Here is a 58,402-nt window from a genome sequence, read left to right on the forward strand (position 1 = left end):
AGGCCAATGTTGTCACATCCCTGCTCATCATATTTTGCTGCTTTGTTAGAGGACTTTACGTTGCTAAAATGATGTTGGGGGCACCCTTTAGGAATCTATCTTGATGGAGAAGCTTTGGCAGTTAGGCAAGGCAACAAAACTGCTTGGTTATGGTTGGAAAAAGACTGCGGATGTCACTAAAACAACACCCACCTTTAAGTAGTATGAACGTGGTGATAAGAAGGGGTCGGCAGTTAGGCTAAGGCAACAAAGCTAATTGATTATGGTTGGGAAAAGATTGCAGAGAACACAAGAAAACGCCCACCTTAGAGGCACAAACATGACTGGAAAGGTAGAAGTGAATCAATAAAAAAAACACCTGGCTTTGTGTGGAAACACTGCAACTGTTATTGTTGTTTGTTGGTCTTGAACTCTCTCTGAGTCAAAATGCAGTGCTTGTTGGACCCATCAACCTCCCCTCTTAACCATCTGAAGCAGACTTTCATGCTCTAAAACCATGTCCGATGGAACTGTTTGGCTGCAAAATGTGTGCAAAAACGTATGTGTTGGGTCTCATTTCCTTCTCTGGTTCTTTTCAGATGAAGTACGTGTTTTAGGACCTTGAATTCAGCCATTTGTAATGCATAAATAAATGAATCTACCAGCTAGTGCGTCATACATTTCTTCATTGTCTCCTTCTACATGTGTGCTTATGCATATTTTCCTTACTCTGCTGAAGGCTATAATGCTCCACTAAGCACACAGTACTTTAATAAAGTGAATCAAGATGTCAAATATTTGATACGACAACCTCCCTGAACCTGAACATCCCCCTGGACTCCAGCAGATCCCACTGAAAACATTCTCCCAATGATGTGAGAGGTGATCCGCCATAAATAAAGGTTCGTGTTCATTAAATATTTTATGTCCCATGTGATTGACTGTTTCATTCCCATGTTTAGAATTCAGGACGGACGACCTTATATAGAATAATGTGTGTTTTCTGGGGATTTAATATTAGCTAGACCAAGTGTCTGCCAGTGCTGGCGGTCGCTGTGTTTTCATAACCAGGGGAGAGAAGTAGTAACTCTGCCTCTCTGTTTCTGTCTCTCTCAAACACACACACAGACACACACACACACACACACACACACACACACACACACACACAGTGCATCACGGCAGCCAGTGAGTGCTTCAGAGATGTGACATAAAAAACATATTCTGGCTGATAGGCATCCCATCTGACAGGCATGCTCAGTGTTAGAGGAAGGTCAAATGGTGAAGAGGTTTCAGAGGTACTCACTGTAACCAGGTTTTTTACATCACATACTGACCTTTCATTTAAACTGCCATTGACCAAACACACGCACTCAACCCTCTTTAACTTTGTCCACAACTCTGTTGTTGCAGCTGGAATATTAATGGATTGTTCCAAGACTTTGTAAAAGTACTCCTCAGTCTAAATGAAAGATCTCTTTAATCCATTTTTAATTCAAGCCTTTGTTGCAGGTTATAGGATCACAAATTCAAACAAAAATTAAAAGTCTCTATATAGAAGAGCTAAGGGGGATGTGAAGATGAAGCTTAAAGCCGATAAAGTGCAATATGTTCGACAAGTATTGAAGAAGTCCCTAAAGGGAGGTTGAGACGCACAAACACAGGACTTTCACCCAGGAGGCCGATGTTTGCATCCCAAATTCAAGGTTGGCATCTACAAACAAGCTTAGTGTGCTAATATGTATAGCATGCTATGGTAGTGAATGTGACATGTATGTGATGTATGTTGGGTGACATATGAGATGTTATGCTGAAGTATTTATTCAATGCAATACCATGGTGTATTTCTGTTGGATGTCCTGCCAAATTCAGGAAAACAAAATCAGAGACAGCTTAAGGTAGTGAAATGAACATTCAGTTCATGCACATCAGTTCTAGTGGACCAATGGCAGGCTCCCTCAAAATTTGGGATATCTGTGACATTTTGTTTTGTAACGAAAATTCACACACAACAGTTTGTATGCTACAAATCAGCGCCCCGTGAATAATGCTACATCCTTCATGTACACTTACTTAATTAACATAAAGTTACTATGGTTAGGTTTAGAAACAGAAACATTTTAAGGATGTACCTTAAAATGACTCATATGTTTTGACTAAAAGCCTCTGGACGGGGAGAGTCCTGTGAAAAGTCTGTATTTTTGTGACCCGCCAAAAACCCCAACTTGCGTCCTCATGAGACTGCTCAGGGCTGCTTTCTTGTTTAGTCCTAGGAGTGCATTCAACTTGGATCCCAGCATATCAAAATACATTGGATATGTTCGAATTTGGGTGCATTACTTTTGTAGGAAAGAGTACAAACATTTTACGATAACAGTCCATATGGGATCAAACTGCACACTTTAAAACGGACTTTTGCAGTGGTCATCCCGGGGATACCTGTAGTCATGCTGTCTAATCAGCATCTCGATATGTCACACCTGTGAGGTGGACCGATTAGCTTGGAAAAGGAAAAGTGCTCACTTATACATATTTTAACAAACGTGTGATCAAGATTTGAGAGAAATATCAAAGTCTGTAACTTAAATCTATGTGCAAAAACAAAAGTGTTACACTTGAGTTTTTGGTCATATATCATCACTTTTCAAGACCCTGTGTTGGTTGAACCTTTCAAAGACACAGTGAGGCAACGAGTGGATGTAACAGATTCATTGTCAGGGATGAATGAGAAAAGACAGACAGAGTTTTTGACTTTTTGTGACTCAACATGTTGCTGTTTGTTTTAGCATTGCACACAATTAGTTACTCCTGCATCTGTAAAGTCCTGCAGTCTGCCTCTGTCAGACAGCTCGTTACACTTTAAGATGATTTTATGGATGTCAAGATTAGGACTTGGAATTGCAGGGCACACACACACACACACACACACACACACACACACACACACAGACGTAGAGACAAACACACAGCTGTTTTTAATCTCTGCTGCCTTCATTTACAATTATTCACAGCTAGTAGACGGTTTGAATATTATTGACCCACAGGAGACACAAACTCACCAGTTAAATAAAAACCTGATGTGTAGGATGTGCGTCTGTGTACACACAGGCTCAATGGGGCTTTTTAGACGTGACTACTTTTATGCTAAATAAACTCCACTTTAATTCTTTCCAGTGTAGAATAAATCAGCATTTAGCCCATCATGAGACAATAAAACAGTGGGAGCCACAGTAAAATGGATACATCAGGTGGTTTAAGAGAGCTTGTTAAGGCAGACTGAGACACAAAGAGAGCAACTGACACTCCAAGTCTTCTTTCTGCCTAAAAAAAAACCATGAAAACACAACTGTCAAGTGAATTTTGTGTTGTATCTTTATTGTATCTTTCAACTTCTGCTTTATAGAAATATTTTGGATGAAATTAGATGAGCTACTTTTTAACAGTTCCATTTTAGAACTGCTTTTTAAAAATGTTTTTAAATCCAATCCGCAGCTTTTTATTTTCAAGTCAGACATGGAGGTTTTTGGAATTTGCTGTAACTATCCAATCCAGTGATTTTTGTTCCATCCCAAACATCAAATCAGATATCAGTTTTGAAATCAAATCAAGCTGTTAAATATGTAGATGACTTTTATTACAGGTCAGAGAAAAGACTGTTTGTTCCTAGCTGTAAGTCGGCGGTAAATACTGGTAAGAAAACACTTCTGTATGAACAAGTGTTATTTATTTTTAGTGAAATGCCTGGCAGAGTTAGGCTTTTTGAGTTTCATGTCTTTGTAACTTTATAATAACATGCCAGTCCACATTTCTTATGGAGGCCAATCGCTTTCTAATGAGGCAAGCACATTGTACACACACACACACACACACACACACACACATACACAAACACACACACACACTTATAGCGTCTCATTCTATTGTGTTATCGTAGCAGCTGACACACCCAGTACCCCCATTTCCCTCCTGTATAGACTCTTATTCTCTCTCCCTCCACTTCTCCCTTCATCTCTCTCTCTCTCCCTCTCCCTCTCTGTCTCTCCACAAACACACATTTACACACACTTGTACACACACAGGTCATAAGTCAAATAGGGTTTGAATGGCAGGAAGGGAGTGGGATTGTTAATACTGGACCTAACTGTAATATATGATGTGAACTGCTCTCTGTGCCACCGAGATTTATCTTCACATCTCTCTCTCTCTCTTTCTCGCTCTCACACTCACTCACTCACACAAACATACAGACACACAATCTCACACTGTGTGTGCCAACAGCTTATCTTCTCATCGGCAGACCTGGGTAGCTCCTGGTCACCTTCCTTCCTTATTATGGAGGGACTTGAGGTGTGTTGTACTGTACTGTATGTGCGTGTGTGTGTGTGTGTGTGTGTGTGTGTTGGAGCCTCTACAACTGTCCCACCTTTATTTCCTGGTACTTCCTGGAGACTAAAACAAAAACCAAACAAATAAAAGAAAAAAGGAAGCACTTCAATGGTGTAAAATAAGACTATACAAAACAGGCCAACTCAATAAGTGAGTTACTATGATTATTTATGGATTTTTTTTCTTATATGTATAAAGACACAGTCTGGTGAGTGTTATTGCCAGAGTTTACATTTTCTTCCATACAGAAAGTGTAGCCAAAATCAAGACAATCCAGAATGAATTTATCTGTCAGATATACACACAACATCATCTCTCAGAAAGTAATCCTTTCATTCAGTATCAGTTTCTCATTATCTCTGCAAAACCCTGACATCTTGTCCCCATAACACCTGTACTATCAGTGAAAATCAATAAATCACTGCTCAGTTGTTCAAATCCTCACAACATAATCCATGTTTGAAGTTAAACTCACTTCACGAAATCAATAAATTATTAAGGCTGTATGATCCAAACTAATAACTTCTTTGAGGGATGAGTTTTACACAAGATATGAAACAGTCACCAGTTGTGTAACAGAAAGGAAAAGCACCAGAACAAATATTTCCATTTAAACTGAGTCACAACATTATCCATGTTGAATAATGACCTCGTCATTTTTTAAATGTTGAGCAACTGTATGAACCTCTAACTCAGTGTCTCAATCAGACCGGGTTTCCTTTTTAAAGAGATTTAAGGCCACATTTTTTTTCTTCTTTTTTAAAAATTTCTCACTGTGCACTATTGAACTCCCATCATCAGATTCCAGGCAGCCGTTTGTACATCCTGTGTGGAGTTTTACAGGCTGCCTGTAAACCCTTCATGAGCATATAAAACTCGACTTTATTGACATTCAAGAAAAAACTTGCTATAGCTGAAACTGACACATCTCAGATGACACAGGAGTTCTGGAAAATCATTGCTCGATGGATCTGATTGTCTCCCTGTCTTTCCATTGAGATAGTTTGTGGCATTATTTAAATTATGATCAAAATCCAACTTCAAATCATTATTGTGACTGCTGTTTAGGATTTATAAAGGGTGAATAATGAAAAAAATCTCTCCCGTCAGGATTCGTTATGTTGTGATCGCAACAATTCAGCCAATCCCTCAGCTGATCTTTGGAAATCAGCTGTTGCTGCCCCCCACCCTCACCATCCCTACCATCACAAATATTTTAATACTATTCTAACTATTCCTATACCTACAAAAAGTGAAGCATTATAATACATATTATTATGCAACGTAACGTAACCTATGTAACCACAATTCTTTTCCAGAACTTAAAAATAAGTGGCAGGGGAGCTAATTAGTGATAGTGATGGGAATTAAAACTAGTTGGAAGGAACCGCATCTCATAGCTCCATTTCTTTCTGAGAGTGATTTGAAAGAACAGCACATCAGGTTTTTTTTTCTTTTTGAGGGGGTGGGTTTTAGTAGGTTTCATTCCTACCTATATTTTGACACTTGGGCAGAAGCAGGGCAGCCTTTCTACCTTGCACCTTGTTGCAGGGGGGCAGCGGTTATAGGTTTAGGCAAGAAGACTACCTAGTTAGGGTTGGGAAAAGATTAGGATTGACATTAGTTATATCAATTGATGTAACTAACAACTAATGTGAATTTAACATTCACACTTACAGTGTTTCCTGGGTCAAAGTCCTGTTGTAGCATTCACCTAAGTGGACTTTCTCACTCTTTTAACTACATTTGTCATTCTAACCATCAAATAATGACCGGGTCGGGTTTACTTTGGATTTGACTGAAAGCCTGGTGCATCTAAAGAGTGCATTACGGGTCTGTATTTGATACTGAGGGCCACTGACCAAGCAATTTTTGACGCCCTGGAAGTTAGACCAGGCTGACATTGTCCATGCAGACCACATACCTTATATAATACTGCAATACAACAAGCATCTGACATTTGAAGCACCTCTGTAATCTAATTTTAATCTAATTGACATTTCCTTCAGGAAAAATAACAATTCAGAAAAAAATGAAATTTTTTCACTTTCACTTTGAAACATGTATGAGATAATAAATGTATGTGTGCTTGCGTGTTCGATACTTGAAACTGGATCTTAGTTTATTTTGATGTCTGACTCTGTTGGTGGGACAAAGAGGCAAAGATACACACATTAAAAGACACACAAACACACTCACACATTAGCTGGGTTGACATGAGAGGTGATGGTGCTTCAACAGCTAACATTCTACATCTGGAGTGGATTATGAAGTATATCAACCTCTGGAGCAGCACGTCCTTTCTACACACACGCACACAGACACAGACACACACACACACACACACACACACACACACACACACACACACACAAACATCAACCTCTGCTCTGCTGCACTTGGAGCAAAAATGCTAACACACACACACACCTGTGGTGCCTGAATGATTGGCATGCATGTGTGTGTGCGTGTGTGTGTGTGTGTGTGAGTAGAGCATAAATCAAGCTGAAGAACAGAAAGACAGATAGTGATACAAGAGGAGACAGAAAAGAGAAAACCTCACCTTTCTCTCTCATCCATGGCTATCAGATAAAGGTATACAGTGCTCATGTCAGATTTGGAATGTGTGTGTGTGTGTGTGTGTGTGTGTGTGTGTGTGTGTGTGTGTGTGTGTGTGTGTGATTGAGAGAGACAGTCAGTTTGGACGGTTTGACATTTCTGCCAAACCTGCACTATCTATATTTATACAACATGATAAAACTTTTTTATATGCATTAAATAAACAAACTGCAAATTAAGTTTGAGATCGCTGTCTGCCAGAACCCTGAAAACCACAGAATCATACCCAGCTGACAGAGCCTGACAGTGAGTGGATCAGTTTTAACTGCTGGGTTGTTCAGCAGTGAAAAGCATCAGCATCTTAGTTTAATTTAAAAGCTGATGGATGTTTTCATATTTGCATGATGTTAACCTTCATTTGGACTCAGCCGTGTGTGTAGCCGCAGGGAGGACGACTCATTCCTGGAGAATGTCCAGGAAGGAAATGAGGAGGAAACAATAATATGGTTCGTTTTTTGATAACATGTCCATAAGAGAGACTCACAGGTCTTAACTGTCCAGGATCCTCTGAATGTGGTAATACTCCAATAAGTTAGTGTTGTGCATTATTTGTATTCAATCTACAAGAGCATTTTTTCTTTTATTCCAAGAAGAACCAGTATTTTGAAAGTTTACACCCGCAAATCCCATTTTCTTTAAATTACAGTGATTCTTAACATATTCCAATTTAATAGTATATAGTTGAATGTATCTGTCCTAACAGTCAGCTACAGGTTTCAGTTTATTTTCCATTAAACAATGTACAGCTTATTGCATGATGTAATCAATTACAGTGTAAATACACTTCTTTTTGAGATTATCATTGTGTAATAATGTTTTTAATTTGAATTGTATTGTTAAGAGTTGGCTGTGAAATGCATAGCTATGACAAGAATCAAACCCAGAAGAGGAATTAAAAAAAAATAGGAAAACATGAATTCGATAATGCCTTTAGATTTAAAATGCAGCTGTTGCCATAGGAATGAAAAGACCGCCTCCAACTCTGTATCCATGATGCCATAGCAAAAAATGAGTTGACTCGAGTTGAATTTAGCTGTGGCTTTTATCTTACGCCCCATATTTTACCATTGAACTTTTTAGACCACTGAGTGTTTATTTTCTGATGCTGAGGTGAATTAAGACTAGAATAACCTCAGTATAACATGCACCAGAACAGACAAACTAATGTTACAATATATAACATCCAGTATACTTTATTTTACACATATACTATACATGATACAAAAATATTGATCACAGTGTATTTTCATGGAAAAAGATTGAAATTGCAATGAACAGAGGTTGAAAAATAACATTTAATAAATTATATAATCAATATCTGACATAAGAATACTGAGACATAATTAATACAAAACCCCCCAAATATATAAAAAATATTTAGACAGTATTTTAAAACAAGTGTCGAGTGTTGACTTTCTCTCCTTCGGTCCTTCATTTTGTTTCTGGGCTCCGATCAGCCGCTCTCCCATTAAAACGTCCTCATAGCCGAGTCAGTGCATTTCCCACCTTCATATCACCAGAGCTTCCCATATCTGCGCTCCAGTCACTAAGGTTTCCCCACATTTATCAGGGTCCGCACACTTAGCTGCCATCACAGCTGATGGGGATACTCATGACCAGCAGCAGGATGGGTGATTAATTCTACTTGTTAAGTTTGTTATCTGCTCTGCAGCATTTACTTAGCATGTTAGCGGTTATTCCAGACGTCTCCAGTGGGACGGTACACAGCGACAGACTTCTTCGCTAAAGGAGAAACCTGGTTCACACCTTCGCCTTCTGACCTCACAGGGTGGCCTGAGACAACTGCAAAGACAAACAAAAAAAACAGTATTAGGCTTCAAAACAAATAAAGCAGCAACATATCTGCAGCAGGTCAGGTTAAGTAAGTAAAAAACAGGTAAAATCGATTTGTTTTGCAGGATTGGATCTCTTTCACAAATATAAAATGGTCTAATTTTGAGTGCAGAAGAAGATTAACCAAATAACCTGGTGAATACACAAACTGTGTATCAGCTGCTTTTGTTTTATCAATGTGGGCATGTTGGAAAGTCTAGATTATTCATAAATTAGTTGGTTGATACAATTATTTTTGCCAAAACTGGAAAAAAAAAACTTAATATATAACACTGAAAGAAAAAAAACTAAATGATTCATCCTCCTGGGAGCACGAATTTGCTCAATGCATTTATGTGACCATTATCTGACATCAGCGTAGGGTTGAAGCGATACACCGGTTTTATGGTATAATGTGATATGAAAGTTGATGATCATCATACTGTTGCTTATCTGCAATATTGAAATAAAATGCAATGAATCTCGCATATACTTCCATAAATAAAGAAAAAAAAAGGCTCAAGTCTTAATTTTAGTGATAAAACATTTGTTCAACTAAATCTAACCCTTCTGTTTTCATTCCTTTTAGCCTCATTTTGACTGATAATAACATTCATTCTGTAATACTGTGATACCATGAAACTGTGATATATTCTGATGAGATTGTTATGGTACCGTGAAAATTTCACATTGTTGCAATCTTACATCTGTGTGAATGGATCTCTGCTGTCAGACAGCTCACATGCAACCAAAAATGTCACACACATGGGCACTGAAATATAGAAGTCACACTTCTGAAACAGGCATTTGGGGGAAAAATGAATGTCATAGCGGTACAAGTTACATTATGCAAATGTTCACCATAGTGGTTTGATGACGTCACTTTGCATAATGATAAGCCATGTGCTTTTGTTTTGGAGAGTGTGTAACTTATTTTCAGAGAAATGGCCCTTCAGAGCAACGGAGCAATTGTTTTTGTTTTTTGTTTTGGTCCACTAGCTCCATCAGCGGCTATTGCAGATAAATCTGTGGAGAAAGAGGTGTGGATGGCATCAAGAGAGGAGGGAGGAGTGTTGGGACTGCGATGTGAAGGGTTTCACAAAGGAAGATTTCTTCCAAACCTAATGATGTCCAGGGCCACATTCCAATATCTCTGTCAACACCTCACGACAAGGCTGTCAAGGCATGTATGCGAGCTTCCCCCGTCAGAGAGCAACCTATCCCTGCAGCAGCGCAGCTACTCGTGCCTTTTCTGGTTTCAACAGACCGCTCTGATATTACCATTCTTACATCAGTCACAGCGGCCGGTGATCGAATATATAGCAGATTTAGAGCCATGTGGCCCAGATCTGAAAAGAAAAAAATTGGATTTATGTTGTCCATGCTACTGTGAAAAAATCTGTTTCGCATGATTAGAAAAAATCAGACGTGGATCACATTTGCTTATAATGTGAATGTAAAAACACATTCTCATCCCAACTTGTCACATGTTGCTGCTTTGTCAGTGGACTTGCTTGTCTACATATCAATCAGGTATCCTTCTGCGTAGGCTATTTACCCTCCAGGATGTCAACAAATGCACATGGTGGGATGGCGCTGCACATGCTCATGTTTAGGCAAATACAGCACATGGTAACCTATGGCTGGATGCCAACCTATGCGCATGCTGGCACGGATGGTTAGATTTAGGTTATAAAGTCACAGATGTTACTTTGTGTTTGGAGGCATTTGATAAGATATAGAGAAAAAACATCACAGTCATATGGTAAACGAACACTGGACTCCCGCATCAAAGTCCAGGTTTATTTGACCCATTCACCTCCCCTCCAATCCACCCTATAGGCACCCTCACGCTCCCTGTGTTATGTAATTTCTGGCAGTGTTACAACCTGACAATATCCTGCTGCGTTTCATGTACATGCGACAGGTTCCATGAGGCCATGTTCCAGATGCGGCAATAACAACAATAACAATATAATATTACGGCGACCATGCGCAAATGAAAGGTGCCTTTTGGCGTGGTGCACTTTCGCCATGAGCACTGACAGAGCGGTGCTATTTTACAAGTTCAGAATGAGAGCAGGCTGGAATGTAGCCTTACAGTCTACATTCATGATCCTCTGTGTCCCAAAAGCCTGCAGTTTTGAGTACAGCCAAACACTGCGAACAATGATTGAGAACCACTGCTGCCTCACAAAGACAAACACTCACCACTTTCCTGTGTGTTCTGAGGGTCAAAGGTTAAAACTAAGATTTAGACTTCATAACAGTAAAAACTAAAGCCGTCAGAGCTACTATGTGATTTATAACCCATGCCTGAACAACCAGAGCTTTCACCAGAACAGGATGTCAAAGTGTTTTTACTTCTGACACAGTTATTTTGGCATCAAGAAACAACATGACCTAAAACCTTTGACAGAGAACTTTTAACCCTAAGAATAAATGAATTTAAGTAACTTCAATCTCTGGACATGAAAATTGTCATGTACATGCTGTGTAAGTCAGTAGTGGCAACAAAATAACAGCTTGAAGCTGAAAATGAGTTCTGGCCTTCGAACGCTCATATCTGGTTGACCCCAGCCCAGAGTCAAGGTCTCCTATTGAATGATTACACAAGGAGTGGATCCATGAAATTCCCAAAAAACTCATGAAGCACTAGAGGGATGGAGTTTTGTTTTACGTAGCATTTGCTCACTTCATCAACACGACAAAGAGTCTGGGACTGGCATGTAATTGCCACTGCTTCTCTGGCTGCACGGCGTGTCACAGAACATTTAGCCATGGTTACTTAAAGAGATCTATGGGCCCATGATGAAATACACACAAGAGTTCAAATAGACACACACGCTCACTTTTAAACACGCACACACTAACAGTTGCATACACACCAGTGCCAGATCCCAGACACTAGATTCCTACCGTTACGTTATACTCATAAATCACTCTCAAACAAGGTCACAAAGGGTCAAGACTGGACGGGATGGATGGATGTGTGTGTATGTGTGTGTGTTTCCCTCTGTGCGGGGAGAGGAAATGGTTAACTGACAGCTAGGAGAAGTCATTAGCGCACTGAGGTCTTGTATTACACACCGGGTTCACAGCAATAACCACCGAACACTGCCGGACCAAAGCTTCCCTCTGGCTGAACAAAGCCACTAACATTGCCAATGTGTGTGTGTGTGTGTGTGTGTGTGTGTGTGTGTGTGTGTGTGTTTGAGCGGGGGTTGACTTCATTCTAGCATGATGCAACCACTGAACAAGTGAAATATAACTGGTTCCTTGAATTCACCATCACCTCCAACAATATACTTAATTTTTCAGGTGGCAGAGAAGACCAGGTATGAATCTGCCTTGACAAAAAATTCTTCTGGCCAAATGACAAAGTACTCTCACCCCAAAAGTGGCAACAGTTGATACTGAGCCCTTCACATTCCTCCTTACCTGCATGTGGCTGGGTGAAACCTCCTTCCTTTAAGGAAACACTTGTTTGGCGACTCATTGCATTCGCAGGAACACTTTGTTTTATTGAGGGGCTGCTGCCTCGGACACGTTTTGCTACATGTGCACTGACACGTCTCCTTATTGAAGATGAAGTTCTGCGGGCACGAGGGAGCAGGCGGGACATTGCAAACGCACTGGCAGGTGTTACGGTCGAGGTGTCGGTTAGGTCCACAGTCTTGAGTTTGATCTCCGCGCCGACACACACACTGACAGGTTTCTACATCCAGTTCCTTATCTGGGCCACACACATCTGCTGAGAAAATGTCTGAAGAAACAGAAGCAAAGGGAGCCATTAAGAAGGAGTTTGCCTTAAATAACTAGAGACAGAGAGTGTACTGATATACAAAATGTTCCAAATACAAATATATCAGCTAGACTGGTATCAATGTTTAAATCTGCAGCATACATAAAGTACAGTAAGAATAATGTTTCCAATATGAATGTATGGTTAATAATTGAAACACAAAGGTTTCCCATGTTCTTCTTTGTTGCTGTAAATGACAAAAAAACAAATAATACCCTCTGAAAAACATTGTTTAAACTGATGGCTATTGCTGTAAACACAACCACACATAAAAACTGTGTGTGTGACAATTGTTTGATGACACTAATAAACTATGAAACTGAGACATTCCTGAAATGAACTAGAGATGTTCTCTCTTTCCTCAGGGATAACACAGATGGTTCTCTTTCAAAATCATATTTTAGCTGAAAAACACAGTGAGAGACGGAGAGAGAGAGAGCAACAGAGTGTCTGGCAAATGGATGGTCACACTGTTCCATACACACATACTCTGTGTGTGTGTGTGTGTGTGTGTGTGTCTACAGATGAACAAACACAGATAACAAAGACACACAGTTTACTGTTGACAAAATGCAAGCTGTGTCTACTCCAGCATAGCTGACACAGACTAACAACCTAAATCACTGTAATGAGCTTGAACGGACCTTTATTCCCCCCCTGAGGACGACTGTTTTCAAGCTGAGAACAAAATCTAAAACCCAAACGCCAGAAAAAACATTTCTGCAAACTACAAATACGTTACATTTATGTTATGTACCGAATATGTTGAAACTTGAAATGCTTTAGCTTAAAATACTCAATTCAAGGAGAAAGAGCAGCAATATCTCCGCTTTTCGTGCTTATAAGAACATACAGTAACGGGTCCCAAAAAACCTGTTTGGTGCCTAAAATGCTGCTGGAAACACAGCAGTCACTCAACCTTGAAACTTCTTAGCATGATGTTAGATTTCTGACTAAAAGTTGAGCCACAGGGTTTTATATTCTCAGCGGACTAGAAATATCTACCGTTGCTTATATGTTGTATCTAAGGTTCATCCTTTTTGATGGAGTAGAGAATAACATTTCCATTGGGTAGTAATGATTCTTCCAGGCATTAGGTAAACCCTCAGGTATTACCAGGGAAACCGAGTTATGGCTTGTGAAAAACTTTTGATTTTAAGTGCAAAAAGCATAAAAACATATATGTGAATATTCTTATTTTTCATTTCTTTGGTAAGTGACCACGGTATAAGCAGGATAATGCCTTTCGAGGTGTACCTCATCGTTTTTTAATGGTCAACTTGGAGACGTGAACCATCTGATGCGCAGCCCTAACCCAAATCCTCTGCTGTGCATGGTTCACGCCTCCCCAGCAGCTAATAAAAACTGGTCATGCACATCTCCTCGGGCATTATCCTTTACTTGACAAGTCGCAGTATTATTACTAAAATGACAAAATTCAGGATGAAGATACACTGACCACACTTCTTCAGGGTAAAACCACCAAAACACTAACAATGTGTCCATCACTCTGTCCGTCTCATTCCATATAAATGTTTTTTATAAATGAGTTTTTTTTTAATTTTTTTTTTTTTTACATAGTCTCCACCTTTAACTTAACGTTAGAGGGACACAATGTGTTAATTGTCAATAAGTAGTCATTATATGCAGGATATAGAGAGGTAGTAAAAAGCCTATTTGCTTTCCACTAATCTGCACAGTAAATATCCTGCTATCTTTCACAGATAATTTGTTTTGGTCTGTAATATGTGTAATTCGCTGTGGAATCTGCGACTCTGGGGTCTCCGCATTCTGCTCGGTCTCGTTTGTTTACACATAGTCCAGAGTTTTATCATAGCCAAACACACATGAACACACACACAGAGGAACTCACACACACACACACACACACACACACACACACACACACACACTAATGCACACCAAACATACACAGACTCTCAACAAACACACTGCGGTCATAAATACTCCTCAGTGAACACATGAACATTCTCCTGTCACAAAGACTAACACAGAGAACGATGGCTCTACTAACAGTGTGTGTTTGTTTCGGTGTTTGGTATGCGTGTGCTCACTGCAGGCCTTGGGGACACTCCATCATGCAGCAACAGGCCACACTGATCAGTCTTATCTATTGGCAGCTACTGTATTTACTTGTACTGTGATGTAATCTATAGGTTCATCTGCAGTACTGCACTGTTCTGGCTTCAGAACAGTTTTGTAATCTGACCCCAAACTGCTTTCTGTGAGGTTTGCTTGAGCGCTTGTTCCAAGTTGGACTCAGCAAACTCTCTTGACTGCACAAACTTGTTGTATTTTGCTTGTTTCATCTAAAGCCACCTGTTCCTGCGATGCTGTGTTTCCCCCATTTTAGGATAAGTTTCATTTGCAAAACTTTAATCAAATGGTAAAATGTAGAACTTCATAACTGCAGAGCTGAAAGTAGTTGTTATATTAGCAGGCAAAACATTTTGCAGTTTGGCAATTAACATAACACATAACATGTTTGTTATCCTGTGTTTTCATTTATTTTATTTAATTTTTTAGCCATTTACATTGCTATTATTGTTTGTTAGTTTATATGACTTTATTTATATTTTAACTGTTTCTTGTTTATTTGTTGATTGTTTTTAATGTTGTTGTTCATGCTTGGCATCATTGTAAATGAGTAATAATTAGAAGTATCCATAATAATACTGAAAGAATAGGAAAATATTACTTCAGTTGTCAATTATAGCCTGATCGATACTGGTGTTTTGGTTTTTTTGATGTCAGAATATGTAAATTACCTCACACCAATCATTTCTGTACTGTATTTTCCTGTTAAATATTGGCAGTCATGTACATGATACAGATGCATCTGCAATAGGGTTATATAAGACTATAAACTGGCTGATTGGTCTAGTTCTGCTGTCAATGATGTATCATCTAAGAACCGTACTGTAACAAAAATAACGAGAAAGGTCTCACAGGAAGTCAAATGTCAAAATAGAATTACTACCTTATGGTTGTCTCCGCCAAAACAATCAAGTTTTATATTGCATCCATGTCTGTCCAGATTTGTATTTAGTCAGACAGTTGACAATGCTTCAAATATGGATGTTGCTGAAAAGAAGGAACAAGTTCGAAAACGTGGATGCTTCATACACGTATTCAACCACAGCAGCACTGAAAATCTATACAATCAGCATAGTTCCAAGCTGAGCACTAAAAACGAGTTTTATCAGTTCAGTGTCTGACCAAATGTCTCCCCTTCTGTTCCTAAGTTTTGGTGTTGAAAATGGCAAGAAAACATTATGATGCCATAGTGAACTTCACCTTTGACCTTTTCAACCTTTGACCTTTTGAAAACATAATATCATAACCTCATCATTTTATCTCATTAGACATTTATTTGAGATTTTATCATAATACACATATGAATGCTTCCCTAATGGCCATAAACATGTTTTGTAAGGTCACCATGACCTTTGACCACCACATTCCAGTCAGTTTATTGTTGACTCGAAGTGGATGTTTGTGCCAATTTGGAAAAATTTCCTCCTGGCGTCCCTGAGATAAAGCATTCAAGAGAGTGAGGTGGATGTGAGGTCACACTGACACTGACTTTTGACGACCAAAATCTACTCAACTCATCGAGTCCAAGTAGATGTGCCAAATTTGGAGAAAAACCCTTAAGGAGTTCTTGAGATATTGCATTTAAAAGAATGGAAGAATACATATCATAAAAACATAAAGCCTTGGGCCACAGCTGACGTTGGAGCAGAGGCTTAAAACCATTTTTCTTTAGCAAAGAATCATGAGTAAATGGGAGTTTGTTAAAAAGATACTTCAGTCAAAGATATAGTTGTTGGAAAAATAAACACACATTTCCAGGTGATGTCACACTGTTGGCTACAACAGACAAATTATTCCTTTGGAAAGTGACCTGCATAAAGACCCAAGGGCAACTTTTTAGATTTTTCAATTTACCTTGCAATGACTGAATTGTGTAAGCTGTCAAGCGAAAACACTGCCTTTTTTGTTTAGAAAAGACAACAATGCTACATCCAGTGACCTTTTCCTTTCTTACCACATGTGCCTCAACTATTCATCAAGTTGGAGAAATGATACTTGCTAAGTAAAAATACACTTTGATACATTTATAAAGCTGGCAGATATGCACTGCAGTGCTTAGTGCTCTACAGATGAGGTCCTTCTCACCACCTGTGGCAAACCTTTACAGTCAGTTCTCTCATGTTTAAGCCACATTATAGAGAATTCCCACCAGAGAGCTCCCATTAGCTGTAGTGCATTGAGCCGAGAGAAGTGGATTTAAGGAATGCAGTCAGTGCTGTGTAAACAGCAGCTGACGTCACTATAGTGTTTCCACATTAAAGGCTGTTTTCCTGTCTACATCATTAATTACATCTATAGGTTTCACAAAAATAAAGACACATTCACATGACCACACACACAGCTTCCAATGGCTCTGCCATCTACTCGGCTTATTACTATAATCTTAGTTTTGTTGGCAGCCGTCTTTTGTCATTTGGTCTGGGCTACTGCAGGAAAAGTAAGAAAACACAATTCCCTCTAGTGTTTTCTGAAAAAAGAAAAAAAGACAAGAAATGCTACAAAAATGTGTTTGTGTGCAAATCTGCAAACACTCACCGAGGTGCTGCTGGGAAGGCCTTGGAGGGGGCAGTGGTGGAGGAGGCGGGTTGTGGTGCACATTGGCGGTCATGCTGACACACCGACACTGCCTGCTGCTCCAAGACTGACCAGGAGGACACGTCCTGTTGGCTACTGGACACCTTCAGCAGAAAGAAAGATTTAAAATGGACACGACATGTTATTGCTTGCTTCAGAGGTATTGAAAAATCACAAATCAATTCAAATTTTGGTTAGTCAGATCCTATATGAAGATATTGTAAAGATATTATAGATATCCTATCCTACTACACGCCTTCATATTATATAGCTAATTACCAATGAAAACAGGCACTTAAGCTAGCTGTTGATTTGAAATACTGACCAGAAAATATAGATGCAGCAATTGTCTTTTAGCTCTAATTTTTTGTAAGTTTAAACTGCGAGACTTTTTCTGCACACACAAGACTTATTCCCCCCACTCAGCTCATCAACCTGTGTATATAAGCTTTGTCTTCACTCCACAACTCTGCCGGATAATTCTTTATAGTTCTGTAGTGCTCTCTGTGTTCCTTCAGTGCTTTTTTACCAGTCTTCGTGTTTTCACTGATTTTTTTTGCATGTGCTCAGCCTTCACCAAAGATTTTTCTTTGAGTCAGCCAGCTCCCTGCCTCCACCGCCTGCTCCTTTGTTTTCTGCTTTTGTACAATAAACTCTTTTTCAACATACCTACACAATGCATCTCACACTGCACGCTGTCATTTGATGCATTGTTATAGTAACACTATATTGCTTCTAGTCCCTTTCAGTTTGTCTCAAATAGGTCGCTGAATCATTACAGTCGTACTGACAGTTAACATGAAATAGTTTGGACAAAGACAAAAATGCTGATTTTCTTCGTGATTCAAAACATTTTTTTAGTTACAATCAATTTGTAGCTCCATTAAATGTTTCTCTTATGCTGCAATTCAAACTGAGAATTAATACCCTTCATTGGCCTAATTAGCCAATATGAGCATAATCAGCCATTAGCCAGTTTAATTCCCATTGTACTCAATCTGCACATGAGGATTCAGTCAGCTTTGATTGTCTTTTTTGGCTCATTGTTCAAGATAACTGGATCCCAATAGCTCTCACCAATCCTCCATGTAAAACTGAAGTTCAGTGCTGCCAATGTGTACAAGCCGTGCCAAATTGGCAGTCAGCCAAACTTAAATGAGTGATAGTGAGATGTGTGTCAATCCAAAGCAAGTCTGATATTTTTTGCACTCGTATTCAACAGATGGGCAGCACTCTGTAGAATGTGAAAGTGTAAAAACTGTTTGGTAATGATTTGGTGTATCTTCAAAGACTAACTTAACTTACAGCAGTGATGCTGGATGTGCTCAGAGGGGAAACAGGCTTGAACCTTTTAACCAGAGATGGCAGTTAGAAAGCAGCCTAGCCCTGATTTTCAGCTTGAGTGACTCTTTAATAACTATGGCAGCAAAGGTCACATTTCTCCAATAAATCCAATCTAATTGCATGTGAAAGATTCATTTTAAATGATCTTTAAAATGTTTGGAACAAAGTCTTAACGCTAAAACAAGTATCAACCGAGCCAAAAAAAAATGGAAAAGGGGAAACTTTTCAGAAAATGGGCACTTTGTTGGCTCTGTATGCGTGTGAATGTTAACTCTCTGATCCCGCTGCCCACGATAAGCCATTTGAGGGATTGTAGACAAATAAACACCTTGATCAAAGAAAGATTTCTTGGGTTGGCTTCAATCAGACGGACAGAGGGCAGAGGGAAGTAAGAGAGGATTATCTTTGATGGGATATCTCTGGGATTTTTACAGCCTTATGTCATTTTGGAATGAGCAATGCTTACATACAGTGACAGGCCCTCTAATGCTGCATTTATCAAGCTTTAGATATATATCCAATACTTAATCGTTACAAACCATGCAGCAGAACCAAAAAAAAAAGGATTTTGGTTGTACTTTCTCTACTTTACCAACAGCCAAAACTAAATGCCGAAGCATTACTTTTGAGCCCCAAAAATGGTATCTGGGGTAGCCCTACCTAACAGCCTCATAGATTCACTAGCACAGCTGTGCATGGAATAAATTTACCATACTGCAGTTACCATGTGCAGATATGCTATTGTTTGTAGCAATGCCATTTAAAGAATCATCAAATATCATATTTTTTTCTGTTGAGAGGTTTGGACAGAGAAACCTTCATTACACAGATTCCAAAGTTTCTATATTTGTGTGACAATTTAATGGTAAATGGATCAAACATGGCTTTGAACAATTTAGTTGATTGGGAGGCTTGAAGGAAGCAGATTGTGGACAAATAAACATCACCATCAAAGGCAGGCCTCTCGGGTCAACTTCAGATAGGTGGAGGAGAGTTACTGATATCTCTCTGAGGCTACAGCAGCTCTGTTTGCTATGTTAAGACCACATGAACTCATTATTTATTTTCTCTGGTTTCATTTCTTTTTTTTTAGTTTTCTTTCACCGATCCTCTTAAATGTTTTTTCCTTCTTTCTTACACCTCATTTCTTTTCTCCATTAACTGCTCTATTTAAAGTCAGGAACAACATTTTTACGGCCTTTAAAGTTTGCCATTGTTGCAGAAATTATAGAGACTGTCATGATTAACTTCCCACTCTGTGTTGATCGACAGTAATACATGAAGGTTTAAAATATCAGTGGTTTATAAGTAAAGGTTTCATAAGATGATTGCACATTTGTCTGTTGCTTTAGTTTTTTTTCAACAATATGTCTGGAATAAGTTGATTTAGCTAGCTAGTAATTACTAATGTATGAATAAATAAAAAAGGGAAATAACAGAAATAACAGCTGTAGAGAAAAATCCCAGCAGTAAAATGATGACACATGGAAACATGACTAACAAACACACACACACACACACACACACACACACACACACACATACATACATGAAAAACAGATTATTATCATCCACATATTTGCCATAAGTCTCTGGTGACGTCAGTCACTGTACAGGAAATGAGCAGGCTGACATTTATCAGCTGATGTGTCACTGTGAATATGAGTGGTTCTCTACTGAATCATGATGCCTTAACAATCCCTTAGATATCCAGTGTCCTCAGAGACAGGAACGTGTCAGTATTTAAGTACCTTACAAGGCGCTTTTTCATATTTTGAGTGATTTTCTGTCGTGTCAGTACAGTTAGACCAAGGAATAGTCAGAATTCTCTTAACATCGTTTTGAAAGACTACATTTCATTTTCTAGCTGTTATTTAAGAGTAGGCACTCTCCCAGCAAAAGAGGCACAATGAGTGACACACGTGTATGTTGATTAGTTGAACACAGCCAATGCAGCAACTGACATTTTTTAAAATCCACTAGCTGTTGAAACTACAGACAACACAAAAAACAAACAGCAACTTGCAACAGAAAATGGGAGGAAACATGGACAAATGGACCTACAGTGAAGTCTGGTCTTTACTGAACATAGAACTGTACTGTACAACACAACTTTGACTTGTCAATGCAAAATCTATGTTGCTGTACAAACCGCCGGCTACACTATTTCTCAGCGATGCTATTGGCAGTGTGACTGAAGGCAAGAAGCTCTCTGGGGAGCATCCCAGAGGGTAGTTCCTTTCAGGGAGTCCCCATGAAACTACGTTTTTGGCATTATTTCTGTCACTTATGATGACGTTTTTACTTACCAGATTTATTGTTGAGCTTTACAAAGCATTATCACTGCAACCAAGTCTATAGAAAGCAGAAATCAGGTCAAAAGCCACATGCAACACGCACGGAGGAGTCAGATGATAACACGGCCGGACGAAACTGTTTGGGTGCACCTGAATTGTTGAAGGACAGCATCAGGTAATAATGCTGCCAATGACCACGTAATACAAGGAGCATGAGTGCGCTTATAGGTGGGCGGGTGGGCAGGTGGTGAGGTGGCTGAACTATTTGGGAGTCCAGAGTTTGATTCCCATGTGAATGTGTGTTTTTTTTACACCTTACCATGTGCCTCTTTTGCCTAACTCTAACCATCCGTGACTTTGGTGCCTAATCCAAACCATCGCGACAGTCAGCGCTGTTATGTAAACATAGGGGCCGTGCTACTTTATCCCACCATGTACATTTGATGACATCACTATGGCGGCATCCCAGAGTATAAACAGCTGATGCACAAGGATACCTAAAACTTCATAGGTTAACGCGGAGGGTCACTGACCAAGCATCACCATGTGACAAGTTCGAAGTGGGAACGTGTTTCAAAAACAGGTGCAGTCATGTGATCAGACAGGTTGTAAACAAATCTCTGTTTCATTTGTCACACATGAAATGTTATGTCGCTCATTGCATAAAGAAAAGAAGTAAAGCAGGTCCAAGTTGGATCCAGAACTTGTTACACAAAACTGAATGAATTGATTGGCCAAAACTTGTGATATTTGTCTTTGGTTTCTCCTCAAAAAAAAGTTTGCAACACTCCAAAATGACAACAATACAGCCACTTTCTTATTTTGAGTAAAGGGCAGCCATCACATACTGGAACCTGGAAGAAACTGCTAATTTTTTGAAAATGAAAGGGACTTTTGTCCTTTGTCTATGGCCAAAGAACATCTTTATCACTTGTGGCGAGCACAAACATTAACTTTTGATGTCAGTATTTGGTCTTTACAATAAATGTAACAGAGGTAAGTTGTGGTCAAACCACATGAGAAAACACCACCAGCTACAAACACATGGTGTTCATGTCAGAAAAGTCAGCTGCTGTAGGGCGAGGAAAAATCAAAGGCTGTGGAAACCATTGCCTCCGAAGTCACTCTGTATTGCTTTTGTTAATTAGTATCAACTTGATAAATATGTCAAAAAATGTGATTATTCATATTATGGAAAACAAACTTCAGCCTGATGCTGACATTACTACGGAAACCAGATACCTTGTTTGGATTTCTACAAACTGCCAAGAAAAATACACTTCCTCTGTACACACACACACACACACAAACACACACACTCTATTATATAAAATACCACAATGAGAAAATGGTCTGGCTAAAAAGCAACATTTAGGGAACCGTTGACTCGGACACAGAGAGAGACAGCAGGCGGTGTGTTCGCAGACCGACAAATTGTTTTAAGTTGAGAAAGAGTCTGGCGACGACAAGAGACACAGTGTGGTTTCTATTCGAGCTACAGTGGCACAGACACATAAACGAAACGGACATGCTCACTAATGGGGGTCTAAGAGGAAAAAGAGGGATGAAAAAGATGGTGAGAATGAAAACAGAGATTTTGGGGAAAAAAGGCTGCTGGTGTGTTTCTCTCACTTCTAATGTGAAACATACGTGCGCTTCATGCTCACTTTTGTGTATTCTCACATGTTGGATGATTTGTAGGTGTGAAAATCTTCACAATGCGTTTCCTTTTCCAGCCATAATCTGACACACTGTAACAGCACTGTTTTGTGAGCGTGTTTTCATTTATATATTGTCAGATACCTGCACGTATCAACATTTCTCTAATGTCACAAGTGGTCCGACTCTCTCCCTCTCTCTCCCCCTCACATACACACACACACACACACTCCACAGCCTCAAGACCTGTTCACATAAATGTGAGCAACTACAACATCCACAGAAAGAAAACCTGAGTTTAGGGAGTGAAAACAATAGATCTTTCCTATGAGTCACTGTGAAAGTCTGAAGTCGTCTAAATGCATATGATTTCGATGTAATTTGCAGAACATTAGTCATATTATAGCAGCTTACATCCTACAGGTTACATTATAATGATATGTCTTTCAAACACATGCACAAACACACACACTCATACACACAGCCTTCATTGACGAAATCTTCTTGGTTTAGATTTATTGTGAAGTTCTATGACACATTTAAGTGCACATTCCATATTGAGCAGGTCATTACTCTCCAGTAGTGTTCCCAACCCACACACACACACACACACACACACACACACACACACACACACACACACACACACACAGGGAGGCTTCCTCTAACAACGTCTTCTTGAATTTCATCTGCATCGGGATCTGAGCATCGTTCATCACACTGCTTATTCACCTGATGTGAAAAATGAAAGGGACTGGAAAAAGAGCTGAGCAGCACGCAGTGGGGATTCCTCTCATATAGGTTACAAGGAGATTTCCTGCACATTAACTATAAGCATATATATCTATATATGGTGTTGGTAAAGATACATCAATATCAACCCCACACAGCATGTCTGCAATAAGCTACAAGATACTACAGTTCAGAAATGAAAACGATACTCTTGAGCTGAGTTATAACAGTGTTTCCTACAGAGTTTGTCCACCACAGGTTTATCTGTACACTGTAAAATGTACTGCTACCTAAAATATTAAAATCTGGAGTGAGCCTTAAAGGGGCAGTTCACCTCGAAATCAAAAATACATATATTCCCTCTTACCTTTAGTGCTATTTTTATCAGTCTAGATTGTTTTGCTGTGAGCTTCTGGGTGACGTAGCAGTTTCATGTAGAAACTACTTTCTTTCTACCAAGCTACACTCGCTAATCAAGTCACTGCACAGAAGGAGATGTGAATCTACTCAAGCAAACGAGGGTCCTGCTTGTGACAGTGTGAGATAAAAACATTAATGGCATCATCCCTGGCTGAGCTGTTATGTTACTTAGCTCAGTGGTGAGAAACAATAGATATGTGCTTGCTTCTACGCAGCCATGCAGTTAGAGGGTGTAGTTTGGTAAAAAGGAAATGGTTCCTACATGAAACTGCTCACACCAAGGTATGTAGATTATCTTGAGTAATCTGGTCATGATTTCTGGAAGGAGACATTGTTGTTGCGTTTTTTAAATATATCCTTTAGCCTAACCCACCACAAGCCGAGTGCCATCTAGTTCCATATCTATAAAATCTTTATTTTTGAATTGGGGGTGAACTGTCTCATTAAATTTGGGCTTTATCCATACAGAGTCTTTCTGGCACCACACCTGCTCATATTCAAACTCAGTAGCAGAAACTTGTTTCCAACCTGAAGCATTCCCCTTCACTGCTTGCTGGCAGAGCACCATGTCCTATGCCCCTTCACACTCAGCTGCAAACTGCCCCTGAAGTTCAAAGGTCAATGGCGCTGCAAGCAGGCCCAAGGCATCAGCACAACCACAACATCTGTTGCAGATCTGTCCATCCTGGAAGAGGGATTGCTCAGGGAGACTCGAATTGAATTAAATTGAATTGAATTGAATTGACTTGACTTGACTTGACTTGACTTGACTTGACTTGACTTGACTTGACTTGAATTGAATTGAATTGAATTGAATTGAATTGAATTGAATTGAACTGTATTGAATTGAATTGAATTGGAGTAAGAAGGTCGACAGACACTGGCAGAAGCACAGACACAAACTTAAGGTCAACAAACTGGAGACTGTCCTCTCCTAAGCAACATAATCTGTCCATAAAGATCACAAACTGAACAGGAGACAAGGGACAGACTTGGCAGTGTTCACCCTCTAAAAATGTTTTTTGTAATAAAACTGATGTGAGGCCAACTGTTGGAAGTGATGTCAACTCAACATGACATTAATTAATGAACTAAGACATAGAAATCATTGTAATGTATGTGCATCCTTCTGTTTTTAGGACCGACACCAAAACATACAGCATGGACCACTTCCTTATGGGATCCTGACTGTCAGAGAGTGTTATGAAGAGGTCATAAATCACTGCATGCTTCATTTAGGTATGCACTCAGGAACATACACACTCGTCATGTGAAGTTCTGAGAAGTTAATCAAGACATAATCTGAGAGTGTTTCCTAAAGTAACACCAACTGTACACACACACACACAGCACAGGAAGCAACGTCTGTAACAATAGATTCAAACTCTTGTTTTGAGTGTGTGTGTGTGTGTGTGTGTGTGTGTGTGCAATGAGAACACCTCGGCTAGAAAAAAGGAAAATGCTTCTCCCGTCCTACACACACACATACACACACACACACACACACTGAGAGCTGTGTGGAGACATGCACCAGACAGAGGTCTCTTGAGTGTGAATACTGTGTGAAAAGCTGACAGAACTGACAGAACTTGTGTGTGTGTGTATGTGTGTGTGTGTGTGTGTGTGTGAGAGAGCGAGAGAGAGAGAGATCCACAGAGACAGAATGATGCAGTGAGTACGAGCTCTTACTCAGGCAGGGATCTCCTTATGATGCTGTGAACTTGCTTGTAGACGTCCAGTTTGGACAGACAGCTGCACTGCGTGTGGTTGGCCACACTGATGGTCACTGGCTTGGTGCCTTGGGTGATTGGCACTGTGATCTCAAAAAGCTGCAAAAAGAGCAAAAGGAAAAAGAGAGAGAGACCAGGTGAATTAAGGCAAGGTGCAAAAGGCATGGTGGATCAGCACTATCAGAACATGAAATAGTTATCCAACAGTAAAATAGTCATGGAATAAACACAAACAGGTAGCTATATAATAGTGTTGGGTCACTTTCCAGTTTTACCTGTCCAGTCTGGTGCACGAGCTTTATTACATTTGATTTTAGGCAAAGCAGCTGAATCAGCGCTTGTCATTGTCACATATTCTTCTTCTAAAAAGTAGCTTACATCAGAAACCTCTGCTGAAGGCATCTCAGCATTTAATCCAACTTGTATTAAATTAGTGATTATGTTTGTTTCTAAACAGACTAACAGACCCACAAGTGTCTCAAAGGCACTGTGCAACATAAAGGAGATCAGATTTCAGTAGAGGCGGGAGGGGGTAAGACCGGTGCACATTTTGTTTGTTTACGAGAAAGTTAATGTGCTTTTTGGGATGACGAGATGAAACATGGCAGAGCATTAGAGAGCAAAAACTGCCTCAATATTGTTGTGTCACTTTACGCGCTGCTTTTCCTTCCTCTTTAGTGTTTATTGGCAGTTGGCAAACCGGCTTGGGGGTGCATTACTGCCACCAAGTGGACTGGAGTTTGTACACTCTCATTCATGGACTTTTTCAGTCTCATTATCTTCCAATTAGGAGCTACTGAGTTGAATGTATACCCAGTGGTAAAGTTTTGTACACCAGCCTGGTGTTTCGCTTAATGTCAAACTGGTTTAACATTTTTTACACTGCTCCAGCCCTACTGCAGGACAGGACTACTGGAAACTGCTGTCAAGTTTTTCTGTGAGGATGGTCACTGATTTTTACAGCAATTACCAACAAAATGCACACTCTTACATACCAATGGCATAGCTAAGGGGAGTAATTTGGGGTTCAGTATATTGCCCAATGGAAAAGGACATTTTTACATGTAGACTTCAAGGGCCAAAGATCGAACCAGTGACCCTCGAATCGGTAGGAAACCACTCTACCTCCTGAGTTACAGCTGCCCTGTATTTCTGTCCACCTGATGAATAATATTCATTCCTATTCTCTGTCAGCAGACCCGAGAAACACATCTGGCAGTTTAGCTTCTCATTTTTAACTTTGTCACCAGTACTCCTAATACTCTCAGTGTCAGCTGGACTTGCCATAAAAGTTTGATAAGGTGATGTCAATGTCCACCAGTCATCTAATGTAGTTTCTACTTTGTTTTTGCCTACATGTGTCACAATTAAATATATTTACATTTGTTTTGTGAAAATCCTGAAGGCAACTAAGTCCCATTCAATTGGCCTACACTTTGAATTTAATCAGTAAAGGTACTCTGTCAGAAGAAGCCACTATTTCACACATTCTTTCAACAATGACCCTTCAAAAGGGAACCCTTAACATGGAGTTGAACCTGAGGCTTCAATCACTGGGGAAATGAGCACATTTTAACCTGAAAACAATGGACGAGAATGTTAAGGATTACCACTTGAAGAACAAAGAGAGGAATAAGGAGCTGGGCTTGGTTTTTCACATGGCACTGATAAAGATACTTACACAAGACTGTTGTACAGAATATAACAGAAACCCTGAGAGCCACTTCTTTCTTTCAATCACAGAGTTGAACAGCATGAATGGAAACTAATTAGTCTCAATGACTCCTATTCAAGACCCTTAAACAGCTTAAACTGTCTCTGTCCCTCTCATCCTAATGAGGATATCATTAAGGCTGACCTCAGTCTTTTTGACCTGTTGGAGAGCTCACCATGGTTACAGCATACACACACACACACACACACACACACACACACACACACACACACACACACACACACACACACACACACACACACACACACAGCTCTTTCAGATCACGCTGACCACCACTGGGTTGAAAAGTTCGTCCAGGGCCTCATTACAAAAACCTCTTAAGTCTGAAATCCATCTTATCTCAGTTTAGGATGACATTCCAGATTTTTGGTATTACAGAAAAATGTTCCTATCTCATCTTCGGATAGGAATTAAACTTTTACAGATCCATCCTAACTTAGGGATTTCCCAAGTTAGGGATCATAGGACCCTGTCCTTAATTCAAAATAACTGACAGCAGCACTGTTGTTAGGTCTGCCCGGCAATGACAGTGAAGATGGAGAACAATAGGAAAACGGAAATATGATGATTAAAAGGCTACTCAACCCCTAAATTGTAGCTTTAAATTTCCTGAACCGTTTAAACTGCCAAGACGATTAACTTTGAATTTGATCAATGCGCTATGTCAAACTCTGAAGAGGCCTAAGGAGGCATGGAGCTCTGCCAGTGGCCATACAGATGCACTTAGATTTTTTTTTCTTGCTTAGGGTGACTTCCAGTCTGAAGTTGCAGATCTATCTTTACTATTACAGCCTTTCTTCTCACGCGACCTCACAGAGGTCACTCAAGCAATCTGAACTCTGGCGTCACTGAGACTTCCCACAAGGGCTATCCATCTTTAGTTGCCAACCAGTACATTTTAATCAAAGACACAGGTAGTCTCGTGTTCATTGTAAAGATAAGGCATTTGTGGACCTTCATAATGTTTTCGTAACTTGAAAAACACTCTTCTTATTGCATCCACACTGCAAAAACTAGGAATGATTGTAGCTTTTTGAATGACCTGCTGTGATGTTTAAGTAAGAAGGAAAAAAAAAACAAATTTAAACAGAATTAAAGACTGCAATGAAAAAGACAGAAAAAAGAAGAAAATAATGCTGTTGGTTTTTAGTTTGTGTTTTGGTATTTGTAGTGCTGAATGGAGAGCTCCCACTTTGCACACAATTCTTTCTTTGCCTTAATACGTGTTTGTACCACTGAATGTTGGTTTTCATTGTCATACAGCTACCTACTGTTTTCAGGACTTAGAGTGGTTTTTGTTTTTTTCCCAATTTGACCAATTGGAACATCTGTAACCAATACAAATCATAGGAAATTGTGAATTGTTGGTTATCAGTTCTGGACATCTGGACAGTGCTCCGATGTATGAAGAAGAAGCTATTATTCTTGTGAGTTTCATTACCTTCCTAGTTAGGTGTGTTTTGTTTGTTTTGTAAAGTTACTTTTTTTGCTGCAGGTGGTTTCATAAAGTGCTCAAAATGGAAAGGGTTATTTCTCTGAGGAGCATGAGGAACTCTAAACTTCATGCAGTGCTGCCTGATATTTTTGCTGTAGAAATGAAAGTTTTGCCTGATGATGTTGTTGCGAGAATTCTTAGGTCATCAAAAACATTGGGATTTCTTGTCTAGGTTCCATAAATATACAAAGCAAATTTCTTTGCCATCTGGCAGTTAGTTGTCACGATATCTTGCTATGGACTGGAACGTTGGAAGGAGGGACAGCCCAGCTGACATTACCATTGTTGGGCCCCATTGCCAGTGGAGCAAAAAAATAATACCTTTAACAAACCATATGTGAGGTATTAATGGTAACATAGCCAAGTATGACAAAACCAGAACACATTAGGCACAATATGGAAGAATGAAAGACAGAATGAAAATAGTGGCACACCGCAGAGTGAAATTTCATGACAGCGCAGGTGTTGAGCTAAACCCTTTTACAGAGAACCACCAGACAGACATAAACGCTTACAGATACTTACGGTCAGTCAAATTGTTAATTATACAGTTTAGCACAACTTCTATTACCTGCTAAGTGTCGAAACCTTTTAACAAGTGCCAGCTGCTTCAAGGCACTGCCAGAACAAATCAGCACAACAAAACTTTCAGGATGACGAAACAAACCACAGAGCGCTCTAAAAAGAAATGGCCACATTTGACTCTTCACCTTTCCATACATCCATTTCCAGACAAATTATTTATAATCACATTCAAGCAGTCATGAGAATTCAGTGGAACTGTAAATTTTCTATCTGATCTTCCATCATTTGAATGACATACTATGCAAATCTCCAAACTCTGGCCAGTAGTCTGAGACTGCAGCCAAACACAGCAGTTAGGAAAAACCAGCAGAGTGAAAGAATGTCTTGTGAAACCTCAAAAAGACTGTGTCTCAGCACCCACAGCCTTGTTACAGCTGCCAGGCGAAAGCCTCTCAGCTTCAACCTTGGCCTCCTTTTTTCTTACCTCAACTTAAGGGTGGCATGCCTCATGAAGTTTCATGATTATTTTGGGCCAAGAATCATTCAGACACCTTCGTCCAATTTTCAAAATGTGCAACAAGTCCGACTTTATCAAGTCCGATATTTGCTTTTCCAACGACAATGTTATGCTCTTTCAGTGAAGGGCAACAGAGCAATACAAAAGCATTTCAGACTCAAATGTACCAGTCGAACACCCTAACCATCCGAATCTGATCTATGGTACAGTGCTAACAGCTCATCAACAGCCAGGAAAGACAAAACTACAAGTGATATTTAGTCACCACATTAAACATTGTAACTACTTGTCCTGACTAAAAACATAAAGGCAAAGCTTTCTGTTTGCTCCCATTTTTCACAAGTTTAAATTATAGAACTAAGACTTTTATGCAAACAATAGATTAAATCCTCTCAAATTTTGTTGCAAATTTGATAAAATCTTTGTTAATGAGCACTTCTTTTTTAGATAATCCATCCACTTAGGAGATGTGGCATCAAGATGCTTATTAAAGAGCATGATTGCTACACAGGTGTGCCTTGGGCTGGTCACAATAAAACGTGACTCTAAAATGTGCACATCCCAATACATGAGTAATACAGTTTTTTTTTCAATATCAAACTGCAAATTCTAGAGTGACCTTTTATTGCCTGAGGCACTGCTGTGTGGTAGCCAAACGAGGCTGTTTAATCTGCATCTCGACTCAGACTATCACTCCATGCATACTAAAGCATTAGCATTATTCACTTTCCTCGATTCCGTTGTATTGTTGATACACACTGAACTTAACCACTGGTACACACACACATGGGTACACACATGAAAATGCATTTGCACATTAAGGTCTACAGACACTCAGCCAAAGCCAAACACATGCTGACATAGCCTCATTCTGGCCACAGTGAACTTCCTCCTCTGATTGAAATCAGCTCTAACAGGTCATCTAACAAAAGAGCTATCAGCCCAGAACGCTACTGCCAGTTCATTAACTTAACACATATGGGAAATGAATAAAGCAGCTGCACTGAAACAATAAGCTATCACACACTGCATGTCTATTAACAACAGCTACCTGGAAATGAACTAACCAGCTAAATAAACTGTTTCAAGGCACAGCCGAGAGGTTATTAATATGTATGGAAATACTCCAACAATATGTATCACAAGGAGCTGGTGGTGAGACTGAATGTGTTATTTAAAGTTGCAACAGTCATTCATGATGAGCCATTTTCAAGAGGAGGTCTATTTTTGCGCTTTTCTGGAATCCAAACAAACCCATTCTAGGTCAGCCAAGGTTGAGGTTGTTCTTATTGTTGTTTGCAAATTTTGGCATAAAATTACAGTTGCATTTCATCTTCTTAGATCCTCATGCAACTAGAAGGAGCAATGTAAGACCCACAAAACTAAAACATAGATACACACACACACATACACACACACAACATACACATTTTTGTGGCTTTATTTTTCAGTAACTAAGCAAAAATATGTTTTGAAGACACTAGATATCAGACAAAAGCAGACTGTATTTAGTTGCTGTGAGCTGTAATCTCCCCTTCTCTAAGCAGAGGAGCAGTCTCTCTCTCACTCTTTGCCAAGTTTCTCCTCCATGTCACTCACGTCCTGCATGTCTGCAGCTCTGCATCGAAGAATGGCATGTAAGTCAAGACTGTTCACTCCGCAGCAAAATTTTGAAGACCAAAGCATCCCCAGAAATACACTGCACACAACACTGACTACCAAAAAAACAAACAAATAACTGCTCAACTTTAACAGTCTTAGTCAACAGAGAGGTTTCCGACTGATGATTCAAATATGCCACTTCAAAGGGTCAGGGTGACACAGAAACAGACCCCCAAGAATACAAAACCTTTTGCCTCTTTCAATCTGATTTGCATCAGCCAGTTGAAGGCAGTTGGTATCTGTTCTATCTGCAGTCTCTAACTGGACTAGTGCTGCACACTGTAAAGCCACAATCTCGCACAGTAGATGCGCCGGTTGCATTTTTTGTGCAACTGACTATTGCAAAATACCCACAGAAACCTCTGTTTTTACATGCACATGAAACTCGCCAGTTCTGGTTAATTATACTACACAGTTTATACTGCATATCATCAGGCATCATTGGTTGGTGATAAAAGCATGCTCCTGGTACCAGGATCAGCCAATAGCAAAATGAAATTGCAGTTGCCAGGTTACAACTTTTAGAGGGCAGTCACTATGCATATTTATAACATAATATGTAGAATTTTAATATTTAGCACTCAAATGTCGAGAGCTGGACCTAAATCAATTTACAGCACAGCTAAATACTAATATAAATTATTTTTCCATTGAAAAAATGGGTTTAGGGGTTTAGTTACTCTTTAAAAAAGGGTGTTTGGCATGCCTCTGACTCACTGGACATTGCATATTGACTGTGATCTGCATGAGAGACAAAGGCATGGAATCATCACGTTAAAAATAGCATTTCCTCTAGGGAGCAGCAGTCCATTACATCCCACACTTTATTGTGTGCAGGTGGAAGAATGGTGCAAGCATGGTGCAGTTGTTAGGTCACATTATCACACCTGTTGTGTCATGCATCTCTACCATGTGCATAGCCTTGTTTGGAAAGATTCTCTACAATGTTACTGAGGCATGTCCTCAATGTGCACTAATGTTCCGCTCTTATCCAGCTGCAGGAAGACGTCATACCGGGTGATCCTCTTCAGGAAATGTTTATAGAAAACATGTGCTCTGTTATCTACAACATCCAAGATTTTGTGAAACACTGCTCCGGGTCAATAGTGAGCAGCAGCACTTATACTGTACACCAAAGTAAACATTGGCTCATCCAGGACATCAACACCAAACAACTGCTCGCATGCCCCAGCTATTTCACACAAGACAGCATCAGCTTCTGTTGGAGGTTTATGCTCAACAGAGTGACTTATAGTCTACATAATAATAGTAAATCTTTGGTTATGTGCCCTGCAGGTCTCTCAGCTGCTTGTTCATTGCAAGAACCAAGTTGGAATCCATATGTTATGTCTCAAGCATCATATTCCAGTATTCTAAGTGGAAAAAGATTTTTGGGATGATTCTCTTCTGTGCAGTTTTTGTCTATTTTCTGTTCCCCTGAGCATGCTGATATTCAGCATTCCTTCAGTCATTAAAAAACACTTTTTTTCATGTAATAGTGTGTTTAAATGCCCATAAATGTAGGGTTTTATAAAGTTTATGTTAAATGAAAATCCTTTGAAACTGTGCTTGCATATCAGTAAAATGACCTGGCCCTGAGCAACTGTGAATCTACCACTGTCTTGCACTGTCTGAGCAAAACTTTGCTTCTGATTTCAATATGCACTTGCTACTTTCTTTTGTTACCAGGAATTTGTTCTTTCACAAGCTCAAGAAGAAAAAAAAACTACACCATACGTCTTTCATTACATTTCTGTAGAAATCACTTAGTGGTTTGGATCTGTTCCAAACAGTACCACACATTCACCATGTGGACCACATAATACTTCCTCTGTGGCTATTTTTGGCCACTCTGAAAGTCTCTCTGACAGAATGATGGTAATGAAATACATAGGTGCCTTCATTTTCCATAGAGAATAGAACACATATGTTGGCTTCATTTTTATAAAATAGATGTTAATCATAGAAATATATTACATTTTGCCTTGTCCCTTGTATTTTGGACCTATAGTGCATTTCCATTTCCATGCTAGCACAGTGACTGTATGGATGGTAATGCCGGTCTGTCAGTTCACCACTTCAGTCCAGACTTAAATCTCAACAATTTTTTCTAACCCTAACACTAAGCAGATTTGCTTTGAGCTGAAGCAGTCTTGTAGATCATCATAAAATCAGCTGCGTAAAGTGTTTTCCAGTAACGGTCTACTTGTTATATCGAAGCTCTATTAAAATCTCAAAATTAACTTATAATTGATTTATTATTTTACAGTGACACATAAAGCAACTTTAGGGCCAGTTCAAACAAGCTTGGTCAAATTATACTTCAGCTGTGATTTATGGCCCCACACTGAACAGGGCGGCCTCAGGAAGAGCCCCTAACTGAGAGAAAAAACATGCTGTAAAACTCAATCTGACCACACACACACACACACACACACACACACACACAATATTCCTCTGGTTAGACCACATCACAAGGCAATTAAAAAGCAGACCACATGCTAGTAACTCCTCTTAACCACAGTTGTACTCTGGAGACCAGTGGACACACTCGTACATGCACACACACTTAAGGGTACTCCAGAGCTCCTGCATCTGCGTGGTCTACCAGCTGACATGTGAACGTTGTATACTATGTATACTACTATATACTTTATATGAACTTAAGTAACCAGGTAACTCAGTGATTGTGTTGGAGTAGACTGGAGGACAGACAGAGAGAGTGGAACCTCACAGAGTAAATGGAAAAACAACCAAACAACCAAACATTTTTAGTCATTCTTGTGATGTGGCTCCTGTTGATCAGTCTAATGACCTCTTGGTCTAACATTTAATTGGCTATGTTCCTGTGAAATTTGGTACAGACAATCCAAATTAATATGCTGATTATCTGATTCTTCACCCACCACACTTGGCATATGTGCAATAGGTTTTTGACTAAAGTCAAGTAAAAGAAAGGGAAAACATAAATATTAGATATGTACGTTCAGATTTAAAACTCTTAGTGGTCTGTGTGTTGTGCCTTGTCCTCCAGCAGGGGAAATTGACAACAGAAGAAATGACGGCCCTTATCTTTAGACATGCTACCATGACATTTTTAACCTAACATAACAAACTAGTGCAGTGTTCTGTCAAAATATGCCTGTTCAGGTAGGGCACAATCTTTGGTCTATGGTATTGCTTCTTGCTTGAACACTGTGCAAACATTCATTCATTGTCCATTACTGCTTGTCCTCGCAAGGCTCACAGGGGGCCTGGAGCCAATCCCAGCTGTCATCAGGTGGAGGGCGGGGTACACCCTGGACAGGTCACCAGACTATCGCAGGGCCGACACATATAGACAGACAACCTTTCATGCTCACAGCCACACCTGAGGGCAATTTAGAGTCACCAATCAACCTGACCTGCATGTCTTTGGACTGTGTAATGTAATAAATGTAATAAAATGTAATAAAAATCTGAGTACCTCCAATCACTGCAAATACCAACATTTCCAATTAGAAGAAAGGCCCAGGCCTCCTAAAGCACTAAATTAACCCCAAAAGCCCACCTGTCAGGGCTTCGGGAAGTGAAGAAGAGTTCATTTAGAACATTAGTATATAGAGCAATAAAGTGAATAAAGTCCATAGAGCCCTGAAGCCCTTAGGCCCTGCCCCTGCTACCGCACAGAGGATTGTTCACTTGATTGTTCCAAATTTTTTAATATTGACATTTTGAATGTCGAAATTGCACTAAATTTGACACTGCACGTCCTTGGGTCCCCAGCAATATACCCACCAAATGTGAAAAGGATCAGATGAACCGTTTTGGAGATATGCAAACAACATACAGACTAATGGCAAGAACAGACAGAGATTTTTTTACTTTATAGTTAGAAAAGCATGTTAGCTGAGTGCAACAAGGTGAGATTATGGAGAAAAACAAAGGCAAAACTGGAACAACCAGTGAACAGCATTCTAAATTATAGTATAAAAGTAAAAAAATAAACGAAACATCTTCTAAAACTTTTTGTGTTGCATTTTTTTTTCATGTGAGGGATGACCATATATGTAAATAAATATTTGAGCACACAATGAAACAGAAAGAAGTAGAAGAGAAATGTGCTTACAGTTTTGCTGAGGTAACCAGTGGATATGTTCCTGCATTGTTTGTCTTCAGAGTGGCAGCATCCTCCACATCTGTAGACGGACACACAGGGGGGTTTATAGAAGATGTTGGTGGGAGCCCCGAACTCCCTGCCCACGTCGACACACACTTCCCTGGGCATGCACTGAGTCTTCCTCCACTCCGACTCTATACCTGCACACACACAGAGAGTCAGACCACCACCACAACCATGCTTGTGTGTAGATAAACGGATTCTTCCTGATATACTATGTATCGTTGTCCCTGTGTGTGCAGCCACAGATATACCAAAATCGTAAGCACTTTGTGCAAAGTTTGAAATAAATACATATAAATATGCTCTGCACAAAGTTTTCCTTTTTACTGTAAATCTCAGATGACACAATTCAAATCTTTGCAAGTCTGAAAAAAAAATTAAATCAAAAGACAGTAAAAACATACTTTTCAGGGCATCCAAGTTGAGGTAGGCAGCAGCAAATGCTGGCTCTTCTGTATCAGCCAGTGGCCTCAGTCTGCGATGCTGTGGCCGCTGAGAGAGTTTGGAGGCTGAGGAGGCAGCCGCAGAAAGTTTGGATCTGCACTTCAGAGCGGCCCAGTATGAAGGATAGATAAGACTCATCAGTTCATCCACACTGGAGGCTGAACGCAACTTCTGCTCCATGTCTGGCTTTGGAGAAGAATCCTGAAAAAGACATTGACACCTTTACTGAGAATATTGCTGTTACTTTTTATCAATACACAACTTAAATACTCAAGTACTGACTGATCAAGAAACACACTGTTGTACCAGAGAAACACATCACAAAGTTATTGTTTTCCAAGTCACAAGTAGTCTCACATCTGTGTTCCAAGTAAAGTCTGGACTTTAGAACAAGTCCCAATCCAGGTTATATAATGAAGTCCTGTAAAAAATTCCTACACACATTTACAGCTATGTCTATTTATGTTCAACCAAGGTTTTCTCGGGTGTGTAATGCGTGTCATGGGAAAACTGGACAGAACACTGCATCACACAGACAGACTTCTGCCCCTCAAAAAAAAACACCTCTTGCTTTCTCTCCCTCTGTCTATAAGGTTATGCACTCCCTCTGATGTTGCAGCATCAAACATGAACTGCTGACTTAAACATAGATTCACATTTAGAAAAAAGCTCCAGAACCCACAACAACTAGGACAAACTGCAGCACCAGTGATGTCATTGTTAACTATTTTAATCTTCAAGCTCCTCAGACATAAAACAATAACATCAACAAGGTGAAGCGGCAATCCAAAAGCAAAACTTGATGAAAAAGTGATGAAATTAGCAACTCAATTTGAAAAGAGAAGAAAGAGACAATATTTTATACCAAGGTACATAGTTAAGAGAATCCCAAGGACAGCAAAAACAAAAATCTGGGATAAGAATAAGACGTAGGAATAAGTAGGCTCTGATATTTATGCAAATCAGATGATGTACATTTACTGTACACCCTAAGACAGTCTGAGTAAATGAGTGTAAAGTAATCCTTCATTTGGCAGACAGAAAGACGTTTACTAGCGGCATTACTGTCCAAAGTTTTGACTCAGCTCACAATACAAATAATCAATTCTTCCTCTGTGACAAATGTATGAGCGGAGTATGTGAATGTTATCTCACTTCCTGTCCTTCAATACAATTAGATAAATGCCATTGTACTATTTATGATAAACAGCAATTTAACATTCACTCTGACTAAAACAATACAACTGTTGCAAGCAAGGCCGTCTCTGTCTCTCTCTCATGCACAAACACACTGACTCAAAAAAACTGAGAATGAAGCAGTTCATTGTATTTTAGAGCCTCTGTAAGTCTATTTACAGTCATTGAAGATAACAATGACTAGTCATTGAAGATAACACACACTCCCTTTCCTACAAGACACAACGTGTTTATTTATGTATTTCTAAATGCATATGCATGTTTTGTGTATGTGTTGCTGTCTGCATAGACTATTTCCTATACTGCATGAGTATGACCTGTCTGGATTTCCTCTGTATATCTATGCATGTGTGTGCATGCGTGCATGCATGTGTGTCTTTGTGTGTACGTGGGTGTGTGCGTGTGTGTCCTTCTGTATGTGTCCTGTCTCCATTTCCCCTGATTCTCTGTGTTTCTTAGTGTGTTACGAGTAGTGTTTTCACACAAAAACACACACTGTCCCTTCACGTGGGAAAAAGGCTTTTCTCTGTGGTCACATTGGCTCAAAGAAGCCGAAACAAACAATTGAGAATGCAGCAGCTCTAAATAGGACTATGCTTGTCACCTGACCGAGGAACTACAGCTTCCTGCCTTTAAGACCAGACGACACATTGCAAAGCTGACTGGAGACTCAGTGGACTGACTGAGTTTAATCAGCACTTTACAACTGAAGTGACCACATTCGCCATTACGGTCCTTCCTGCTGTTAATGTTTCCTGGTCGTTTAAAGGTTTGTAGGTTTGAAACTATTTTTGAACATTAACACTGCTGAGCCTGAATGCTCCCCTATTGGTGCTTTCACATGTTTTAGCCGATTAACTTCACACTGTGCATGTGCTAAATTGCTGCAATTTCCAAAAGCATGGCTGACGTTTTTGGATCTATGTCTAAACTTAGAGGAAAGTATTTGTAGTTCATTTCAGTTCACCATGTAAATCAGCTATCCAGAGGCTTGAACCCTGACATCATCATCCGTCACAGTAAACAAGTCACAACATTTATTGCAGTGTCTTCTGCACGTGGCTGCATGACAGTTTGGTCCGAATACACAAACACTAACTCTCACATAGTTTATAAAGTATACTGAGAATTATTGGCTGAACCTGTGGCAAGATGGCAAAGGTGCATGAATGCAAGCTTGTGGACTTTGTTAGGTGATCATTTGCAGAAGAGAGTAAGAAAAGAGAATAAGAGTGACTAATATGATCAGTAAAGGGAATAACTACTGCTGCCATAGAGCATGAAGTTTTTTGTTTTCTGAGTAATACGCTTAGTGCTGCTTGTCTCTTTGTGTGTGTGTGTGTGTGTGTGTGTGTGTGTGTGTGTGTGTGTCTGGGATTACACTCAGTTAAGAAACAGACCATCTTGGCTTGGATTTTAATAACATTCAACTAGAATATACATATCCAGATCACATCTTTAACGGGGCAATACCAAGAAAAAGAGAGGCAGAAGGGAGTAAACATCTCTGCACATTTCATCATTTGGATTAGATTATTAGATAACTTTACACATAACTGACACTGCTTGGCAAATATTTGTCCCAATGCAAGAGCTTCAATTTAAACATATCACTTTCAATGTCATATGAATTCCACTGAAGAGCCCTGCAGGATAAATCTATGATGTGATTTGTTTCCAACAGTCTTTTATTTTGCCTTGCAACGAAATGTGACACATCTCATTTAAAGTGTCTGGAGAGGTGGTGTGAAATAGTAAGAATGCACATATTATATCAACGTTGAGTGCCTTGTTATATATCTACAAAAATCTGAGTGGTAATAAATGTTTCCCCACAAAACAAGTTCAAAATAACTCATTTCAAGGATAATACCATTTCTCAAGACTGTGTTGGCGTGGTAGATCACGTCTTGATGGACACCTCCTTGGATCTCACCTTTGTCAACTGTATCATGTCTCCACGACAGCCATGGAGTAAAGCAGAAGTGGCGCGGCACAGCTGTATCTGTTTCAGCCCCATGGTTTTGTAAATCCAATCTTATGCTCAATCTACGTAGCTCAACAGAGTCAAAGAGCAGCATCATCTAACCATCCAACAATCTTCCAGTATCCTCCTTAAGAGCTTGCTTATGTATGGAAGATATGGATGAGATTTGTCAAATGATGGTTCAGCCTGGAGCTTCAGTCCATACTCACTGCAGCAGAGTTCGAAAAAAAACAGACCAAGATGGCTTTAAAAGGTGGATCTCTGTTGTTTAATACCACTCTAGAGTTCAGCTGACAGCCTTCACACAACCATAAAACAAAACAAACCAACCAACCAAACAGGCAAACACACACGAACAGGTTAGGTGCGAAAGCATCGCTAGACATTTAAAAAGCAGCAGACAGCAACAGGCTTTAGACAAATGTAAACACTGAAATGCCAGATTAAAAGTGAGACAGCTGTCAGACAGCTGCACACGTCAGACAGCTCAGGTTATATTTGTGATGATGACACACCTCAAAGCTTGATACCAGAGAATGACCTTCTACTGCATGATGTCAGCAGCTGACACTCATCCACTCTGTCTGGGGACTCGTCTGAGGTTTGACTGAGCTTTTTATCCACACAGCCGTTATCTGACTGTAAGGCTCCAGGAAAAGACCCAGGATTTACATCTACAGAGTTCTGTCTCTCTGCTGTCTCGTTTGTAGGAGATTTCTTGCTGCTCACAAATCCAAAACGAACTGTTCAGCTGTCTAAAAACAAGAGGATACTCTAAATTAGTCCTGACTGTTATTTAAGTCTGAAGAATGTCTCAAATATCCAGATATATGTTGAAGTCTTAATGAGCTCTAAAGCCAATGCATTTGGTCAATCTCCACTGCTAAAACATATATATGAAGTGCATTAGTTTCAGAATTTAAAGCTTATTTTGTTAAATAACACAACTGTGCAATTGAGAGATTTTTGCATGACAAAAAAAAAAATCCACTATCTAGCTTTTTCCAGCAGTGTCAACTGCATCTCACAGTCTTGATCAAAGGAGTTAGAACTGCTCTGTCATTTGCAACTGTGCAGTTCCCATCTGCTGATAAAGTTAATCAGATGTGGAAATCTCTGGGAAGAACTGAGAGTAGCTCGTGGGTTTAGTTGTTTTTTGTCAAACTTCTGTTTCCAAGGTCAAGAATTAACTCCTATGCTCATATTTCTTTGTTGTTTCCTTCCCATTTCCTCTGTTTCTGACAGTTTTCTGGTATAATGAATGACAGTATCATCAAAAAATAATGGAACAAGTTAGACTGGTGTTCTTATACCAAGAACATTGTGTTTTTCTCAGAGACACTGGCAGGATTATCTAATTGTTTGTAGGAGAGGAGATAAAATAGATTTTTGTGCAATGAAGAAAAGCAGCTGATATTGTGGCACACATCAAGAGGGTTTCCTGATTGGTGACCAGCAACATATGCAGAAAAATATTTAAAAGTGAGAAAAAAATGCATTTAACAACAAATTTAACAGCAGATCCTACACATACACCCATCTAACACAACTTTTTTTTTTCAGAAGTTGAAGCAATGCCAGCAAAACACTGCTAGCTGAGGAACTCAGCACAGATGGTAAAACACTCAGACACAGCAGACGTGGAAAAGACCTGTCAGATACTCAAACACACAGCACATCAAAGGACGGAAATCCCACAGGCTTCTTAAAACGTTATATTAACCATTTAAGACACTGTAATAAAATAAATGTAATGTTTTATATGCAAATCAACTCCGTCCACTGCTGTTACTGAAAGTAGCTCTTTAGTTCCTTTGAGACATAATGATCACATTTTATTGAGACCAAAGACTATTTATTCGGCATATTATATTATATTAGATTAGATTATATTAGATTAGATTAGATTAGATTAGATTAGATTAGATTAGATTAGATTAGATTAGATTAGATTATGCACAGCTTGTCCAAAGGAGACAAAGTAAGTTGTGAAGTTGTCAAAAGTATTGATGTTTTGATATTTTTTCTCTACTTTGTCTTTAAAATGATACCACACATATTCAATAGCATTGGAAGCACCAATGCTATTAAAAAAAGAAAAAAAATAAAACATTTGCACAGATGAACCAACATGAAAGACAATCTGCTGGTCTTGTTTTAGGGTGGAGAGACGATCAGCTAATTGGTTTGCCATTGGATAAATCAGAGCTGATCAGACTGATGGATTTGAGGAGCAGGTGCTGCAGAGGTGAGTGAAAGCAAACTTTCTGTTGCTGCTGTTACACAGTTTACATCCAGCACTGCACAGTGGCATGCACGGTTCCCATTGGAAGTCAGTCCATTTCATTAAAACTAAAAAACACTAAAATGAGAGGGCTGATGTTCTGAGAAAGAGAGTTCTTTTTCTATGAATGTACAAACGGTTTAGTTTCACTTCCACTGTGCCGGGTGCTCTGCTGCTCCGTCATTGCCCAGCATATGCTCTGAACTCCGAGAGTGTGATGTCAATGAATAACCACACAGTACCCTATATTCCAACATTGCTCCAAGTTATTGGTAAAGCTCAAAAAAGGTATGAGGCGGCAAATACCGATACCGTGGCAGGCTCCCACAAATACATAAATGTGTGGAAAATCCTGGGTGACCAAGGTGAAGGTCAAATTTATTTATATATCACATTTAAAAAACAACCAAGGTTGACCAAAGTGCTGTACAAATATACGAAACAAAATAAATAATCAATAAAAATACATAAAATGCAGTATAAAATGCACAAGTAAAAACAAGCATACCAAAACAATTAATCAAATACAAATATGAGAGGTGAGGCCAACAAGAAGAAGTGGGTCTTGAGCAATGACTTTAAATTCTCCAGAGTCTGGGCTGATCTTATATGAAGCAAAAAAAACTGTTCCACAGTTTTGGAGCTGCCACCACAAAAGTTCGGTCACCTTTCGTTTTTAGACAACCAGAGATATGACTCCAGATGAATGTTAATATTGCTCTGCCTCATGTGTACATAAATAACTGTTTGCCAATATGTACTATTTACCTTTATACAGTGATAATATGTCAATGTTTTAAGCTAGACTTCCTAAATCTTTGCATGTGCTCATCTGATTGCAAAACAGCTTTACTGCTGTAGTTCCCCAACCTCCAATCATCCAAAGTGGTCTGTGGTTTTATACTAGTGACCTTGCATTAATAAACTTTGTAGACCTCCAGTTTACAAGTTCTTGTGTTCACGTCCAAGTGACACAAAACATTTAAAAACCTTCTGAGATATTAATGGTCTGACAGATGCAGTTCCAACGAGATATATCTTGAGGGCAGCACAGATGTTCTTGGCTTGATCCTGCTGATACTGTTTGGATCAGTTTCTTTACATTTGTCATTTTCAGGCCCAAAAATAACAGCCGAGAAACAGATCTTGCTGTTTAGGAAAACAAACATTAGAATCCAAAGTCTCTCAGATACAGAGTCTGTACCGGATTTAATGCTTATAGATATACTTAAATATGCTTCACTCTGAGGAGTGTGTATGTTTGTGTGTGTGTGTGTGTGTGTGTGTGTGTGTGTGTGTGTGTGTGTGTATTGCAAAAGCATGTAAAGTCAGTAACCATGGCCCTTCTTTGCCAAACAAACCACTCACTTGGTGGTCCCACCAAGAGTCAGTAGTTTGTGTTTCCTTTCTGTGTGTGTGTGTGTGTGTGTGTGTGTGTGTGTGTGTGTGTGTGTGTGTGTGTGTGTGTGTGTTAAAACTTCATCATGGCTGTGTGTTTGTTTAACAATCAAGTGTTTGATCGTGTGTCTTCCCTGACACACAAACACACACAGACAGTTTACACCGGGATCGCCAGTGTGTACCCATAGCATGCTATCTCCTATAACAACACCCACTGATGTCATTCGATGCTGCCTGACATGTTTACAGCACGAAACAGCTTCAGACTTTAAATGCCTTACAACAGTAAACAGTTAGAGACTCACATGGACACAAGCCATCAGTCTCAAGTGATTATGGAGGCTGAAAATAGTTTTTCTTTCGACTCATCTCTCACATAATGAGAATGCTGAAGGCTGGATTTCTAGGAAGTTTGTGTGAAATCATAGTACCAGGTGGATAAAATTGTTGGTTTTTGATGATCATTAATCTGACTAATGTAGCACTATCATCAGGCCAAAATGTAAACGTAATAGACTGCGCTTGTATAGCACTTTTCCGGTCTAGGTGCTTTTACATGTAAATTTCATCCATCCGCACACACATCCACACACTGGTGGTTGACGCTACTGTACATGGTGCCACCTGCTACTCAGTAACTGTTCATACACACTCACACTCCGATGGCGCAGCATTGGAGGCAATTTGGGGTTCAGTATCTTGCCCAAGGATACTTTGACATGTCAACTGAAGGAGCCTTGCATCAAACTGCCAAACTTCCCATTAGAGGATGGCCCCCTCTACCTCTGAGCCACAGCCATCTTTTCCATTGCAAAGATCAAATTCAAAATGGGCAGATCATCATGAAAATAGCTAAAAGTAAAATACTCTGAATCTTTCATCTGGATTAAGACTTAATAAGTAAGTTTATTAAGCAATATCACATGAAAGGGAGCGTTGTTGTACTGAATACCAGTACAGTTGTTTTTCAGTATTAGGCTATAGGCTCCCGAGTGCTGGGGACAATCACATCCACACACAGACATACGCAGAAATGTTTACACTCCGGCCTGCACATGCAGGTGTAAGTAATGACACACACAAGCACACACACACACACACACACACACACATATACACACGCACAAACACACATCATGCCATGGCAACGCTGTCAGTTTCAATCACATATAAATTTTAACTGCCTATTGATTCAAACCTTTCTTGTGCAGCAGAATTTAAGTGTTAAACCAGCTGTTCTTACGCATGCACACACGCACACCTACGCACAAAGAAGACATCTGAAACTCCTTACAGAAATAGAAATTACCCCCCCCCCCATTGGTCAGAGAGAAAGGTACAGTTATAGAAAAACACAAAGGAACAATGAAAAAGATGTGAGAAGATTAAGTTAGACTAAACTAGATTGTATTAGACTAAATTAGATCAAATAAAATTAGACTACATTAGATCAAATTAGATTAGAATTCTGAACAATCCTGCTTTTAGATATTGTTGTTGCAGCACCAAAGAATGAGTTATTCCTTATTTGGATAAGGAGGAACACTGGGTACACAAGCCAAAATAACTGTGCAGTGTCACATACAAAAGATAAACTACACGGGGAGAGAGCGCCCTGCAATGAAGAAAAACAAAGCAGCCATTTGACACAACCTCTGCCTCTCTGTACCTCAATTCAGACACGTTTCCACTATTTGTGCATTTCCCAGGAGCTCTCTAGACTTGCCATTCTCCATCCATCCACCAGATGCCCTCAAGCTTCTTCACCTGTCCCAGTCACCTGACTCTGACATCCACCTGCTCCCATGTGAGAGATGGCCTATGTGAGCATGTTATGTACACCCGACTAAATCATTTATAGTTTGATTGATCTGTGCACAATGGGGATTTGCTGCACATGTGGCTGCTTGTCAAACAGTTTTCACCCAACATGACAGACTGCCAGCTAGACTTTCAGAGTGAAGGCAAGTAGCTAAAATGTTGAACTTAATCATCAATCACACATGAGAACAGCAGTGTCCTCATGTTCTAATGTGTGATTGATGATTAAGTTCAACATTTAAGTAAGGTGAGAACAGCAGTCATGTGTTACTTGCAGTGGTTTGTGGAGTTTACTTACATATTTTGTTATAAGCCTAGATATACTTTCTTTTCAAAAAACAGCATGCATACAATCATTTGGACCATGTGACAAAAGCAGACCTGAGTAATAAACTGAAAATTGTGACCCATACATCACTCCAAGGCAGTACTTAAAATATGAATTGGGGGGACAGATACATATAAATTTGATGCAGGTCATCTAAACAGCATTTCAATTTTTAGCATTTTCCAATTAAGACGTGATATATTATTCTGGTTTTAACACCATTATTTGGGAATGAATATTCTGAATTATGTGTTTTAATTGTGGTTTTTACTGCAGTTTGGAACACACAGCCTCCTGTCTTTTTACATTGTAAAAGATTTAACAGTGTACTGTGCACAAACTAACTAGCCAACACTTAGCAAGGCTGAGGTTGAGATATAGAGCCCAACAAGTCCATCACCGGTAGGAAAATATCCTATACTGTTGCAAAGTAGCAGAATAAACAGCAGCTACAGCCAATCTCTTTATTTTGATGTTATAAATGAAATGTAAGGGCATGTTAAATGGAGTGCATTCAAATCAGAGTGTCAGTGGAAGATTAATTTTCATTAGACATGTAAACAGCTTAGGAGGAATATTGTCTTTTTCCAAATAAGGGCAAAAACTGGAATATTGCGTGCTTGTTAATGTACTCAGTGTTTTGTGATGGGGTGTTGTCCCCTGTGCTGTGTGATTTCTCTGCTCTCTCTTTGCAGGCAGGTGATCGTTAGGGCAACTTGGAACACCTGAGGGTGTTCCAGGTTATTTAGGTGCAGCTGGTCGCCTCTCTGGCTGACCTTCCACTTTGCTGCACATCTCTCTGACGCTCTTTGGTTATGTTATGTTGCTCTATTTCTTTGGTTTGCTTTTTATGCATCTTTACAACTCCTGCACACATTTCCCACGCATGCACCACACACACTACCAACAAAATCAAGACACACAATTGCAGAGTTAAACAAAAAAACATATCAAAGATTAACTATTGGTGTGTGGAAATCAAGGGTGTAAACCCCCTGGCAGATTTGCTCCCACACAATATTGACTCCATGGCTATGGCTGTCCATCAATGTTAAATTTTATGACTAATTGTGAGGGTCACCGTGAAGGAGAAAGTCTATATGTGAATATATTTAACCACATGATAAAAGTGATCCCCAGTGCTGGATGATGTCTCATGTTTTCCGTAGAACAAATTTCTAAACAGCATGTTTTTAGTAGAAATACTGCCTCTTGGCCTCTCAGCTCTGGCAATCTCATTTCATTATGCATTCTATCCTCACTGACCCCCTTTCACCTTCAATTCAGTCCAATTCACGCTCCCATTCAACCCCCTCCCATTCAGACCCACGCAGCCTAAAACACAGTGTGTCAACTGGTGAGGTCTACAGGTCAGTCTTTGCAGGGTCCGACACCAACAGGTTAACCTTCAGATGTCAAAACACTCTGAATGAGCCCTCACATGCTTTGAGTTCAAAGAGCATCAAGAGTCAAAGAGGCCTGCATTAAAAAGTGGTCCGACCAAAATGAGTCCCAGAGGGCCGACTCAGAAGGTGCTCAGAAAGTACTAAAAGTTGTTTTAAGAAAAATATGTTTATATATGTGATAATTTTTTTTGTGAATTATGTGCATAAATGGAAGAGTACATTGAGGAATATGTAGTTCCACTTTATATATATGTAAAAGGTCCACATACTATAAATAAATTCCCACTGATTCACTGATTCAACAACACATTTTTCAGATGCAGACAGATGGAGTGAGTCAGGTATGGAGAAGAGAATGAGAGAGATGTATTAGGTATGAAAAGAGAGAAGGGAGGGAAAGGGAGGATGACTATCAGATTTCATCAGTTTGGATTAGGTTTTATCAGGCTTTCAGTCCTGTGACAGACGTTAAGATTACAAAAAGAACATTGTTGCATTTATTTATGGATTATCCAAAAGAAATGGAGCAATCTAAAACTACTCATGCTGACAGAGACCTGGCTCATGTTGAATGCTCTGATGACACTTTTTTCTGCCCTTTGACACAAACAGCAATAGAATATTAAGGCCTGGTCAAACCATTTAAAGACCAACTGAAAAAATTAATGCTAGTGTGTATTAATGTATTTTCAACAATCTTCTTTGGGGAGAAAAAAAGGTCTTTGGGGAATATCATAAATTCTCCCTCTGTAATGTATTCCCATCCTTCACTTTGTGGAGCTCGCTGTTTCCTTCGAAATCTCCCATTGCATGTATAACAAGAAAACTAAGGACCAGCAAACATTTTTTTTAAATATGTTTTAATTTATGCAAATATTGTCTCTGTGAAGTGTATACCAGGCATAAATTATATCGTTTTTATCCATTTTAATGCAAAGCTTAAAGGAGTCTCACTGACTGGCAATTTATCAGGTAAACCTGTGCAATCTAATGTAATGTTTTTGTTGGTAGATATGATTACAGAGGCTTTGCTCTTCCTCTGTCTCAGCCAAAATTGTTGCCATCACTCTCTAATTGTTTCAGAAGTGGTAGGGAAGTACAGAATTGGGGCTTATGAGAGTAACTTTGGTCGTTTTAAGCTCTGAATAATGAAATAAGAGAAAGACAGAGAGAAAAAGAGAGAGAGGGAGTGATCTCATCCACCTGGTTTCCATCTTCAATGATTGGAGATTAACTCAAACACACACACACACACAAACACACACACACTTCTGTACAGGTCAGACTGTGTTTTAATGAGCTGGATACCCACCACTGTACGACAGGACATTGGCAAAGATTAAGTGTGTCACCTGAGTAACATCTTGACAGTTGTAATCACAGAAAATTCCCTACAAGAACCAAGACAACAATATTATTTTATCTACTTAAAACAGACACATACACAACCATTTAATTTTAACAAATTTCACTCTAAATGCACCAGATTTATATTACAAATGAGTGCTGACGCACAGCAAGAGACATTAGAGATGCCCTCACATAGGGTTCCCGTGTGGTGGATTTCCACCTGTCCGTGCACAGCAGAAATTTTCTACTACGCAGATGTAAATCAACATGTATGGGCAAATTTTTTTATGAAACCATGCAACATGTGAGTTTATGACACATTGCCTCCCATAGTTTGGGAGAATATCAGTTTGCCCTGACAAGAATCACGCATGGAGTATAAATATCCAATATTTCTTTGTCTCCATTTTGCATCAGAAACTCATCAGAAACAGCATAATTGTGTCTAACATCCAGTCTTGGCATACCGAAGCCTGCAAATAAGAAAATGTCCAGGACCTCTTAAGGACTTAAACAGACGGAAATTCCTCTTTTTATGGGCAAAAAAAATCACACACACTTTTAAGAAAAGGTACAAGATGTCTTCCCAAAAGAATTAAATAAAGCCCAACAAGTGCATCCTCTACTGGGGTAGGGGATGAAAAATCATATGGTACCTGATCAGATACATAAATTCATAATCACCCACGCTGCTCTAGAGAAATAATTTCCAAATCTGGCATCTGTGTATTGTTCAGGAAATGTACGTACTGTCAGGAAATTATCCATATACTGGCTGCCTAATAAAGATGAAGAAGATTATATTACTCCCTCCTGACTGAAATAAGTTGAAGCTCCTCTGATCTCCTGTGATGGTGGTGGACGAGACGGTATTTAATTACATATACTGTGGCACTGCTCACTCCCCCTTCATTTAGTCTATGGGTTCAATTAATGCATTAGTGCCATCATCTGGTTGGAAGTGAGGTTGAATGGATATACTGTTTTGACAAAAAATGTCGGATGATCCTGTTGGTTTCTCAGCTGGAAAAAAAAAACAGTGTTAAACTATCCTTAATCACAGTGTGAAAATTCCTTCCCCATGACAGCCCTACAACTGTTGAACATGTTCACAATATTCAACTTTTTAAATGTGTCGTGTCAGTATTGTGTTTACAATGGTTAGTTGAATGAAAGGTTGGCACAGATGCTCATCCATTAACTGTGACACTGATTACGAAAGATCAGCATATTCTTGTGTAGAAAGTGTAAACTCCAGCCTCTGCTACTTTCTGTAGTCAGTTTCTTTGAGATTCTTCATGTCTCATCAGGATTGCTCAAACTATTACCAAAATATTGTCTCTTTGCCTGTCCATCTGAGAGGCCAGGCACACCAAACCCACATCAAATAACTAGTGGCGATGAAGGCCGACTGTTGTGTGACCTCACATTGACTGTGTCTCAATAAAACAGTTGTACATGAGCACACTGCAAAGACTAGCCAACTAGCACACACTAGTGAGATAAAATAACTCTCCAAATAACAGACAGGTCGTCTGTATTCGTCATTCAAAAATGGAAACAGAAAATAATACTTACTGTGCGCTACCAAACAATAACACAATAAAAGAATGAAACATTAAACAGAAAAAACAGAAAAACAGAAAAAACTGTTTCTGGTAAAGAGCTCTATGGCTAAAAAAGTCGTTTTGAATTCTATAACAAGTTGCCTCTCACTCCCTTTTGACTTAAGTCTGTTTGTTGACCTTCTTGATTCTTACTGAGGTTTCTATAACATTTTTTCTTCGTTAAAGGGTTTTTTGTGGTGGGTGTTTTTCCTTATCCACTTGACTGACGGCCAACCATCAGCTTGGTATGTCAGGGCTTTTAAGGGCTTTTTGGAATAAATACCTGAAATTTAAATATTTTCTCTTGAACCAGCAACTATAAGGAAGTCAAACACATGCGTAACAGAACCACACTGCCTACTACCCTTTGAATCTGACAGAACATAGCACATTTTTAGGATGATATTTATAGTTAACATGGTTGGTATTTAGAGCCGATGGACATGTATCTCAACACTCAGGCAGAGCAGGAAGACTGAGCTGGACGGTCCACAGAGAAATCACAGAAAATTCCTTCGAAATGATTGCTAATTACACACTGCATTCTTCTGCAGACTCCAGGGGGTTGTGAAATATGGGCGAGAGGCAAAGAAAGACAAAAAGGGAGAGAGAGGGAAAGAGAGAGAGAGAGGGGTGAAACAGTTGGGTAGAGAATAAATAGAAACTGAGATGAGAGATTATGTGGTGACTGGGTCAGGATAAAGGCTGCTCTATTCCGAGTCATCTTCATCATGATGAAGTAAGAGTGATGGAGCAACATAAACCCGCAGAGCGCGAGAGAGACGTTGAGACAGAGAGAGAGATGCTGGCGTTGTGTCGGGTATTTCACCAAATCCATCTGTCGACAGAGTTAAGGGTCATCTACAGATAACATGAAGGTTGTAACTTTCCGGTGAGCTACAGAGACCTGCCAGAAACCATCATCACTTTAAACCATCATTGAGTTTCAAAGATAACAGTAATATTTGACTTGGAGGAAGATTTTTCATCCTAGCTTGGCCACAGTATATTGTACACTACAAAGGTTTCCTGGAGGGTAAACCAAAAGTAGTCTAAAAATTCATCCCTGGAACATTACACGCTGTTTCTGTTCACTCTGATGGAAAATCTAACATCAACATGAACAAGTGTCTGTAGTGCAGAAACAAGAGCACCAAGGCGGTTTTAAAAAAAGCTCAGTGGGAAATATATCCTAAATCTGTTGCTGAGCAGTACCACTTTGTTTGGCACTTTTTATTTTGTTTGGCTCGTTATCATAGGCAGCATCGAAATCTGTTTGGAAAGTTCACATTTCAAATAACCACTGATCATTATATTAGCCAAGGAAACACTGATGGAAAAAACAGCACATGTGAAAAGACTTTCTTCAAAGTTGCATGTTTTTGTCTATTTACTGCAAATCATTTGCACTTGTTATTAGTGCCGACCAATTTTGAAGCCATGCTCTAACATTTTAGATGAATGGATATAGTTAATAGGTGCTTGAAATGTTAGCTAAGAAAATGAAAAATACAGTGGTTAAGATAAAGGCAACAAAAACATCTATGGCTGCTCTGGCAAACACTTAAAGTTTTGGTAGGCAGAAATCTGGAAAAGGCACTCATCCTATTGTATTGTAAGCCACCTTCCACCAGAATTGAATGATGCCACCAGCAGCAACATGCCCAAGCAACTGGATGGGATTTTCTTAGTAGCTGCTGACTTTAATCAACTCATCCTTCAACTCCAAAGATGTAGGATCAATGACAAATGTCATTTCGTTTTTTAAACTTTGTTTAAAAAATGACAAATAAATCTACCTGCTACAACCATGAGTTAATGCGCATGCTTCATACATTAACCCAGTGTCCCAGTGCATTCATTTTTTTTTACTTTTTTTTACAGTTTTATACAGGGATCACGCTTTTGTGTGTTTTCACGTGTTGCTGTGCATAAAAGTAAAAACACCTATGTGACAGCTGACACAAAATAAAGGATTGGCTCAGGCTCTATTAAATATTCCAGATCCCGTTTTGATGTTTGAGATCAGATCCGGACACCCCTACTTCTATCTTTATTAACCAAACCACAAATCAGACAAAAATTAGCTAGCTAGCCATTCTACCTTCCCTTCACTTTTTTCCCACTACCATGGACTGCAGGTGAGCAAGCAGTAGCTCAGACCATCAGTCTGCAACTGTAGCAGCTCGAATTTGGCCTGAGCAAACCCTCAAGCACCAAGTGTCACATCAGGCTGGTGGCCAGCAGCAGCGCCAGGTCTAACTGCACCAGGACTAACTTAAGAAACAGCAGCAACAGAAAGTTTGCTGATCTGGTGGGGAGTCAGAGCTGTCCCTCTCTGCAGTTCCCCTTCGATTCTATAGAGCATTTTAGCACCTATTAGGTTGTTGTTTAGCAGCTAAAGAGCCAGATGTTTCCCTCTCAGACCAAGAGGGAGAAAATATTGGACCTAAATTCATAGGGTGGCCAGACACATGACTCCAGATGAATACTAATGTTGCCGCATGTGTGCTGAATATGTACAGTGGGCAACTGTTCCCTACCATGTCTATAACCTGATAATATGTTAATGTTTATTCCTTGCCCTCTGTCCGAATGAGCCAAACCATCATTTAATGCAGGTTAAAACACGACAATTTAGTCTACCCTGCCTCCTACGAATTACGTCCCATTATGATTAACTGGCATCATTTGATCCCAATGCAGGTTGCAGTGTGACCTTTAACTACCAAGGCAACAAGTTGTACAGAGGAGGTAAGGGTCAATGGTTGGGTGTACAACACACATGAATTCAACACCAAAGGTCACTGTTTGTGTTCTGTCTTCTGCATCAAGTCACCATTGAGTTTTGCTATGTCTTGCCGAGCACAATCTTTCCAAGACCTTTTCCGTGTGATTTGAGTTGCCTAAACATAAACATAAACTTCAACATTGCTGAAGTTAGCTGGTGTGGACAATTAAAACAGATGGAAAACTTTGGCAGTGCAGATTTTGCAGACGCCCTGCCTCTGCAGTCAGATTTCTACTGAGCACTTTGTTTTCTTTGTAAAGTTTTTGTCATTTACAGTATTACGACGTGTGGTACTTCATGTAGAAGTTTCTGTAAAGCACTACTTCTATCACTGTTATTTCAAAATACTATTTGGTGAAAGACCGGTAGGTCGGTAGGGCTTCTTTTCAGAAAACTCCAAAGCAATGAACCAAGAAAATGTTCTGGAGCAGATCCCGGAGGTCAAAAGGAAAACTACATATAATATAGAAAGCCAAGCAAAACACAGAGGAGAGTTAAAAGACAAAGGAACCACAAAAAGTGTTATGAAGACAAATGGCACTTAACAAGGTTCATTGAAGAAGCTGACTGGGGATTTTCCCCCCATAACAAGCCAAATGTATTAAGTCAAACAAGCCAAGGAGGATAGACTGAACCATGTACAGATTTGTTGATTCAGTGTTTTTGCTGATCTGATACATACAGTACATTCAATGTTTGTCAGAAACTGAACATAGGTTCTTCTAGGTTTGGAAGTCATACTGACATTTTGGAGTCAAGCTAATGTGATTTATTACAAATAACAGGATGCACATAGACAGCAGAGTCTTGCATGGGTCCAGTTTTGCTAATCCAGAAAAATCAGTACCAGAACCAATACCTTTTGCACATTTATGTTAAAGTCAAATCTGGACCTACCCCGACCCATTATGGTCAGTTTTTACTATTTTCATTTTGCTATTGTAACATATAACATTAATTCAAATAATTAACTGTGGCCTATTTGGCAGAACCACTCACCATAAATGTTGTGATGCACTATGCTGAGGTTGCTGTGCAGAATATTCATAATATTCATTGATTTAAATGTTGAAAATAAAGAACAATTATTTTCATCTCTGATGTCTCCACCCGTATGTAGTTTATATATAAATATGTTTTTTTACCTGTTACACAACTTTTTTGCATGTTACCCTGTGGTTACCCAAACCAGCACAAGACATCTGGTTCTCTGACTTTGCTGGCTGGCTTTTTACAGTCCTGCAACATAATCCCCACCACAGCTGCCTGTTCCACCAGTAGAGACTGGATGCTGCTGGTGTGTGCTGTGCACTACGTATTATTTTTGATGGTATTAAAAATCCCACTGTTGGTGGGGTTGGATTGATAGACAATGTCACAGTCATTGTGTTAGTTGTGAGTCCACACGTATACAAACATACTTACAACAAAACCAATGTTAAACACAACAAACAAAACAGCCCATCTTCTAAGTTTAACATTGTATACCAAAAAGAAAGAAAATTGTTGTCCTTTTTAAAAAAAAATTAAGATGAACACAAATTATAGTTCAATCACATTTCCAAAGAAATCATAGCGGACTTGACGCTGATCTTCATACAAATAATTAACAATTAACTAAAAAAAAAAAAATGTTTGTTGCATGTCGTGTTTGATAATTGCGATGAGCAAACTGAGAAAATAACCTTTCAGATAATATCTTTGGTGAGCATGTCACCAAAACATTTCTGTCAAAATTTAACAAAGCATAGGTCCATGTTATCGATGCCATCATCTTTTGCAGATGGCTGTCTTTGACCACTCAGCCTGGAGCCTCTGCCCTTCGGCAGAAATGAGGAGCGAGCTACAGAGGTCTGGTCAGCTCACTTTTTTCAATTTTAAACTTATTAGAGTTATCATATTTCACACAGCTCCCTCTGGAGCCACAAAAGGCTGTATATGTTTTTCATGTATGTAGTAATTCTCTCCAAAACCTGTGAACACAATAATGTGTAAAATTAGAGTTCCCCTTAAACATCAATGCTCAAACTAGAATAAACAAGAACAGAACATGTCCGCAACCTATTAAATTACAGCATTAACAAAGCCATAATGGAACAAGGACACCAAGCAGTAGTTGATTAACCCTAAATAGAAAAGTGAAGACATTTAAAATGACTATGCAAGCATCACATACTGTCACACCTCATATGCCAATTTCTGTATTTAGTTACATAATTAATCAAAAAACTGAAGGCTTAGGAAAAGGCTGAAGGGGACTTTGGGCTGAAACTGAGATCTTTTCTGCATCAAGCTGAAGAAAAGCATAGAGCGAGCATTTCATGTGTGGTAAGCAGATTAAACGGTAGTTTGAAAGCCTCATTCCTACCACTGCATTATCTTCAGAGCTGTTTCTTAAATTCCTCACTGTGAGAGCTTTAAAGGTAGAAGACAGAAGCTGTGAAAAAAACTCATCATCCCAATTAAGAGTCCACTGTGATCAAATGACTGCATGTTACTGCTTAGTACTTATCCCCCCTTACACACACACACACACACACACACACACACACACACACACACACACACACACACACACACACATGCAGCCACACACACTTGACCTCTGTGACACCTGCCTTCATTGGCTCTTTTCTCTGGCTAATTTGAAAACACTCCTTCCTAATCCTCCCCCCCTGGAAAATGTTCACTGCTCTCTCTCGCTGTTTTCCTTCCTCTCTCATTCAGATTCTATAGCAATTCAGTTCAATTCAAATCTGCTGCTCTGGCATGACATTAAAGAAATTATTTCAATGGTGCATCAATCCAACTCTTATTATAAAACTTGACAATAACCAGCTCATAAAAGCCAGTAAATATCAGTGTTACCTTCTGTGTGTGGGAAACAATAAACAGCTAGTTTTACAAAAATCTGTGTATCTTTCTGTGTCCTTGACCCCTGGGATCCAGATGCTCAGCAGAAAACGCTCAGACTAAACCTTTGATACCCTGCACACCAGAACAGATGATTACAATCAGTTAGGAAAATACACTCAAAGAGATCTGGCTTTGGCTTCTCGTTCTGAGCACTGACCGTTACTAACACGCCTTTTGTTTTCACTTGTCCAAAGCCATATACACACACAGACTTGGAAAGTGAACCGAGATAACATTGACTGAGTAAAACTGAGTGTTTTCCTGCCACATTTTAACAGTTTAGTGCCATTTGGTTGCTGCGCAGAGGGGCATTTGGGGTTATTTGTCTGCATTATTTTGGTACAGGCCCACATGTATAAGTATTTACCATGTTACCTAGTAATTGACACAGCAGTATGGGTGTATTATTGTGAGATAAGAGGACAGTTTTTGGTTCAAATTTTAAATAATTAAACAAGGCACTCCACTGTTCAGAGAAAAAAAACAAATCATCAAAATCATGATGCAACTCAGTAGCATCTTTCATTATAACCACCTGCCTTCTAAATGCCTCTCTGGAACCACACACCGCTAATTTGTAATGCACACTAATGGAACAGCTTATCATTACCAGTGAGGCATTAAATACGCAATGACAGCATCTTGATGCATCCTGATTCATGATCAGCGCTGCTTAGCTTTACTGCAGTTCACCAGCAGTCATTGACATGATTGACAGCTGCCTTAGAGACTCCTCAGCTCTGATTCAAATTGCTGTGATGGACCACAGTGGGATCATCTCAGGATCCCTGGCAGTCCATTAAGCCCAAGCTGCACATCCCCACTAGCCTTACAATAGATGTAACCCTTTGAAACCCACAAATTGGCATGATTTCTCTCAAAAACATGGGAAGACAATGAGCAATGACAGAGGAAACCTTGAGGAAAATTTGCAACAAATTCATGAAAAAGTACACAAAAACTGCCTGATTTAAAAAAAATAATAAAGTGGGGAAAAGGGAAGTTAAAAAAGAAAATGACCCAGAAAAAGTGCTCAAAAAATATAATAAATTTTAAAGATTGTTTTTAAGGATTTTAATGTAATTATGATCATTAGAAACATTTCCCCTAGGTTTGTTTCTTTTTACCCTAGATATTTCCCTAGCTTTTAAAATGTATTTATTTTCAATTTAATAATTTCTTGCAATTTGTGGAACATTTCTTAACAAGTTGCTCACTGCCTTTTCTCCATGTTTTTTTTTTTAATTTGCTCTGGGTTCAAATGTTTAAATAAAGTCAAAGGCATCTGGAAGCAGCACAAGAAAAGTGATGTTGCTCCAGTTTTCAGTATAGTATAGTATAGTATAGTATAGTATAGTGTAGTATAGTGTAGTATATCATAGTATAGTAGCAATCACATATTTCTCAGGAATTCAGCAGATCACACTGACACCAGAATGAAGATGATTACATGTTGACTTTCTGGTTCTGGACCCCTGAGACCACATGATGGACCCTGGCGGTCCCTGGAGCGCCTCCCTGACAGAATCAGGTGAAATATCCTTGCACATGTTGTCTGCTGCTGAGCGCATTCAGCTTCACTTTCTCTTAAACTTACCGGCTCGTCCATCTGCTCCTGCTCGTAATAATCATCATAGTCGCTTTGGCTGAAGTCGCTGGCGAGGTTGGTGTAGAGAAGATATGCCAGTAAAAGAGATATTCCCAGTAGGTGCATGTTTATAAAGTCCTCAAGTGTTTATGATCCGAGAACCATAAAAAGGGAAAATTTTAAAAAACCCTCCCCTGTGTCTGCGCTCCCCTCTCCTTCTGCCGCTGATAACTCTCTTTCATCTGCTCTCTCTCTCTCTTTGTCTCTCTGTCAGGGTCCAGTACTTACTCCACACACAGACTGCAGCATATATGGACCCCGCTGTGAATGAAAGCCCGGTCAAATGGAAACAGATAAATCCGGTGGGTCAGAGGAGCCTCAGTAAGGACCGTTAAGGCGCAAAATTACAGGAAAACGAACGATCTGCCTTCAAAATAAAAGCCCACAACCACTTTTTTTGCATGAACAGGTGCGTAGAGTAGCATATTTTCTACTGACCTCTATCGCCAACTGGTAGGGACTACACTGGCAGAGACCCTGGTCATCTCTTTGCTCATGCAACTAATGGAAATTCTCATTTTCACAACACAAGAGGAGTAGGTAAATTCATGGGCATATAATTAGGCAATTGATCCCCTGGGCACACACATGCAAAAGGCCCCATCCACCTTTTCTTTATAGGAACAAGACACACAGACATCATAGTTGTTTGTCTCTTTTTTGGTGCTGTCTTGCATGTCTTTTCTTGTGTTGTTATCTTGCACTTCAAGACCGGTCTCGAGAGGGTCTTGTCTTGGGATAAAAAGTAGTTATATCTCGGACTTTGGATTTTTGATTGAGACCAGTCGAGACCGCAATGGATTTATTTGTCAACATAATTACAGTGAATCATGTAAGTCAATTGTAGTTTGCTTTTTTTTCGAGGAAAATTGGAGTCTTGGTCTTGCCTCGGTCTGGGCACACTCTGGTCTTGGTCTCGGTTAGTACGGTCTTGACTACAACACTAGTTGTAACACATTCTCTGTGTTGTTTTTCATTTAAAATCTCTTTTTGGTTGTTTTGCACCTTTTTGTAGTTATATCAAATAGCCGTTTATATTTTTCAGATAACCATCCAAATATTTTGTTTAACACAAAAATAAGCAATCCGATGAGAGCGTTTCCTATTATAACATGTTGCTCTGTTGTTTCCTTCAAGATTTTATATTCAGAAGTGTGGAAGCCCGTGGGGATTTATAGATTTCAACTTTGCTTCATTTCTTTTTATGCATTAATCTTTTTTTGTTGGGCAGTTTGAGGGTATTATAATCTATCTTTAGGCTAAACTCAAACATATTTGCTTAAATCTACCTAATTTGGTCTTGCATAGAGAGCAAAGAAATTTGCCAGACATGTTGTCTATTTTGCTTAGTCACATTTTTAAGGTGAATATTGTCGTGTCATACAGAACAGTTCTCACCTGCATAGCCTGTGTTTTGTCCTAATAGGAACTTATTGTAGTTTTATTTAGAGAGTTCGGGCAGAAGTTAAGCTTTTGATTTTAGCTTCACAGTGATCCGCTACTTTACATGTCAGTCAGAATAAGGTTGGGGAAACAGCAGTGGTCAGCCCAGCATCCAGCAGACAGGTAGAGAGTCACAGAGAGAGAGCAAGTGTGGCAAGCTCTCTGTAGAATACCATACTGTTATTTT

At 39.4% G+C, this 58,402-nt stretch overlaps 1 protein-coding gene across 1 annotated transcript; it reads right to left on the reverse strand.

The window, feature by feature from the left end:
* Nucleotides 1-8,161: 8,161 nt before the first annotated feature.
* Nucleotides 8,162-57,083, reverse strand: vegfc (vascular endothelial growth factor c). The gene is made up of 7 exons (XM_042485461.2): nucleotides 56,722-57,083; nucleotides 35,997-36,237; nucleotides 35,539-35,729; nucleotides 25,456-25,595; nucleotides 17,276-17,418; nucleotides 12,259-12,583; nucleotides 8,162-8,787 (listed from the first exon to the last, which is right to left on the reverse strand). The coding sequence occupies exons 1-7, from the start codon at nucleotides 56,836-56,838 to the stop codon at nucleotides 8,679-8,681; spliced, it is 1,266 nt and encodes a 421-aa protein (XP_042341395.1). The 5' UTR covers nucleotides 56,839-57,083; the 3' UTR covers nucleotides 8,162-8,678.
* Between the last annotated feature and the right edge of the window lie 1,319 nt (nucleotides 57,084-58,402).

Source organism: Plectropomus leopardus, chromosome 3 (assembly GCF_026936395.1).
Source record: "Plectropomus leopardus strain MGB_pleo_1.0 chromosome 3, ASM2693639v1, whole genome shotgun sequence".
Taxonomy (NCBI): Eukaryota; Metazoa; Chordata; class Actinopteri; order Perciformes; family Serranidae; genus Plectropomus; species Plectropomus leopardus.

Coding starts and splice junctions, on each gene's coding strand:
- vegfc (XM_042485461.2), bottom strand. CDS start 56,838: ATGCACCTACTGGGAATATCTCTTTTACTGGCATATCTTCTCTACACC. Junction 35,730..35,996: donor CAACTTGGATGCCCTGAAAA/GTATGTTTTTAC, acceptor GTGTGTGTGCAG/GTATAGAGTCGGAGTGGAGG. Junction 25,596..35,538: donor CTGGTTACCTCAGCAAAACT/GTAAGCACATTT, acceptor CTCTTTTTGCAG/CTTTTTGAGATCACAGTGCC.